This window comes from Saccostrea cucullata, unplaced genomic scaffold, assembly GCF_032062105.1.
Source record: "Saccostrea cucullata isolate Sc308-1 unplaced genomic scaffold, CSIRO_AGI_Scuc_v1 ctg210, whole genome shotgun sequence".
NCBI classification, from domain to species: domain Eukaryota; kingdom Metazoa; phylum Mollusca; class Bivalvia; order Ostreida; family Ostreidae; genus Saccostrea; species Saccostrea cuccullata.
Window position 1 is genome coordinate 201,676 of NW_026926147.1, and position 66,283 is coordinate 267,958.

A 66,283-nucleotide genomic window follows, 5' to 3' on the forward strand; every position below is an offset into this window, starting at 1 on the left:
AATTTCTTTGAATATACAGTTCCTTATAAATGAAAAGCAAAATGTATATAGAAACGACGAAAGAGAAACGTGTACGTTTGTAAAATGATAGTTTGATTAATACACAGTTTACTAAGCATTGCTTTTTTAACAAATGCGCAAGTTCATATAAAACACAAATTATATAAAACAATTAGCCATCTACCTCTATAATTATATAAACATGTATATAAAACTTTTTATGAATTGATTGACATGTGTTCCAGTGCAATCTAAATGCATGACTGCAGCTATAATATTTCATATTTTAAAAAAAAAATCTGCTTGATATTATGTATGTGATCGTTATATATCATCAAATAAAACGCCTGCCAATCAGAGAAACCTGACATCATTATATTACATTGCACAATGTATGTATCAGATTTAAAGGGTGATATGGATAATATTTATGAGAAAAAGAAAACAAAAATATCTATTTTGAAAAAATAATATATACATATAATTCAATCATGAAAACATTTTCTTTCTTGAATTGTCTCGATTAACAATCAATACCCCAACCTTTCGTATAGTTGATTTAAACTTTTTTTATAATTATATTTGTAAAGATTACATACATCCTACAGAAATCAGAAGAACCAACTACACTTTAATTATTCAGCATATATTCTCCTTTTGCATGATGAAAAATGAGATAATTATTGGAAACTCATTTACCTTCAGCAAATAAGAGAAATACGTTTTATAAAGCATATATCGCTGTCGAAATGGAAAAGAGTGGATTGCATAATTATAATGAAAATATCAATGTTCACTTCAACACAAATGCAAAAGGGTTCGGTCAGGGTGCCCTGTCTGTTTATCCAAGTGTTTGAACTTCTAGATCTCTAAGAATATCTAGAAAAAATGATAAGTCAACCAGTATTTTGCTTTAATTTGTGATATAGTCAAGCATACAATATCAAGATTAAAAAAATACCTACATGTTATTATGCTTGATAATCGGTCGCTGAATCTTATACTACAAAATAAAATCATGTTATCATAATTCAGTATATTTGTAAAATATAATGCAATGTTTTCATTCTATGTAATAGTTAATATTCTTTTTTTTTTGATCAAATTATATTTATTTACATCATTCTTAGTTTTTAAAAATTAAATTCCTGGAATAACCATCTTTGACCAAAAAGGATAAGAATTTAATGATAATATAAGCATTCATACCGGTTTGTCTGTGTCAATTTTGTCATAAGTTGTTGATCTTTGACTTTCTGCATATACAGGTGCGGGGCGCAAAGAGAAATTGTCTCCAACAGATTCCACATTTTCTCTTTGGATTGGACGAGGCATGTTCGATGGTTGATAAATCAGAGTCTGTAAATAACAATTACTTCACTTTCAAGTTTATAACATTATCTTAAATTCTCCATTGTTCTACATGCATTAAGTAAATGATTATTCCAATTAATACATTTGAATATTTTCTATGAAAAAATTAAGTTTTCATTAAATATCGCACTACTATAAAAGTATACTTGTATCTTCATATTTGTTTGTACAAGAAAAAACGAAAATTTGCAGTATCTTTTGTTTCACTTGAATTAAAATGGCATTCGCCAACATGGATAATCAATTCCAAAATCAACTTATTAAAAATAATCATAATTATTTCGATACAGTATCTCAAATAATAATGTTCTCTTGGGTATTCTTAAAAATTGGCACAATACTGCTGAAGACAAAAAGAAGCTCATCGCTTTTTTGAATTTGTTAAGGAGTTGTGGATTTTCTTTCAAAAAATGAAGCATAAAGTCGACACTATTCCATTTTATTATTTTTTCGTTTCCAAGTTATCCATTTTAGATATTACCGTTAAAAATCGTGGATTAAATTCTGTTACTTTTTAGATAACTTCTTATCCCTAAACGTTGTATTGGCACACAAATATGTCTCGGACAAAGATTTATATATAGTTAAGATATCCGATTCATAAAAGGACAATTTTCTAACCTTAAATATCCTTCCTATATTATATACTCTGAAACTAATTCAAAGCAGTTTAGAGTAGAAAATTTTCAAAAATGTAATTACCTGAGCAGTAATTATTAATGAATTAAGAATGTACTGAAGTCATGGGGAAAAGCATTTTTTTAAATAGAAAATTAAATACTATGAAAATAAAAAAAATGCTTTGGTGGAAAGATGCATATTATAAGAATAGAAAAACGATTGAAAACTAATTCTTCACCAGATATATTTAAAAAAAATAAATTTTTTTGATTAAAAGCAAAGATTCAAGGTAAAAAATTAGGATATATTGATATAGCTCTTATATGTTGAGACTAAAACATGCAGTATTCAGCCAATGTATACCTGTTATTCAAATTCATTGAATCTGAGGTTGTTATGGATCGGATAGCTTAAAGTGGATTGGTGATGGCTTGACTGATTGTGAGATGGAATATGAAGATACCAAACAGTAATCAACAAAGAAGCAAAAAAAAAAAACAACTTGTAATTACTGTTGTGTGCTTTTTTTTCACAATCGGGAAAACGAAAAATCAGTTGACATCTCAGTGTGTAAATAACCGCTGGACAATTTTTATGGAAACATATTAAGTCAGTAGCTTCAATGACGACAGACTTTTTTTCCATACATAGCCATTATATCGACCAAAGAACTTGCAAAATGATGAGTTTTAAAAGGGTAGTTGATATTATTGTTTCATCAACTTGTTTGTCATAAGCTTGCCACCAATTAGAAAATTTTCATATGTAAGCTATGCTCAACTGAAAAATAGAAACAACATGTGCGGGCAGTAAAGGTAAATTACTACATAAATAAGGGAAGTTGGCAATACCCAATAATAAATTATCCAAACAAGAGGCCCAGGGGCCACAGCGCTCACCTGAGCACATCTGCTAGGAAAAAGCACATATCAGATCAGAACTGAAAGTTTACTGAGGTGGGGGGGGGGCTTGAATTTTAACCCCCCCCCCCCCCCCCCCCGGGGTTCATGATTTGAACAAACTAGAATCTACACTACCTGAGGATGATTCCATATAAATATCACTAATCATGGATTTGAAGTACTTGAAAAGAAGATTTTAAAAGGTATCCCTATATATATACATGTACTTATGTAAAACTTGGGTCGGCCATTTTGGCCCCACCCTAGCCCCGGGGTTCATGATTTGAACAAACTTGAATCTACACTACCTGAGGATGATTCCACATGAGTTTCATCTTTCCTGGCCCAGTGTTTCTTGAGAAGAAGATTTTTAAAGATTTTTCATATATATTCCTATGTAAAACTTTGATCTGCCATTTTGGCCCCACCCTAGACCCGGGGGTTATGATTTGAACAAATTTGAGTCTACACTACCTGAGGATAATTTTACATGAGTTTTATCTTTTCTGGCCCAGTGGTTCTTGAGAAGAAGGTTTTTAAAGATTTTTCATATATATATATATTCCTATGTAAAACTTGGGTCGGCCATTTTGGCCCCACCCTAGCCCCGGGGGTCATGATTTGAACAAACTTGAATCTACACTACTTGAGGATAATTCCACATGAGTTTTATCTTTCCTGGTCCAGTGGTTCTTGAAAAGAAGATTTTTAAAGATTTTTGCTATATATTCCTATGTAAAACTTGGGTCGGCCATTTTGGCTCCACCCTAGCCCCAGGGGTCATGATTTGAACAAACTTGAATCTACACTACCTGTGGATGATTCCACATGAGTTTCATCTTTCCTGGTCCAGTGGTTCTTGAGAAGAAGATTTTTTATATAATGTAAAATTAATTTTTTTCTAATTGAACAAATTATCTCACCCTTGGAAAAGGGCATCTTTCCTGGTCCAGTGGTTCTTGAGAAGAAGATTTTTTAATAATGCCATTAATTTTTTTCTAATTCATAATATTTGAACAAACTTGAATCCCCTTTACCCAAGGATACTTTGTAGCAAGTTTGGTTGAAATTGGCCCAGTGGTTCTTCAGAAGAAGATAAAAATGTAAAAAGTTTACGACGACAACGACGACTACAACGACAACGACTACGACAACGACAGAAAACAGACAAATTTTGATCAGAGAAGCTCACTTGAGCCTTCGGCTCAGGTGAGCTAAAAATGAAACAGATACGAGGGTTGATCCAAAAGTAATGTCACAACTTCGATAAAATTGCTATAAAGTGACGTAAAACAACAAAATTACACATGATGAAAGCTTAATTAATTTCAAATCAGACCTGAAAATTTCAAAGGAATATGATGTATACTTTCCAAAATATCAGATTTTAAACAATGTGCGTTTATGGTAGTCGCCGCACCTAAATATAACGTCATATGACGGATACGCACCGTCATTCTTTCAAGCGTTTTCCCTTTATTTCATCACAAAATATTTGTGATTCGCAAAGACTTTCACCAATTTCACTTTCTTTAAGAATTCTTGGTACCATTATACACTCAATCTTTTCATAATTAAGCCCTCTGTCAAAATATTTTGAACAGTAGCAGAATACAAACTTAAAAATTCACATGTTACTCTATCCCTCTGTGTTTTTGACAACTTCAGACACCATTGAACGTTTCCGTCCGATCTCCTATCTTTCGGTCTTTTTATCCTCTGCTGATCATTCAATGACCCACCATCCGACCAAAATTGCTGAAATCATCTATTACGAAGTCTCTAATTTATATTCTTTATTCTGTGAGTCTTATTTATTAACACAACTGTCGCTAGTGATGATTCCCATATTTTGAAGCAAAAATGCATTACACTTCGTCGAGCCGTTTTTTTCCCGTTTCGACAATTTCGACAATCCCTTTGTTCACTTCAACAGAGTAAAACAACAATATTTATGATCACAAATACCAATGCCGACATTTAATTTTCAATAAAAGACTAGAAATTGACTTGAATTGTGTCTTTTAAAAAAATGAGAGATTAGGTGCTTTTTAGAATCTTTTTAATATGTTTGTATTTTTCATTCTAACAAAAGAAAAACTTTAAAAAACTTGACGTTCAGTTGTGACGCGGCGACACCCCCTATGCTCTATATTTTAAACATCTATAAAATAAATTCAAATAAACATAATCAATTGAAAATTTCAATGTTAATTAGATTTGTATTTGTGCATCTTTTGGTATAATTTATTTGATAATATGACGCCAAATATAAAAGATATGGACACTGTGACATTACTTTTGGATCAACCCTCGTATGTCAGTTTCTGTGATACCATTTATTTCAATTTCGTTAGGTATATGGTTCGACTTATAAATCGACTCTGGTTAATTATTTATGCGTCGTCAATATATCTTAATATTGAGGTCTTATCAAGTGTTGTCATTGTGTACATGTTGTGAGAAAATGTTAACGAAAGAACACAATCAAATATAACAGAAGTTCACCTACCTAGAAATAAATGCTCTACTAAAAATATGTACAAGATACTATAACTTACGTTTTCACCTAATACGTCATCTTCAACTTTCTTATAAAGCCGTCTCCCTCCTGATTTCCCTTCAATATATACGTATCTATCCTTACTGGTATAATTGTCGCCACTTCTACCATTTTGATTATCTGTATCGTTTGTACGATTCTGTCCTCGGTAGAAACTTCCATGAGAATATTGGAGGCTGCTTTGAGAATGTCGTCTGTAAGGATCTTCCACATCACTATAATAGTTGTTTGTCATCGGTTGTCTGTATTTCTCGGTAGATTCGCTACGTGGTCTGTCGGGGAAGGAGTTAAGATTATTTGTTTGGTCTGTATAGTCATTACGCAAAGGCTCAGGTTGGTATCGCATTCTTGCTTCATTCTTCTCCTCTTGGAACAAAGGATTGACTTTTCCATAATCAAGAGGAATGTTTTCTAACATTTTATTGTCTTTATTCATTGCTTCAATGATCTTTGAACTACTTTCACTCTCTGAACTGTAAAAAAAGAATCATTATGCATAAAACAGTAATAATTTTCCTAAATGAATTCGTTCATTTATTTGTCTATTTTATTGTTTAACGGTTTTAGTCAAACAGAGGGGCCATCACATGAAAATAAAATGCTACAAATATAAACCTATAAAAGGAAGGCGCTCAAGATCATTAATCCGTGAGAGTTCTTTTTTTGTGCCAGCGTCTAGCAACTGCGACGCAAGTTCTAGGTTTATACGGTGTATCCGAAGGACCAGTCTCCGCATCCCGTAGTGGGATCCTAACCCAGACGTAAGGATCAACCGCTAACGCAACGACTCTACATAATTTATTTAACAGTTATCTTAATGAATAGAAACACTTACCCATCTTCCTTAACACTTTTTTCCGAACTCCAGCGAACACAGATGCAGATAACAACAATTATAAGTATAATAACAGCACCGCCTCCTACACCACTGGATATAGCTATGATTGTGAGTTTGCTTAAGGGTATGTTTTCATCGTCTGTCTTTGATTTTGGCGTTATTCCCTCTGTGGTACTTTTCTTAGTGGGTATAAGAATTTGCTTCTCACATGTTTCTCCGTAAAAGATATTTGTTTCATTTGATTGACAACTGAAAAGAAATACAAATAATATCTTTGCAGTAATTCGATATGTGATATCTTGCCCAAGACTATCATTCTTCCGGGGAAGATTTTCCCATTACATTTTCGGTTGTAATAAAACGAAGGGCTTCAAAAATATGACAAATAATAAAGAAAATGGTGTAAATGTCTACAAGGAATGCATAAAAATTTGGAAATTAATGCAATTTTAACAGACTTTAAAGAAATAGACTAAAGTACATGTAAGTATAGATATGCAACTTGAACGAGGTACATGCATTGATGCTGTAATGACACTTTCATCCCAGGCTAAGAAGAAGACGAATGTATTTGCACAAAACGATTTCTAAAACTGTTTCAGAGATTTTGATATTGATAAAAAATGTTTCGAGATCAAATCGTTCATTGTTTCAAGCATATATGAAGAAAGTTTGAGATTATGAAAGTTTTCATTGCTGCCAAGGCAATTGCTGTTCATGCCTCGTTGCATTCACCATCTAAATCAAAAAATGGATTTATTTTGAAAGAACTGTCTTAAAATCTAGGCAAACAGAATGCAATGACACGGAAAATTTATTCTTATGTTTTGATACCACATTTAAACTTAAAAATTAATGTCAATGGTATTAAAAAGGTAGCTGAACATGACCCCAAGCGGTATAAGTGTCTTTATAAATATGGGCTTTTGCAATTCCATTACATTGTATGCATGATACAGAACTGTGCTGTACACAGTAAGTAAGTACCTGAAATACAATTTTATTTTCCAGAACTCTTTTAAAAATACCTGACAAAGGAAATACATGTTATTATGTTTATATCAAAACTCATTCAATGTGTATATTAAATAAATAATATGGCAGTTATCTGTTGGATGTTAGAAACTTAGAACTATTAGAAATTAATTTATTTAAAATATTTTTCAAAAATGAAATGGATGCATGAACGCTGCCATTCTTCCATACAATTAAAGGGTATCCTCTCTTCTCTGCATCTTCTCCTACCGGGTGTATACCATTCAATAAAATTTAACATTTTCACAGATCATTACAGTCACATTGTGCATCTTCTATTTTACTTTTACTCATCCTGCACTTATTTCGGGTCTTCCAATAAAAACACAGACTTTCCTATTCTAACCGTGGAGTGCAGGGAACGTTGTGAGCTCAGTGCTTATCGCGCTCGATACATGTACTAAATGTGTTCTTGTAATTTCTATCACTAAAGGTAAATGACGAACATAATATGCACAGTTCATATTATTATTAGTAATATCACATATCTTTCTAAAATATATCACTAAAATCAAGTTTTGATTGAATAATATAGTAATGACGTTTCATGAAATGCATAACTGGGTATATAAACGGTTGCTTTTTTTCAGTTTTATCTAAATATGCCAGTAACTTAGATCCGGCAACCGTAACCGCCACCATATTCTTGCTTTTTGCTATTTCAGGGTTGCTTATTAAAAGTGAAAACTTTTAAATGAATTCACGATGCTTACAATGTGAGTAAAATCTGAATGTTGTTTGTGGACCTCGCCTTGTATCTAGTGTGTTCTTTGAAGAGTAAGTAAGAACTTTTGTACAGCTGTTTCGGAGTTTATTTGCAAATTTTATTGATTTATAAATTAATATGTAAAATTAATTTAGTTAGATTTGTATCGTATGTTATTTTCAACTAGTTAAATATCTAAATTCAAAAAACAAATCATTTACGTTATTCAATTTAAATTCATACCTGCACTTTGGCTCTCCTTCTGGGGAGACAAAACAATAACCACGGTTAACACAATTTTTCTCCTTCGATTTGCATTTGTGATAGCACGTCTTATTAATACACTTGTACTCAAAAGGACAGGAACATATTAAGTCTTTGAGTATTGTGTCTATGTCTAGAAAAGTAGAAAAAGCATATAAAACATTCACATCTCAACCTTCATTAGAACTATTGAAGAATCTTTTTGACACCCTTAAGATATTTTCAAACCATATATTAGGTCATTGGAATTCTTAAAATATATCTTTGGTTTAACATCATGACAATATTTTATCGAAAGGAACTCGGTTTGATCCCGCGACATGAGCACCCCTACTAATGTGTTCGGAACCTTTTATTTTTCGGTGTTCTGTAGATTATAAAACCCGATGAGTTCAGAGTAGCTCTGGCGGTGGCTCTGGCGGGAGTTAGCGAGACTACAGCGAGATAAGGTAAATTATTCATGGAAATGTGGCTAGGAAGTGACTTGCACGTGGAGACATGGTAAACAGAAAAGTTTTTCACCACCCTATAATATTTGTAGAAATGTACTTCAATCGATCTCTCTTGAATTCATTCAAACCTAAATGTAAAGTATTTTCTATGATACAATTTCTGCAGTCAATACAGTCATATGAATTAAAATTTCTTTTAGGACAAATATTCTTGCATGGGAACCGGGACTATATTTTTTGCGTCAGATTAGCATACCAGGCACCAACATGACTTTAACTGACAAATCAGCTGAATGAGAATTGTATTATTGGTTACTATAAATACTACAGGAATTTTACGCTTGAAAGAAATGGAAAATCTTATGGCGATCGGAAAGGCACAGCGTACATTTTTCCATCTATTTCGTAAATGAAAAGCATTTTTTTTAATTGTATTATTTTCATGCTCACAATGACAAACAATTCATTTGTTAAATAAACGGTGGAAATCTAGGTTACTCAAAGTCATGCTGCAATTGAAAGCGATTTGCGTCTCTATTACATGTAATTCTTTTGTTGTAATATCGGTGAATACAATTGGCAGGTGGATTCCCAGGCCAAAACACGTGATCACGAGTATAAACTGTTTTGTCCATTTAAATGCATAAGAGATGCTGCTGTTTTACTTACCCTTGTTGAAGCGCTGTTGTTCTGAACTTGACACAAAATACATTTTATTAAACATATTTTTGTCTAATTACATATGTAACAAAAGATTAAAAACGCCCGTGACATCTTTCATACTTTGTAATCTTTGTATTTTGTTCATAAGAACATTTTTGCACTCCATTGACATGATCATAGATTGACCTGAACCACGTGTTCGAAGTAAAATGTAAATATGTATTTGGCGTGAACGTTGCCATTCAACGATTGGTCAGTTGCTCGTGGTAAGATCCTCTGTGCGTATAAATAACAATAGCCCAAATAAGGCAAACAAAGGTTTGTCAGTGTAGATGATTTTTTGCCAGCGTATCGGTCGCAAGTGTAAACTAATTTTGGCCGCACAGTAAATTAACAAGATATATTGTTATTTTAACCCCCCCCCCTCTCATGATGTTGAAATTCATGAAAGTCTTTCAGAAAGGTCTGGAAACACATTCTTCACAGGGCATGTTTTCAAAAGAAACAAACTATAGCAATTTCCTGTTTACTGCCAATTTTATTTATAAAACCCGTTCTACCCTATAACCTTTGAATAGGTCAACCTAAACCACGTGTCTTGAATTTAATTCACAATAACATTAGTAAGGGTGGTAAGGATTGACTCCTTTCTTCGCGACTCAAGAGAGCAGACGCTCTAACCACTGCACCACGCGGGCGACTTTTACACCTAGAAAACTTTTCAGTATTTCACGACTTTTGAATCTGTGACATTTCTATTATAAGCCCTAGGCTATAAACGTAAAAATGCATTAATTTTTAATACAAAGTGACTCTTAAAATAATTTAATTACCCAGTGCTCGTATATTTACAAAATTATGGATGATAATTTTTAAAATAATTGTTCATTCTTTTTATAACACACTTACTAGTATTATAGATTTCCACAGATCTCTTTTCAGTTTTTGTTGTATCTACTTTTTCACCAAAAAACGTGTAGTTTTGCCAGTCAGTAGTAGCTGCTTTGAGAGCCATATTAATGGAATTATTGGTTTTGGCAAGACCTTTACTTGCATTTAAAATAACTTTATAGTCAGCTAAAATACTGCCTTCACTGTAAATAAATAAGAAGTAACCAGCTTTTAAAATGCTCTTAGATAATATGTGTATATATTGATTATAAACATTTTATTATGGGTATGTCCATGTTCTGGTAATTTATTTAAAATCAAATTAAAATGTGGATGAAAGAAAAAAGACTATTATGCTTCATTTCCCCATTAAATATACTTTTTTGTACTTTTATTGCACTTTTAGTACATACAAATCGCTAAAAAGAAAAAAATTTTAAAGTATGTTTTCATTTCATTAAGTAATGAGACCAATTACAAACTTATTTGACCTTAAAATGATTCATTTGAAAGTGCGACAAAGACAAAATAAATAACTTTGTGATGTACTTTGATTTTTTTTTATATTAAATCAGGAGCTGATTTAAATTTTAATAAAATGTACATTATATAAATAATAAAATTTTTAATTGATTATTTTAGGTTTCAACAACTGGGTTAAACACTTTCGAACACAATGGTAAAAGTGATGAATAACGATATTTTGGATTCATACATTAAAGTGTAAATCATTTGCTGTGATTAATAAAACATGTTAGCTATTACACGAATAATAAATAAATTTCTAGTTTGATAAAATAAATTGTCTATACTTACGTCAGGTTAGTCACTTGTAACGATATAAATCCTTGCGTATTTTTGAATTTAGGGGTTAGCTACAATGAAAAAAAAAACATGTTTCTTCATTCCTTTGTATGAAGAAATACGAGAGAGAGAGAGAGAGGTTGACGGGTCACAATGCTTACTTGATCATGATGAATTTTGTTCTGCTCATAAAAAACCAAGAAATAATTTACATATCCCAAGGATATTAAGTATATATCAACATCCATTCTTCATTATATTTACGTAAAGTATATAAATTTGCTTTTTTTTTTCTAAGATTGACAAAAACTGTAATTTCGATACCACTCCTGTTTAATATTTCTGAAACCATATGCTTATTACAACTGCCATGATTGATATAGCTTGAAACATAGATCCACAACATGAGAAAATATTTATATAAATACTTCTTTTCCTGAGTCAATGGTTATTATACCCCCAGCTTGAATTATACCCCCTCCTTAAAAAGACATATGGGAGGACATATATAATAATCGGTATGTCTGTCTGTAAAACCCCAGTCACATTTCCAAAAACAATCAACGGCCGACAGTTTTTGAAGCAAAAATGGGATTCTTCGGGTGACCGTCCTCAGTTCATCGGCCGTTGTCTTGCCCGATTTTGACCTCTCTTTTGGTCGGCCGACCAATTTTGTGTCCATCGGTTCAAGTTATAATTTTTTCTGCGTCGGTGGCCGATTTCTGCTATAGAAGTTATCCGTCGACCAACCTCCGATCATCGTGCGACCATCGGCGGTCAGTTTATTATGTCGGTCGTCCGTCCGTCGTTCGACAATAAGGGTGTCAAATATTTCGGCCGATCGTTAAAATCAAACTGTAGTTCAGAGCTCGATGATCGGGCGACGAATGGCCGACATGTAAATATTTAACCTATAAAGGATACATAATACAAACAAAATTTTGATGCATGAATTAATGTATTTTTGAAAGGAAATAACATAATAATTAATCCGTAAGACAAAAAAAAAATCATAATTATACTTTGCTGCTTAGATATGCGCCATTTGTCGTTTATTATGCAATTTATACAAAATTTTGCACACCGATCTAACAAAATTATGCCACTTTGCCCTGCAAGCATTACTCACATCACCTATCTGAATAAAGATCTATGAAAAATATTGCTGATTTCTAAAGAGAAAAGATTTTTTGTGTAATTTATCCAAGGCATCGGTTTTTCCAGGAATTAATGTGACTGCTCCGTGTCGCCCGATACTTGTGTCGACCGATCATTTTTTCAGCCGACAAGACCAGAAAATTTAGTCGCCCGACCATCTGCTTAAATGTGACCTTGGCATTACGCTTAGGAGTACCCATCTCTTATCCACAACTCCTCTCATACATGTACCACTGAATGAAATTTAATGCAGCTTTCACAGAATCTTTATTACACATTGCCATTGTGCACCTCCTATTTTACTTTTTGATTCGACTCACATTTTGGGTATCCAACAGCAAAAATGGACATTGCCATTTTATTCATATGAGAGGCGAGGGTATAAATTTAGTGAGCTCATTGCTCACAGTACCTCTAGTTTTCGTGTTAATTCTTTTAAATATCATTTCTAATGTATCCTAAACGTTAATTTACTTTATATTATTTAGCTGGCCATAGGCCAAATTTTTAAGAATAGATGTGTATTATATAACGAAGAAAAAGGGGATGTACGAGAGGGGTATCAAAAAGTTCGTGGATTAGCGCCATAAAATTAAAACCGCTGTTTGTAAATCAATGAATTTTAAAATATCTTGTGAGCATCATCTTTTCTATCCATAGAATAAACCGCAATGCATAAATTTTATTTGTTGATAAACTAGTAATATTTTTGCAAGTAATGGTAAGTCCAGGCGGTGCAACCTCGAACTCTTTTGATATGAACATTTGACATCAAAAAATCTCGTTAAATCAGGTATGCGTTAGGTCAGTATTGTTTCATTCAATATGAAAATTTATTCAATTTTGGAAGATCTATGAAATTTTATCGTAAATTTTCATGGAGTGTCCAAACAAATAAGGCCTTGAAAATAACGTCAAAAGGGGGTAGGGTTTCTTTTCCAGTATTCTTTGCCCCTGAAAAAAACTAGTATAGACAGAGGAAGTTCTTAAACTGGCTACTGAGAAATAAAATGCATCCAGAGTACGTTTTTTTTTAAATATAAGAATATATTCAGAGAGAAAAGGGATGCACAGTTAATAGTTAATGTCAATGTTAACGCACATGTGTTGTGGATATTGAACTCCAAAAAGCAAAATATGCTGGCAAAATCAAGCGAGGATCATTCCAATGTATAAATCCATTTGCAATAATATATGCATTGAAAGCCACTGTTCATGGCAATTTAAAGCTATATCTATAAACAGGAAGGTTTTAAGACCTTGCAGCACCTGTAATGTCATCAAACTAAGTGTATGAGGTAGAAGATGCAGACACTGAAAAACAGTAACGTTGTCGGACGTCCAGAAACTAAACGCCAGGGGATCATATAATGTCGTTTTTATTTTATAGTAATTTTGCAATTAATGAAAGTATCAAGCTAAAATTTTCATCATATTTTGTTGTTTTATGTTCCTTATTAATTTTGAAAGCAGACTACATTGTACTAATTTAGAGCCTCTGTCCACAAACTTTTTGATCAACCCTCGTAGGATTTTTGTTTCATTTAAAAACACTTTCTTTTTAAAAATGTTTCCCTAAGTATTTTTATGTCAGAATTTGACTCATTATTTGGTCTCACAAGAGCCCACTCTAGCCTAGCAGTCTGCGATTTTGAGTCTTCATTCTAAAATGACTGACAGTGATTTTACCGCTATTCAAAGAAGTTTTCAATAATTTTTTTATCACACACATTGGCCATTGTATACGAGATTCATGATCACTTCAGAACACATTACGCCAGTATTTATAAAGTTAAAAGAAAATTTTACAAACAACTAAAAAATTAAAAATATGTCCATAGGACATGGATATCCCGCTAAATGTATATTACTAGTACTAAATTCAATATTAAAATTTGTATTCGTGTATGAAGTTTGAAGAGGATATCTTGAACAGTTTCTTTAAAATTGAAACTGAAATCTAAAAAAAAAATGGATATGGATGATAAATTCTCAACAATTTATTTATATGTGCATGCTTACTTAAAAAATATCTTCAAAACTAAGCAAACACAAACTAAAGAGAAAAGAGTTCAAAGTCACAGGAAAGTGCAAGGTGAAAAATTTTGATGCCGTTGAATAACTCTCACTAATACTTATCAACATATTATGTTTCATAAAAATATCTTGAACGATTTACTTAATATTGAGCTAAACACTTATTTTATTGCGTGGACCTTGAGGTTATATAGGCAGAGTTAAACCGGATGCTTTGGGCTTCGTGAGGTACCCGTACGCAAGAATGCTTGCCTTTAGGACAATTCGCTCTCATGGTTAGAACTCAACAATTATTGGCAAACCTCGCTTGAAAACTACATCGTATTTAATTAATTAGTAATTAGTTCACTACTGAATTAATTATCCCCTTACATTCCAAAAAATCCCCTGTCAGTCCCTGACATTTTCTTGTCGCTCCCTGACTTTCTTATGATGTATTGCCGTTTATCCTGACTACCCTGTCCACTCCCTGTCGTACACTGATATTGTACATGTCTACCCTATCTACTTTCTGTCATCCCCTGACATTCTCGGACATCACTGTCCACTTCCTGTCGTTCCCTGACATTCTCTGACCACCCTGTCGTCCCCTTTCTTTGTCCCTACGGGACATTTGTCGATCTGTGCTGCATGTACATCTTTCCACAGGAATCGGCAGTTTTATCAATAAAAACCAATGTAAATATAACTTATGAGCTTTGCTAGCGTAGCGAGCGAAGCGACAGGAATGCAACGCGTTTTTTGGCGATTTCTGCTCTGGCGCTTTACTTGGCCAAAATAACAAACGCGTGCGACTCAATTGATGTCAGTTGATGTGTCCCACCAAATTTCTGGTGCAGTCCCCCTCTTAGTCGCCGTCATTGACTCCAAAATCTAACATAAAGAACATTTCGAAAAGAATCAGCTGCCATGAAGGTTTTCATGTGACGTCATGATATATTCAAGATGTGTTCATTGACTTAGGTTAGTTTTACTTCATTTCAAAAACATTTTTTGGTATATTATTGCTTTAAAAATATAATATTCACAAATAATTCAATGATTGAACATTTTTTTGAAATTTTTTAAATGTTTAAATGTAGGGGAATCCAAACTCAGTTCAACATCGAATCGCGACAAATTGAGACACACTTTTGTTACTTTAACTAAATAAAGCGCCAGAGCAGAAATCGCCAAAAAACGCGTTGCATTCCTGTCGCCACGCTAGCGAAGCTCACAAGTTATGTTTACATTAGTTAATTGATAAAACTGTCGACTCCTGTGATTTTTCCAATGATAGACTCTTCCGCATATAAATCAAAAAAAAATCCTAGTTGTTATAGTTTACCGAAAATAGATCATTTTTTTATAACTAAAAAAACTTCAGACCTTTCAGAAATGGAAGTTAACATAATTGCGAGCTATTAAACTACTATCCCTAAAACTACGCAGATCATTGTTTAAAAAATTAAACTTTGAGTTACATGTAACCTGTACCATCTTTTCGAGTAACCAATGAACTTGTCCAAGGACGCATTGAATCCTAAGCGAAAAAGCGTAGAATCTCAGTACAGAAACTAGCTGCAGTAATGAAGCCCTCTCCCATTTTTTTGAGAGAGTATACTGTAATTGTGCAAGTGATTCACTCCCGTACAGATTTCGGCTTAATTTATACGTATTATAAGTAAATGGATATTTATTTAACGTGTCTTACCCGAACTCCAAAAATGTAATTTCTGTCCATTCTGTTACAAGAGTGCATGTTTAAGTTATAATGGCACTATTTGAAGCACAAACAAATTTCAATATGATTTACAAAGTTTTTTAACATGTCTTATTAAACTTATATTACTTAGAAAAATAAAAGTAATTGTTTTTATTATTAAAACTCAAGATATGAAGTCCAGTTTTCCTTACTGTTACCATATTAATGGTAACATGAATGACAGTAACAGGATGGACGTTTCTCATATAAATCACCAGTTAGTTAGTATAACGTACTCTTTTTGCATCATTCAAACCATTTCTTTGTAACTTAGTTAATCTAATTGTTCTAGCAGAATAAATAATTTAAAGAGTACTTGTATAATATGAAGGTAACAGATAGGACGTATTTTAATTATACTCTACCAATAAGACAAACTTATCGACCTTTGAACCCTTTCTTTACTCACTTTCAAATCATGGCGCTCATAAACTTGAGACAACAGAAAATGATGATATAATGTGGATCATGAAAACAGTTCCTAGGAAAGTGAGATAACTTTTATTTTAACATTTTCTTTTTGGTAACAGGAATGACATAAACTTGTAGGACATGTCACTTCCTGAATGTTAAATGCACAATACTAGTATTTAGTGGGCGGCATAAGTAAAACAATCATATTAAATTAATCTGTAAATGAATTCAATTAATATGAGGTGCAAAATTTGTACATATCTTCATAGGGTAATATTTTCCCCATCATTTAACTAACCACGTTATAAAATTTTTGTTGAAGTGACATGGTTTTACTGTTAAATTTTACTCGGAATGCATAGAATATTTTTTATAAAACACCTGGGAGATGATCATAAAATAACTTATAAGCTGTATGACCATGTATATTAACCATCGGGGAAAAATTTCACTCTTAAGAATGTTTTTCCTATTTTTGAAAATGACCCATATATCTTTTTTTTCGCATATGTCAACAGCACATCTAGAATTTATCCGCTATGTTTATTGACCTTGATTGATTTTATTTTGGGATAGCCAATGACAGTAGGGATCTATAAGGAGCGGATTTCTATGGAACTTACCTTATTTTAGGCATAAATATTGCTGTTTACGAATAAATGTCACATGAAATAGTTTTATCTATCGATGTTTAGTGATGCCATAGAACACAATCATTTAGTTACCCCAACATTTGCGTCATGCGAGAACTGTCATGGCTTCTGGGGAGAGTGAATTTTTTAAAGACCACTTGTCAGATGATGAATATGAAATTTTCAATGAGGAGCTCTTACTAGCTACCAAGAGTGTGGACAAACATAACTCTGAGCGAGTTTGGACAAACATAAATTCTGAGGAAATGTTTGCATACATGGACTAAATTCTAAGAGCTAATTATAAACCTTATATATCAGCTCTAGCTCTTGAGGCTCACACATTTTGCCTAGTGAACAAGGCATCCACATGGATAATTAGAAACAAAGAGGATATGGAAGGCTCTATAAAAATTATTTCAGAAACTAGAAAATCCTTTGCCACTAAAAGAGATTTATTCTTAATAAAATTTTTTTAAAGGAGAAATTCAACGACAAAGAGAGGAGAAACAAGAAGAAGAGTTCCGAAAAAAAAAAGCTGAAAAAAGACAAAAAAAAAACAAAAAACAACTAGTGCAGCTTGAAAAACATAGTGATAAAACTATTTTCTATGGTTTAAGGAAATCAGCCCGCGAGTGTAAATTGAGAATAACGGAGTTTAGAGAGCAGAATATTCTTGAACAAAAACTACTCTCATTTTCTAGAAAGAGTCATGACAAAAAAAAAAAAAAAAAAAAAAATCAAGAAACTCATGTCAAATCTATTAAAAGTTCTGAAATCTGTTTAAATTTACCATGAACATCAAATTGCTTCATTCCTTTTACATTAATTGCCTGTGCTTATTTGTTTCTATATAATCTAAACACTATTACAAGAAAAATTCAAGCTTTTGTAATTTTATATAGCTGTCAAGTGCCGGTATATACCATACATTTAAGGCATGTACTTTTTAACATTATAAGCAAGCAGTACAAAGAAATTGTACAAGATTTAAGAATTATGTTCTAAACTCAAATTGCACACACAAAAAAGAATTCAGCTAAAGTGCATTAATATGATAATTTATTTTTAACTACATCCTGATCATTTTCAAAGTTTAAAGTTTGACTCATTTTTGTAAGCATTAACGTTGGTGCAATAAAGTGTCTGTTACACACGAACATATTATTTCAATTTAATTCAATATAACAACTTATAACTAGAAAACCTTCAAAATGATATAAGACATAAATAATATCAATTATAAAATTTGACTTAATTGTGGATGCTACGTGGATGCTACAGAGAGAGAGAGAGAGAGAGAGAGAGAGAGAGAGGCAAATTATATACCTGTACTTACTGTTTTAGAAATATTGTTCTTCAAATATTCCAAATCGTTATGTTTTGATAAAATCAATGTTAAATTTGCATTGATTACCAAGACAAAGGGAATTGCTACATTAGGTTTGATAACTGAAATAAATAAGGATATGTGAAACTTAAACAAATATACAGTAGAAAATATTCATTTTAATAATTTTGTATTACTGTTTCGTACTTTACTTTTTTCAGTCTATATTTTTCTGTTGTATTTTAAGTAATGAATATTTTGTTAATAATTCTACACACAAATAAAACATATGCAATAGATTTCATTTGATGTACAGAAACACACACTTGCTGGAAACTCCGGATAAGTGATTGGTTGTGGAGTTGTCTCTTTATCTGTAAAATAAAACAAAATAAAGGGTAAAATTAATACTTTTTAAATAAGGTTTAAGAAAAATCTAATAAAATCGATAATTGATAAATTTGTTATGAAAAAATACAAAAAAAATATATAACTTAATTACAAACTAATATCGACCTTTCAATGCTGAAGCCATAAGTCAATAGAGATATCTTAAAGATCTATGAAAACAACAATTATTAGAATAATAATTGTATTTATGTATTTAATGCGATAATTTGTTGGGAGGTTTTCTGAAACATTTAGGTTGGTAATTTGTGAAAACTATCAGATCCACGCCTTTCCTGATGGATTAATTTAATAGAATGTGTAAGGTCACGCGGTCAGCTCAGCGAGTCATTCATACTCGCGCGCTCACCATCGCTAACATGAGGCGCGTCTATTTTGAAGAAATTACATCCCCTTATTATTTGTTAAATTGTTCACATTTATACCGTCATTTTAATAAATGACATTATCCATGTACATGAAAGTGTTTTATTTGACTTTTACAAAATTAGCAAAAACAAGCTGCGGTGATCTTGCCTATAAGCATTAGAAGACATAAAATATAATTTCTTTTAGGTGTGGCATTACTTCTTAATTCGGAACTTTGAAATCGCTCTAAACATCGCGCCACTCCGGCGACCCTTTTTTTTCTCTGTCAAAGTTCGAAGAAATATTTATGTTTAAGGGGGCCGACTATAGTTTTATTGTGTGAAAACTACAATAGCGAAACTCTTCATTTTTATACCATATATAACTTACATTAACTTCAGTGTACATGCAAAGTTTGGGGGAAATCTACCGTCCAGGTATTTTTGAGGGACCGTCTCTAAATACAGGTACATTTACTATAGGATTATGTAGGAAAATGCCAAATTTTATCCTTTAAAGCAAATTATACAAATACTACAATAGACATTTTGTTCAAACTATAATATTTGATGAGCAATACTATATTATACAATACTGGGAGTATATATAAAAAAACACAGAATTCTACTTTCTGGTTACCAGAGGGGGCATCTCAAAATGCAAAAAGTTAGCAATTGTTACTCTTTTTATAGAGTTATTACAAAATATGACGTACACAACGGATTCACATGAAAACATCATAAAAATATTGGCGATATTCTCAAATTTCTATGTTTTAAATTTTAAGAGCGTATGTTTATTATTTTTTCTTTAATAATATTTTTATTACCCCTTTCTTTAAGAGCTTCAGATTATCATAACATCAAAAACACACTGCAACGATGTCAACCTACCTATCAATTGCAAAGTCGGTTAAAAAATCAGTTATATCAAATTGTAATTACATTTTTATACCTATAATTTAGTAAATTTGTTTAATTTTAATAATTAAGTGAAAAAAGTTGCATTAAAACAGTAAATACGCTTCATTTTACTATGATGCGCGAAATATAGCGCAATGGAAACTATAGTCGGCCCCTTAAGCTCAATTTAATTGAAAATAATTAAGATTTTAAAATGTTTTTAGAATATAACAATTGCCCGTGTAAAATTATTTTTTTTTAGTGAGTTTCATTTCCATAATTCTTCTTTCAAGGTCAAAATGGTGTTAATACTTCTTTTAAACAAACCGTCTCTTAAACGCTTTATATTTGAAGCGAAAATCAATGCAAGTGTGAGTTGGTTAGTGTTGTAATTTAGACAGTTTTTCTCTTTTGTGACATAACCATTATAGAACGTGATCAGAAACTAAAACTAAAGCGAGTAACATTTGTATCTTTAAGTTTTACCCTTCTTTTTACATACAAGTCATGGACTGGCATTGTTAAATCATGCATTTAACGAAAATAGTTATAATGTAACATTATTTGACATGGTATAATGTAAAAATGACATTAAAAACAAATTCATCGATTTTTTTAATTCAGATATAGCGCCTTGTCAATAAGCCTAACACAAGTGACAATACACACATTATAATTTTCGTTTTCGAAAGAAAGTACAAGCGGGGTGAAGATTTTTGAAAAATAATTAGCTGATTGCAAAATATTTTCTCCTTCAGCTGCGTGACCAAGTACAGTGTATGCGATCCCTGTTTCTGAATAGTGATAAGATTGAAACCAACATTTGAAATAAAACAAACCAGTTCTCTATCAGAGACAATTTAATGACACATTCCTCGAGTTGTAAAGTGTGATTATGATAGATGGAAATATATATATTCATTATCTTCATGTTTACCTCCTGAGATGTCACTGGATGTTGTAGGTGGTTTTGTTGTTGAAGATAAGCCTGTATGTTAAAAAGAAATATACTTAATTACAAACAATATAAGTTTTTAAAGAATAAAAACAAGCTAAAAGTTAGGTAAGAAAGGATGAAGAAAGTAAATTTTTATTTATAAAATTTATATCAATCTTATGCATGTTATAAATTGCTTACTTGCTTTTGATTACATTCGATCATTTTAAAATTTGTTTTAAGACAATCAAAGTTTATCAAGTACTGAAACTGAATCACCCCTACTAATGTTATTGTGATTTAAATTCAAGACATGTGGTTTAGGTTGATCTATTCAAAGGTTATAGGGTAGAACAGGTTTTATAAATAAAATTGGCAGTAAACAGGATATTGCTATAGCCTGTTTCTTTTGAAAACATGTCCTGTAATAAATGTTTCCAGATCTTTCTGAAAGACTTTCATGATTTTCAACAGAAAGGGGGTGGCTAAAGGAGGGGATGTTAAAACAACAATATATCTTATACTTTTCGGCGAAAATAAGAGCTCACTAGTGACCGATTCGCTGGTAAAAAATGTGTTTTATCAACCTTTGTTTGCCTTATGGTCAAGACCTAGTAAATGAAAGATGCCTACAGATTTATCAAATTTGAGAATTAAATTCCTTTAATGACGCTTTTTAACTTTAGCTTGGTCAGATAAGGTGTTTCGGGGCATAATTTGTTGGTAAACAAGATGGAAAACTGTATCTTAAACTGTCATTTTCAATGAAATATTAAGAAAAGCAGTCATGAATATGGGAGTTTTTTCGTATTCGGCAAAGGAAATGTACCCAGATTGCCTACAGTCTCTCAGAAAACGGTAATAAGTATGTTCATGGCCTCTTCTTTAAATCAATATCAAATTTAATATAGGTATCCGGTTTACTTTTCATATGATTTCAAATTGAATGACATGAAAATACCCTATTTTCTACATAATTCTGCTAAAGAAGTAAAGTACGGGAAAAAGAAAGTTGAAATTGATTATGACGTCATAATGGATCTAGCACCAAAAAAATAGTCTCAAGTTATTTACTAGATCTTGACCTTATATGGCTATTGTTATAAATGCGCACAGAGGATCTTACCACGAGCAACTGACCAATCGTTGGAATGAATAGCAACGTTTACGCCAAATACATGTTTACATTTTACTTCGAACACGCGGTTCATGTCAATGGAATACAAAATAATAAAAAAAAAATGTTCTTAAGAACAAAATACAAAGATAAGAAACTATTAAAGATGTTACGGGCGTTTTTAATTTATTGTTTAATGGAAAAAATGTTTAATAAAATGTAGTTCGTGTCTAGTTCAGACCACCAGCGCTTCAAGGGTAAGGAAAACGAGCAGCATCTCTTATACATTTAAATGGACAAAACTTTGTTTACGTTCGTGATCACGTGTTTGGCCAGGGAATCCTTCTGGCAATTGTATTTACCGATAGTACGACAAAGGAATTAATACAGACGCAAATCGCATAGCAGTATGACTTTCAGAAACGTAGACTTCCACCGTTTATTGAACAAATGAATTGTTTGTCATTATGAGCATGCACATAATATATTTTAAAATGCTTTTTTATTTACAATAAGATTTTCCTTTTTTTTCAAGCGTAAAATTCCTGTAGTATTCGTAGTAACCCATAATGCAACACTTATTCAGCTGATTGGTCAGTTAAAATCATGTTGGTGCCTCATTCGCTAATCTGACGCCAAAAAATATAGTCCCGGTTCCCATGCAAAAATATTTTTACAGAAAGAAATTTTAATTCATGACTGCAGAAAATTGTATTATAGAGAATACTTATTTAAGTTTGAATGAATGTAAGAGAGATCGATTGATTGAAGTACATTGCTACAGACATTATCAACTGATTCTAGGGTGGTAAAAACTGAAACGCAACATAACTTTTCTGTTTACCATGTCTCCACGTGCTAGTCACTTCCTAGCCACATTTCCGTGAATAATTTACCCTATCTCGCTGAAGTCTCGCTAGCTCTCGCCAGAGCTACTCTGAACTCATCAGGTCTTATAATTTGCAGAGCATCGAAAAATAAAAGGTTCCGAACACATTAGTAGGGGTGTGAATGTCTACAACAATAACATCTAAATTGGAAGGTATATAAATGACCAATAACTCCATTATTTTGTTCAAAAAGATACTTAATAACTTAATATGATTGCATTAAATAACCATTTTTTTAAAGTTAAGAAATACAAAAGGGATTATCATTAATGATTTTTTATTAGTGAAATATATGAGACGAAAAATATTATGGATCTGACAAGGAATAAAATTTTGTGAAGAACGACAGAACGAAAAACGACAAATGGTGGCTAAATTAGATGTGATGCAATACAGAATCAGAATTTTGTTCTAAAGTTTTGAAACAAATTCAGTCACTTGTAATTAAACTTTAATGTTCAGAACGTTTTTAGATCACCTTTTTCGTCCGTCGTCGTGCGTTGTGCGTCGTGCGTTAACTTTTGAACATTTACAGCTTCTTCTCTGCAACTACTCAACGAACTTTAACCAAATTTTACATAAAGCATTTATAGTGAAGGGGAACAAACATTGTGAATTTCATGGTCCCTGTCCCCCTGGGGCCTGAGGGGTGGGACCAAAACCACTAAAATTAATGCAATCTTTAAAAATCTTCTTTACTCCTGGACATAAAGCAGTCAAACTGTTTGCATGATTGTAATCAGCATTGAGTCCTCTACCAAAATTGTGAAATTCATGGCCCTGGGGTCAGGGGTTCTAGTGCTTGGGCTGGACTAAATAGATTATATAGTGAAAATGCATTATTTCTCTGAAAATCTTCTTCTTTGCTCCAGGGCATTAAATAACTAAATAAGTATATAGTTATGTTTAATAAGACTGCCTCTTCCAAAATTGTGAATTTCATGGCCCCAGGGTCAGGGGTTCTTAGCTGCTAGGGCGGGACTTTATAGATTATATAGTGAAAATGCATTTTTTCTTTGAAAATCTTCTGCTCTGCTCGTCTGCTCGTGGGTATTTAATAAATAAACCAAATACATAGTTATGTTTAATAAAGCTGCCTCTTCCAAAATTGTGAATTTCATGGCCCCGGGGTCAGGGGTTCTGGTGTTAGGGCGGGGCTCTATTAATTATATAGTGGAAATGCATGAATTCTTCGAAAACTTTTTCCTTTGCTCCTGGGTATTATGCCAATGTTCTAAGTACGTTTTAATGATGATGAAAGGTGCATCTTCCAAAATGGTTAATTTCAGGTCCCCTGGGTCAGGGTACGGGGGGTGGGGGTTGGGTTTGCATAGTCTGAAAATAAATGAATGCTTTGAAATCTGCTTTTTGGTATTAATCAGCCATTTATGATGAAATAAAATTGATAATGAAATTTCCTAAATTTTGAAATATGTGCTCGCAGGGTCAGAGGTTCCTGTGGGGTTGAGTGCACAACTGGTTATAAAGTGGAAATGCATTTTCTCTTTGTTACTCTGATCTACCTCTGGGTATAAAGTAACCGAAGTAAGCAAGTAAAGTGTATAGTTTTGATAAGCAATAGTGCCTCTTTCAAAATTTTGAATTTCATGGCCTTTGATTTAAACGCGGACCAATTCAATTGTTGGAAAGTTGTTACATGATACTCAGGTGACCTATAAGGCCCGTGGGCCTCTTGTTTATTTCTTATATTTGTAAACGGACTTCTATTCTTAAAGCTGACATGAATTCTTAAAAACGCAACATTTTCATCTATGTACGACTTGTTTCATAACAACTATAGCCGTATTCCTCCATATTTCTTTCAGATACCTTGTCTTATTGTAACGGTATATACCCCAATGCGCTCGTTACACTTGAATGATTTTTTGGCTTGGGTATCGACCTGTGCACATCTCCGATGGTAAAGCATATGAGAACATATGAGGTGATGAAGACATTTCAAAACCACAATAAACAACATAATAATCATATTTTTGAATGATTATTGATTTGAATCAACAGTAAAAAAGAAAAAAATGCAAGTTTGGAAGAGAAATTTAGCTGAACGTGTACGTATTTTTACAGTGCGCCAATTTATGCAGAATAAACTTGAAATAAAAAGCAGTGAAATCCGCAAACACATTTTGAAATTTTGAAATTATTATCATTTGAATGGAACAAAACAACCAACGTCTTTGATTTGCAGGTCCTATGCAATTGATGCATATCGAGAAATCGCCTCGAACGCTGTAAACGTACCCATACCTGATAATAAGGTTACTGCATCGGTTCGAAGATGTGCACAAGTCAAGTAATATACACCCTGAATTCCATTTATTGAAATATGCATCACAAAAATGAAATAAACTCCATAAAAGCTCAATAGTAAACACACTGTCACTACTCCCTTCAGAGTCCGTGCTGATCAGATTTTGGTCAGAAAATATCACAAGTGGAAAGAGAAGTTATTTGGTATTTTGGTATTTGTGTGGCTGAAAGGGGGGGGGGGTATTATAATTGCTGTTCATAAGGTATAACTGTAAATTGTCTATCTACGTGTAGCTCTAATATACATGTACATTCTATACAAAGTCATGTATATAGTCTGCACAGTTGGTTTGCGGCGCAAAATTCATTTGTCAATTATAACTGATTATTTTAGTACTAATCTCAAATCTAAACCAAGTAATTTGATGTACAGTAATTATTTACTTCAAATCTTATAAGCAATTAATCAGAATACAAATTTTTATGTGTACATCTATACGTTCTTTAACACAAACGCGGAGAAAAGCCATCCCCTCTTCAGATTGACATTTAGGAATTTGAATTTTTGAGGGGGGGGGGAGGGGGGTGGGGGGCATGCAAAAATAATTGACATAACCGTTATTTAAATATTCTTGGAAGACAGAATTTCTGCAGAATTCAATTTTGAGATTTTTTACAAATGTGTCACTCCGACCACAAAGTATGTGCATTTTGAGGAACGTAACTGTTTTATAATTATGTTGTTACAGGAAGTATTTCGAGATTTCAGTATCCCTGCCTGACAGTCTAGCTATTTTTTTAAAATATACATATTTCTTTGGGAGTATTTGCGAGATAATTTTAAAAGCTAGGGTAGGGATACTTGAAACCTGGTTGAATACGGATAATTTTTACTCTCTCTCTCTCTCTCTCTCTCTCTCTCTCTCTCTCTCTCTCTCTCTCTCTCTCTCTCTCTCTCTCTCTCTCTCTCTCTCTCTCTCTCTCTCTCTCTCTCTCTCTCTCTCTCTCTCTCTCTCTCTCTCTCTCTCTCTCTCTCTCTCTCTCTCTCTCTCTCTCTCTCTCTCTCTCTCTCTCTCTCTCTCTCTCTCTCTCTCTCTCTCTCTCTCTCTCTCTCTCTCTCTCTCTCTCTCTCTCTCTCTCTCTCTCTCTCTCTCTCTCTCTCTCTCTCTCTCTCTCTCTCTCTCTCTCTCTCTCTCTCTCTCTCTCTCTCTCTCTCTCTCTCTCTCTCTCTCTCTCTCTCTGTAACCACCCGTTAGGGCAATAATAGGTATAAAATCCCACGCACTTTATTCTGTACCATTTATTAAGCCTTAGGACAGATCAAGGATTTTTTTCAGGCGGGATGTCGAAACTTCATAAATTGAATAATAATTTTACTTTGGACAAGAAATTGTCCTAAACGCCCAATATGAAAGAGAAACTAGAGGTATTTTGAGCAATGAGCTCATTAAATGATGCCCCGCCTCCTATATGGTTATAATGACAAAGTACTTATTTTGCTGTTGTCGGTAAACCCAAAATATGTGTCGGATCAAAAAGTAAAATAGGAGGTACACAATGGTAATATGTAATAAACAGACATCTACGGACGGACGGACGTACAGACGGGCGGACATAACGATTACTATATACCCTCGCGCTTTTCAAGCGGGGGGTATAATAAACGTGAAATATATACATCACAGGAATGAGTACATTGAGAATTTTCTCAAGTACCTTCTGAAACGTGTCGAACCTGGACCTGGACAACAGACAAGAGAATTTTTAAAAAGCTAATTTTAGGTAGAATGTGGAATTCTCACGGGGAGTTTGCTCTCTCTTCCTATATGCTTTGGCTAATAATCATTAATTATTTATGTCAAGAAATTTAATTCACATTAAAGTAATATGAGCTGCATGTTTGACATCGGAAAAAAATATTTCAAATTTGTTAGTAACTATTTCAATAACAGGAAAATAAAACGTTAAAAAACTTCTGTTGTTCATATTTGCGATGGAAGAATTTTTTATAAGCTTTGATTGAAGCAAAATTGAATTACTGTCGTCCTGTACAATAATGATTTCTTATATAATACTGTACATTTGGTTGTACAGAAATATTTTTTCTGAAACATTTTTAAATTTTATTTTGGTCTATTTGATCGGGTTTAGAATACATACAGACTAATCATAATAACACATTTTACCAGTAAAATGAAATTCTCAAAAATTCAGCTCATACCGCTTTAAATTCTATTTTCATTTTCATTGTACCACAGAATCAAACTCGTTTATTATACCCCACGCAAGGTAAAATGTTTTTGACCCGTCCGTCAGTCAGTCAGTCCTGTTTTTTTTTTTTGTCAGCGCAACAACTCCTCATAAACCAATGCATAGAATTTTGTTAAACTTTGCAGATATTTATAGGAGACAATGTGTAGATTTGCACATCACCCATCTGTACATCACCAGGAAATTCCGAATTCTTTAATTTTTTCGGGAATTTCCGCACTTTTACATTTAGATTTTGGCCATATCTTGAATATAGAGATGAGCAGTTTGTCAGCGCAACTCTTCATAAACCGCTGCACACAATTTCATCAAACTTTGCAGATATTTAGGACACAATGTGTATAGATGTCCATATAACAAGGAAATTACGATTCCTTTATTTTTTCTGACTTTCAGCACTTCGACTTTTTGGGGAGCGTGGGGTATATGAACTTGCTCACTTTTTCTTTCATTGTGCATAAAATTATAAATAACTTTAAATCAAATTATATTAACATTAAATCAAATTATATTAGGTCTAATAAAGCCAATGCACAGTATTTGATAACATTTGATCATAAAGAAATCCGATCTGTTTCAGACGTTTTTCTTAAATTATTTTTATGAGAGTGTTATGCATGTTTTATCCCCCCCCTCCTATCACAGGAAAATATCTCAAAAAAGGTGAATAATTCTTTATAATGCATGCTTTAATATAAATTTGAAGAAATTAAACCATGTTTCATAAATTTCATTCACAACATTTACAAACAAGAGTAATGTTTATTTTTGAAAAAAAATATTTGCATTTTTTTTCAATCAACCCCACGGAGCTTTCAACCTTTGATATTTTCCCTGACCAAATAAAATGATCGGCATGGGCCACGTGTGTCCAAGCATCTTTTACTGTTGAGTTAGCAATGGATTACATTACTTCTGAGATGCATTTTTCAATAAAACTAAAATAGGATAATTCTTTCGACATGTGCACATCCCTGTAACGATAGCAGTATTCAGGTGAATGTTTTTATCACTGCGTTTGACGCGTTTTCTCGACCTGCATGGATTTTTGCTGTACATGAATGCATTCCGTGTTAATGTATTTTCTATATTGCAGCAAATGCATTCAAAATTATTTAATTCTCGGTATAGTTCTAGTTTTTGTTGAATTTTTACTTTTCAAACATGTATTTGGTCAGTTTACGGACTTCTAAAAACTATGCTATCGGAGATGTGTACATATCGACAGCCAGGCTAGAAAATCACTCAAGTAAAACAATTGTAGAAGACTTTATATAGCAGGTACAGGTGACCAAAAATTTTCAATTAAATATGGCGGAATCGATGAAATATGGCGAACAAAGGCGTGCAGGAATGTAGTAAGTCGTACAAAGATGTAAAATGATGCCTTTTTAAGAGTTCATGTCAGCTTAAAAAAAAAACTTAAGAGATAGTAATATAGTGCATAAAATTGAAAGATAAGTGTTTTATTGCTCTTGTCTTTGAATGATTTATCATTTAAAAATATAACACTTATACTTATGAATGTTAACGACTTTTAGAACTTATAAGAGTTAATCAGGAATAATCAATGTTCCTTATTGATTTGGTCATGTAGTACATGTACGTATGTGATTTGTTTTTAGGAAATAAGGAGAGAATATTGAAATCAAATAATTGAAAGGGTTAATAATTACGAAGTCACCTTTTCATGAAAATGTGTTCTCCTAAAAATCAAGAGTGCGCGTATTGCCAAAAAATATTTCATATCATGTCAACGTTCGAAGTATAAACATTTAGCTAAATACGTATGTAAATACTTGTCTAAGCGAGCTATATAGTCAAAACCAGTCGTTAGGTTTTTCTGAAAACTAATAGAAAATAATATAATTTCAAAAGTTTCACTAATTTTTTGGAAATATTTTTGTTAGTAACAGATGGTGGAACTGAGTTGGGAGATGACTATGCATGCCACAGAAGTTTAAGTTTACAGGAAATGTGTATTAAACAAGCAAACTAAAACAAGTAAATTTTCTTTGGGATTCATCTTATAAAATCTTTTTATCGTTCAACAGGAAAAAAATAAAATGTTATGCAGTGTTTTTATGACATGTTTTATCCCTCCTCTTCTTTTTATTACAAACATTTTTGTAATAAAGTTATCACACTAAAGAAATAGACTATGGAGTATTCAAATGGTATTTTAAGGAATTGATTGATTGTATATTGTTTAACGTTCCATTCCAGAGTTTTCATCCATAAAGAGACGTCACCGTATGCCGGTGAAGTGCTTTAAATTTAGATCTGTACTTAAATTTAGACCTACAGAGTGTATACTCGGCACTCGGGACCATTCAGTAGTGAGGGTTCTTTATCATACCAACGCTTACAGTGACACAGGACCTACGTTTTAAGATCATATCCGAAAGACCCGTGACTTAAACTTCTAATGCCGAGCGCCGCATGGCGAAGGAACAGTCACTAACTATTTTAACGCCTTACATGTAGGTCTGACGTGGCGCCGTGAATGAGAGTCGAACACGGGCCTCCCTACATCAAAGCGAACGCTTTACCACTAGGCTACTGTGACAAAGAGATTTTTTCAATATTGATAGGATTGAAACCTACATTTGAGAAATAAAACAAACCAGGTCTCTATCAAAACAATTTAATGACACATTCCTTAGAGTTGTAAAGTGTGATTTTTAGCAGACCTATTTTTGTATTCATATGAAGCAGAATTTGTGCAAAATCTTATGCGTGAAAAGAAGAAAACACATGCTGTGGCCTTCAACTCGACATTTAGATATATCGACGACGTATTGTCAATTAACAATTGTAATTTACATTCCTATGTCGATACGATATATCCTGAGGAGCTTGAGATAAAAGATATCACGGAGTCTGACACATCAGTTTCATACTTGGATATTTTACTTGAAAAAACATTAATGGAATTCCAACAACCAAGCTCTGTGATAAACGTGCCGACTTTTAACTTTTCTATCGTCAACTTCCCTTTCTTATGCAGCAATATACCTATATCACCTGCATATAGAGTTTATATATCTCATTTAGAAATAGTACCGTGTATTATTTTTGTCTAAACCATCCAATTGCTGCATAGCATGCGACAGTCTACACGGCCGGTATCGAATGATTACACTGAACAGGCCTTTTATATAGTGGTCCTCAGATATAGTGAGAGTCCGACCAAAAATGACAGACACATTCTTTTGCATCGTGTTCAGCTTTAAGACATTGTGAAATAACTAGATAGAAAAAGTTAAGAAACTTCGGAACCTCGGAAGCATAGGGACGAAACTTTCATTAATTATTAAGTTCTCTGATCCTCTGTAATTTAAAATTTTCAAAATGTTTCTCGGAATTTATAAGTATCCACACCTGATTTAAACCACATTTCATTACATTGTTGTTCAATACTCCTGTATTTTCTCATTCGCATTTGCCAGTATTTTAGTGAGGAGATGAGGTTAGGTAGAATTTTCCAAAATCTGCAGTGTATCTTTTTGATAAACGCAGAGAGTACATTCATGAAGAGCAATACAAAAAAAAAAATAATCACAGTAATTTAGATATCTCTGAATATTGTTCATCACAAATTCATTTGATTGCTGTGATTGAAATAACGACATTTCCAAATTATCATCTGCAGAAATCATCGCTATCAATGCAGGACGTAGATAAATATTTTCAACATTTTTGGACGATTTCAAATGAATTGATATAGATAATTATGATTAAATGATAATGCTCCTTATTTACTGTGCAACCCAGCATTATTAAGGTAAAAATATCATTAACAAAAAAATGAATTTTAAGATAATTCGATCTCTTTCTTGTCGATGAAGATGGATATTAAATAACCACTTTTCCACTGGCTGTGAGTGGGATAGTTTTTTTATCAAACTCACGACAGGGAACTATTCCACGAGGGCTTGCCCGAGGAGAATAGTACCTGTCAAGGATTTGATGAAAGAGCTATCCCACTCACAAACAGTGGATAAGCGTTTTATTATACACTTTACTGATATATGATATAATATTTTGAGGTTTGAATTTTTTTTAGTAAGATAATACTGCAAGAATAATCTAAAAACATGATGACGTCACATTGCTACTGAAGTCATGATTACATCATCAGTCAATAGATTTATCGCTGGAAATCAAAATTGGCGACAAAAATTGAATGAAATGTTCCGAAGGTGGATAGCAAAAACCATACCCCGGGGTATAGTTTGCTATGCGTATATGCGTAGACTATAATAAATAGTTATTTTACCTTCTAAACTTTATATAGGAAACATTTTAAGAGAAGTATAATAGGCGAATCTATTTGCTATCGTTTTCTTATTTTGAAGAAGAATATAACAGACTCTTTTCTGTCCTGTTTGATGACGCACTCTCAGAATAACTTTCTGGTAGTAAAATACTTTCTACTTTCTTAATTTCTTTATCTAAATATTGTTTTCATTTACTGAGTAGCTGAAGATTACATTGTACATGCACCTTGTACAAAACGTCACGCAAATTGTGTTTGTATTTGATTCCCATAAATTGATTTAAAAAAAGAAAATGATACAGTTTGATATTTTGAAACCAGATGAATGTCTTTGTGCTCAGTCTTTTAAGAGTTACAAGTGATCAAAGCAGCTCGAACTAAATTTAGAATAACATTTATATGATAAATAATCATTCTTTTTATTTTAACATGTGGTATTTTCTATTCATCATGACTTTTCAGACTATTTCACTAGGGTAGGGTGGTGTAATTTCGACCGATTATTTTTTTTACTTCAGATTTGTTAAATTATGTTACTGTTACTTTATGCTACAACTTTTACTGGATCCTTTTTCCTTCGAAATACCTTTTATCTTTCAGATTACATTGATTTTATATGTATTATTGGTCACAAAATGAAATAAATGCGTTCGATTTACAAGATATGTATGTTGAGTATTTTCGAGCGATGAGCCAATATAAATGAAATAATTGGCGTCAGCTCTATTATATAGTAAAAAGAATATGAATTAAAATTTTTCTACTGTGCAGCATAAAAGAATAAGTAAAATACTGACAAAAAAATGGCAATTTTCAAAATGTACCTAATTCGAAGACATCGAGTGCACCAGGTGTCTATGACGCCGATTTGGCAATTAATTAAGGCATGCTTTACAAATGTACATGTACAGGCATCTCAACCGCATGTAAACAAAACAAATGATTTTTCACTATTATAAAACTAGTTTCTACCGAGTATTAATGTAAATAATACTTATCCAACTTATTTTTTTTTTTACATACGGTCATGGTTTCTTTCTGGTAACAGATAGTTTTCCGTCATTTTTCATTGGTCGAAGTTACCCACTGACGCCTTATTCATTTAGGGATAACTGGTCGGTTTCTGTTCAGCTGATTTGTAATTATGTTCCCCAAACGAAGTTGGGGAACATATTGTTTTTACTCTGTTTCTTATTATTATTATTATTATTATTATTATTATTATTTTTCTTCTTCCTGGGAAAATTTTGTCCACGAGTAATCTTGTAAACTACACATTGGACTAAGGTAAAATGTTTTTAGGGTCAGTAGACATGTTATGTAGATTTGCCAAACGAAGGTCATTTTGCGCGCACGTGCTTGCAAGAGCGCGCACGTGCAACACGTGAAATGACCAATATAATGTATATTGCCGTAACTTTTCTATTTTTTGATGAAATGTTTTGAAACTCATAATGTAAGGATATAGTAGTAGTATAGACAAGATGGCATGGTCAAAATAGCAAGATCTCACGCGCATGCACGTGCGCTTAGCTCTGATTGGCTGAAACAAAAGTCTCAATATCTTTCTTGTTTCTTGTCATAATCATTTGAAATTTTGAACATAGTCCTACATCATAAAGATCTACAGCATGATATATAAAAATTTTCATGAAAGCTTGCGCATGCGCGCGTGCTGCAATCTGATTGGCTGAAACATTAAATGGCTATATCTCCGTTGTTTTTGGATGAAATGCTTTGAAATTTAAAACATAGTCATGCATTAGGATATCCTACAATATGTTATAGAAAAAAATTATGAAGTCACGCGCATGCACGTTTGCTGCAATCTGATTGGCTGAAACTTTAAATGGCTATATCTCCTTTGTTTTTAGACGAAATGTTTGGAATTTTGAAATATAGTCATTCATTAAGATAACCTTTAATATGATAAAGATAAAAATTCATGAAATCACGTGCATGCATGTGTGCTGCAATCTGATTGGCTGAAACTTCAAATGGCTATAACTCCCTTGTTTTTCAACCAAACAGGATGGGATTTAGAACATAGATAAATATAAGGGACTCCTACAAGAAGGTGTAGTCATCATGCACATGCATGCACGTGAAATGAGTTAAATTAAAAATACACTCGAGTGAGTGCAATTTTTAATACTTTTGGATTGAATGCTTTGATATTAAGTATATAAAAATAAATAGATAGTGTAGACAAGATAATATGGTCGTTACGCACATGAACACGCGTGCAATGCTTAAATTTAAATATATTTTGTATTCTTCTGGGAAGACCTTGATTAAGTCTAAATTCCATAAAGTATTTCTTATTTAATAGAGATTACAGGGAATATGGCACCAAAAGGGAGTTGGGGAGCGTTTGGGGAACATCTGTAACGGTTCCCGTTACAATTAGCACTAGTTTTATTTGTAAAAACTAAATACTATGAACTAAAAGGGTATGAATTTCATTTTCAAAATCATTTTCATAAATGTCATGCCAGGGATATCTATTGATTGCTTTTCCATACAAGATTTTTCTGAGGGGATTATTCGCGGCACGTAGATCTGGTGGCTAGAAATACACTCGTTTGTAATTTTTCGGGTAATTAAGCCCTTTCTTGGATGCAATTTTCCAATAACGATCTTAATAACGCTTGTGGAAATAAAATTATTATCGATACAATATATCAAAAATACGTTATCTTGTTGCATAGTATAAATGTTTATACGCAATTATACGCCATAAACGAAAATTTTTTAAGGTACTTATGAACGGTCAAAATTAACCAGGTGGTCGAAATTACACCACCCTGCATCATTCTGACAATTGGGAATTACAGGAGAATTTCCTTTTTTTTTGCTTGAAGGGTGGTAAAACATGAACACAAGTAATGTTTGAAGGACTATTTCAGACAAACAAAATCAAGGGCAAAATTACTCCATCTGATTTCTAAATAGAATTTTTCTTTATTGAAATCAAGCAATATTATTTTCAAAACAGTAGATAAAAATGACTTTCCTTCGAATAATATTATCCATTTTGATACATGTATAATGATAACTATATCACTTATTACCTCCGTTAACTGTACTTGCATTCTGGTTTTGATTCTCTGTTCCTGGTTGTGATACTGGAGGTGAAAGTGTATCTGCATAATAAAATTACCAAATATCAATGCAATGCTAACAATCTTTGTGAAAACACTTTGTGCTCATTACTTCGACACGCTTACACACAACATAACTAACCGACGATGCATACTTTGTTATCATTTTAGTATGTTGAAGAATATTACTGATCACAATAGATATGCTTCCTGTAGGATAAAGACACCCTTAAAATATTTTACTGGTAGTGAAATACTTTCTTCTTCCTTTAAGTTCTGACCCAATAATTGATTTAGTAAATTGTTTAAAACTTTTTATTGAATAGTGAATTTCTATGTCAATGTTAGTATTTAGACAAAAAATATTGCAATGTTTAATACCAAGACTAAAACAACGAATAATGTACTTTTTTATTACCTCCTGATGATATGGTCGTTGTCTCAAGCGATGATTTTGGTAAACCTGAAGTTTGAGAGTGGACGCCTGAATTATTTGAAATATCAATTAACGAACAATTATGATGTTTGCAAATGCAAAAGATGTTATCATTTTAAGATAAAATGGATATAGAGAGGAATTGAAATAGAAGTATTTGTAAAAAAACAAAAACATTTCCATTTCAATCTCATTCATAAACTTTTCTCATTTTCTTTTACTTTATTGAATAATGAAGTTCAGTTGGAACTATTGAGGATAAATTTGATATGGTTTGTATTTTCCTTTTCACAATGTTTACTCAGTTATCAATACGATATGCATTGACAATAATAAATTGGTTTCCTTGAGAAAAAAAATCATTTTTTTTAAATACAGAAACGCAAGTTTGTTTTTAGTCTTTAACAAAATCAATTGATCAAAATGACTCAAAATAAATTAAGAACAACATCTAAATCCACAGTTTGTACATACATCAGACGATTAATATTGCCAAAATAAAGTCAAAGGGATTAATAGTACATGCATCTTACGTCTGAACTTCCTTATTTTTCTTATCTTTTCTGTATCCCTCTCTCTCTCTCTCTCTCTCAGGAATATGAAAACATATTTTAACGGGTGATGTTTTCTAATCATCATGGCTTTTTCACACTATTTCGCTATAACATTATCCATAAAATGACAAATATATCACTTATTACCTGCTGTTATTGAACTTGTTTTCTGGTTTTTATTCTCTGTTGTTGCTTGTGATACTGAAGGTGAAGGTGAAGCTACATAATAAAAAACCAAATATCAATGCTTAAATCTTGCGATCATTCCTCCAACACAAACACTATATAATCAACCGACAACCTATACTTTGTTATAATTGTTTAGCATTTGAAAAATACTTTTAATTAGAATATATACTGGACAAAAAAAAGTTAAGGGTCATTAAATTAAATATGTTTTACAAAAACTGTATCATAGAAAACAGAATGCAGTTTTAATTTTAGCATCATGTTTTGTATCTATAAAGTGAAAATTAAACATTTGATGTGATAAATGTGTTTGAATACACGCTACGAATTGTTCATTACGTTCACTTTAGAATTCGGCATGTTGGGGGTAGACCTGAAAATGAGATTTTTTTCAGAAGAGTCAAATTACGTCACTAAAATGATTGCCAGTGTTTTGTATGGCCTCCTCGCGAGGCCCTGCAGCGCAGACCCATGCTGCCCATCAGCCGTCCAAGCTTGAGGGATCTGTTGCCGTTCCCCCACAATGCTGTCTGAAGCTCCCGTTGAATTTGGGGAAGTGTAAGACGAACTGAAATACGTTGCTAAAGAATGTTCCAGGCATGTTCAATTAACTTCAGGTCTAGAAAACGACTTTGTGGGTCCATACGCTAGGTTGTTTCACTTTCCATGTACTCGTTTACGATTCGGACTCTATGAGGTCGAGCATTATCGTCCATTAAGATGAAATCCTCCCCCAGAGTATATGCAGTACGTCTAACAATAGGATGAAGAATATCATTCCGGTATTTTAAACTGTCAGGTTGCCTTCAACAATGTGCAGATCATTTTGCAGTCAATACTTATGCCTGCCCAAATCAACATCAAACCTCCATTTACTCTGCATTGCTCAGAAATGACACATTCAGCATATATTTTCCTATTTGCAATCCAAACAAGTCTTCTGTCATCATGGAAGTCAAAACAAAACCGTGACTCGTCGAGAAGAGAACAGAACACCAATGACGTTATTGCCAAATTTTTTTTGTCCTGTTGCGCACTGTAGTCGATTTCTGCGACACTCTTAATTTTAATATAGGACCTACGGTTAGTCGGCAAGCCTTGAAATTTGTTTCCTGAAGTCTCTGTCCGTTGCTCTCCGATACCCAGCCAGTATTAAGCTTAAGAGTACCTTGGAAGCGGTGTTCTCTGCAAAATTGGCCAAATAACGATCTTCACGGACTGCCGTACACCTTGGACGTCCCGATTCTAGCCTTTTTTGACGATTTTCTGCCTGTAAATATCGGTTCCATAATCGTTAATTCCGCTTTGGGAAAGATAAAGCCTTTCTGCAACGGGACGTTGCGTTTTGCCAGCTTCCAGCATCCCTGCTACCATGGAGTGTTCGTCCACACTCATATGCTTCCTCATAGCGTTTTATCACCAATTCTGGCCAGATATACTGAAATTTTTCTCATGTTCACTAAAGAAAACCCTCTTTGATACTTCTATGTTTCCATTGTTCCACTTGCTTTTTTAACTTTCTTGACCAATATGTCTCAAAACTCATTAAACACGGGTGACTTAAGTATCGAATCCTGTTAATGACATGTTTTTAAAACTTCTTAAGCCTTGTTGTCACATAAATTCATGGGTATGAAAATATTATTCTTGTGTAAAAATATGATCCCTAACTTATTTTGCCCAGAATATTTCTTTCATATATGATGAAGACACTCTTAGAGTAATTTACTGATAATAAAATCTTTCTTCGTCCTAAAACACTCCCAATCCAAATAATTGTTTTCAGTATATTTTAGTAATTTGTTAAAATCTTTTTCATAATGAGTTAATCTTATGCAGTTTCCTATTTAAAAAGGAATTATTGTAGTGTTTAATACCAAGACTACTGTCCTGTTCACACTGAGAATTTAATTCGCAGTAAATTAATTCGAAGACAACTAATACAAATTAAAATAATGCGAATTGAATTGCGTTCACACGACAGTTACATGTAAAGCGAAGTAAACTAATGCGAATTAAAATTTTATCTCTCAAAAAGGCTAATCAGTAAGGTGTAGCGGAAAAGCACTCAATGGCTTTCCCACTTCTGACACCAAGAAAAATGTAGCGGAATAGCGCTCAATGGCTATCCCACTTCTGACACCAAAAAAAAAAAATGCAGAGGAATTGTGGTTCTAGAAGAAGGGGTAATAACTCCCCATAGACACCAGTAAACAACTCTAACGTATAATTAATTAAAGTTTTATAATTTATTGAGTCTGCAAAATCAGCATGAACAACATGAACAATTCATTTAAAAATTATATATTCAGACCTTTTAACCACCCTTTTTAGACGGAGGCTTAGCCTCCGCTCTATTGGTACCGCTCAGCTGCGGCGGAAGGGAATTTGCGATCGCCATCTAGCGGCTAATCACGTTAACTTTGATTAGCTTGGTCCCCCGGCTCATCCTTTCCAAGGCAGGAGTACATGCAGTCTCGTTCAACCAGACCCTCGGCTGTCTCCGTAAATCTCCGACCACCCAGAGGGTCTGGTAAAGATACGTGATATCGTTTGTAACGCCAAAACGAGGCTTACCGAAATTCTGGTAAAGTTTTTGATTGGCTGAAAAGAACACACCTACAAGATTTAAACAAATACATGATAAATCAACAGAGAAATAAGTTAAAGTTGTGAAAGTTATATGTGTAAAAGTTAAAACCGTTAGAGAGGAATTGTTTACGGTAATGCCCACCAGTTATAGGTAAGTGTGTTTTATTATGTCTTGCAAATATTCTGTACGAAAGCAAAAGTGAAAGTAGTGTAGATCTACCTGCGTAATACACATTCCTTCGATTGACATTGTAATTTCTCGTTTGGTTTCCCTAATTAAAGACCAGTTTATCAATATAAAGTCACAATCAAGCAGAAGAAACGTCTTGAACGTTTGATTACAAAAAGGATTTTTAAAATGAAAACAAGATAGCGCCCTCTGACGGTTACAAACGCTTACGTGATTCTTTACCAGACTCTCTGCTGGTCGGAGTTCACGGAGACAGCCGAGCGTCTGGTTGAACGAGACTAGAGTACATGAAGCAAAACAGGGACAGGGAACCAGGCTAAACTTTGATAAACTGGCCTGCCTGTCTGATATCGGATATGTGCTGTATCAGACAGGTGATCAGTAATGTTTAGAGTCCGCTGCTGACACGCTCATTGGCTGATAATTGTCGGGAAACCAAAACAGATCACCGAGTGCAGTTCTCTGCAAATTGCTGACATAGAATTTAAATTGTCGGGGAAACCAAAACAGATCACCGAGTGCAGTTCTCTGCATCTGCTTTTGATGCAATTAATCTAATTCGGTCACAATATTTTCCACATACAATACATAATTCTTTTTTTTCTCATGGACCTATAATTATCTCACATCTTTCACCTCACCTGGGGGATTTTAATTAGTTTGCGAAGGTCCTATCACATTAATACCCTACATTACCTAGATAGAAGAAATCTGCATCATTGTTTCATTGAAACTGACATTTTAAATGTTCACTCACTGACTCAGCAGAGAGCTGCGGCTTGTCTGTTTATAGCTCTGCTGCATCTATTTTTAGAATTCCTTATCACATGTTTCAGAAGTTAGATGGGACAAACTGACCCACATGTTTCTATGTTTACATGACCAAAACCAAAACAGTGGCTTGAATCTTACTTTGTGGTGTAAATTTAGTAATATTATGGCTAACCTGTGCAAAAAAGGATGCAATAAAACACTGTTGTCATGGAATCTGCAATAGTGACTCAAAGTATGCCCACAAAAAATATATGCAAGGAGTTGAATTTATTAGATTTCCCAAACCTTGGAGAGATATTGAAAAAGTGTCAAGGATGGGTGAATGCTTGTAAACGGTTCATTGGCGGATCCAAGGGAGGGGGGGGGTCTGGGAATTTGAAGCCCACTTTATTTTCTGTCTAGTGGAGAGAGAGAGAGAATGAAACGTTTTCCGAGAATAAATAAAAATACATATATTTGTACGTCTAACTTATGTATTGAATAGATAGATTCTCACACATTAATTTTCACTCACTTTTCACTTTTCTTTCAAATGATATGATTAAAACGGTTCTATATTATATGAACCGTTTTAATCATATCATTTGAAGGAACTAACATGCAACTCTTTGTTTTAAACCCAACCTGCATCCACCACGGATTTTGTTTTTTCAAACTCCAAAAGAAAATTCTTTGTACTCTTTGGAAATGCTGCAAATCCATTCAATTTTAATTAAGGCTTCAGCAGTTTTTTTTATTTATTCTTTAAATTCGGACTGGGGGACCAAAGAAATAAATGGACGTAAACAGATATTATTTACCGAAACCTAAGATCTTCCATACGTGTGTGTGAATCTTTGCTTGAGAGTGTGTAGGGGGGGTGGGGGGTATATGGATAGTACAACCCTGGAACCCCTCTTTCAAGAGTGGCTGGATCCGCCTCTGAAACGGGAAGGATTTTCAACGAAAATGGGTATTATCCGTAAAATCGCATATAATACTGGATATTAGGGTATCGTTGAATCCACAATATCTAGTCAAGGCGGTGTAATCACTTTATGAAACTTGAACAATGGGATGGCATATTTTGCGGAGTCAACTTTCACCTAGATGCAAATGTTTCTAAAGGTATCACCAGTCAAGTAAGAATTTGGAAGTCAGGATTAATGCGCACTGGACAACAAATACCTGTAGAGCAGTACATTTCAAGATCTGCAAAAATGATATATATGTTGGAAATATTTGGATCTTCTTTATGTTCATACCCAACACAACAGAACTATTAATTAAAAGTTGAATGTGCATGTAGATCTATGCATTGTTATATCTGAATGCTTGTATCTCAGCTCCTTTTAGTCCTGAAGAGTTAGAGATACTAAAGTACTTTTTGGCTTTCTCACATTTCAGGAAGCTCTTACCACGAGTCACTAAAGAATTGAAATTGATATAGTTTATTGCAATTAGATTGGTTTGTCCTTTTGATGAAAAATAGGAATTCAGTAAATTACATAATTAAACATTAGACCACGGTAACATAAATGAAGAAGATGTGTTTGTGAAACACTGTTGCCCCCCCCCCCCCCCCCATATATCCCTTACCATTCAAAAGTCATGGCCAAGGTTAAAGTTTTTTCATAAGTATAGAATATCGAAGGTCAAGGTCAAAAGGTCAAGTTTGTTAATATCCAATGAAAAGTCTTTCCATAAAAAAAAAGATATATGAAGTATTAATGTCCTGGTATCTACTTTTCAAAAGATATGGCCAACTACCCTTAGGCAAATGTTGGGGTCAGAATATGAATAAAAAATTCCCAAAGAGACAAACAATCATGTTCATTCCAAGCCTCCGTCTATCAGTACTTTCAGTACTTTGATTAACAATTATTATCACAATATTAAATTAATCCCAATAAATAGCCGATCTCGAAATAATCAAGATATGTGGAAAGAAAAACCTGTCTAAGTTCAGTGAATCAGAGATAATTACACAAGGAAATTTAGATAAGATCGGATCCTGAAGTAATCAAGATATATGATCTTAAATAAACCCCCAAAACTGTTAAAATTAAACTTCCTAATTGAATTAAGCCAAATAATAAATTTCTTGTATCTTGTTCATGATTTGTATACACCCGAATGTGTGGTTATACCCGGTGAAATTTAAACTCTTCATGAAATCACCAAAACGTTTTGACAACAAGTGAAATTTTTTATGACTCAAACGTTTGATCAACATTGATTATCATCTGTTTGTATGGAAAACGTGCATCTTTGAAACGAAGTGTGAATTTGTTTACAGAAATTTCTTTTACCCGTTTTTGGCAATTTACTATGTTTACATGTCATGTTATATTTAGCACTGGATAACTCATGCAAGCTGGATAAAAACGGTAAGTAAATCTACCCTTCTCTAAACTATGAATTCACTAAATACATGTCTTAGTCTTTGACTGGAAACGTGATGGTTTTCGCTTAAATTCACTTGAAAAACAATACAATATGAACTTTTTTCAATGCCCTGGCTTGACATCTTTGTCAACACTTGTGCAACAATTAGTAGACCTTATTTGAAGAACAGTACCCAGATATTTGGATCTTTCACACCAAAAGTTTTGTGATGTGTGATATTTTGGACAGTTTTTCAATTTTGTTCAATTTCTTTTTTTTCTTTGTTTTTATCCTTTGATATTATATATATTTTCAGATATTGGAGGAAATCCTACCAGCTATTCTCAAGAAAATGCTATTTTAAACTTTCTTTTGTCTATTTTTGTAAATTGAAATAAAAATAATGAAGATTTAATTACTAGTAATAGCTTTGTTGGTAATTATTTTAATATTTCATAACATAAAACTTTAAATAGAAATTTACAGCACTAGGATTTTAAACATATAGATAGGAGGGGTTTTAACAAAATAAATAAAATATTTTTATTAAATATTCCCAAAAAATTAAGTGAAATACTTTGGACCCATATTATATCGGATATTGAGCCTATTATTAGAAACAAATGCACGCAACAAGAATCAGTTATACTTCATAGGTGTAGAGATCCTCCTTAAGAACGGGGTCGACTGGATCGGGATCGAACTTATGTTTGGATCGGGTTCGGCTTGATCATGTTGATCGGGATCGAGTGCTCAATTAATTTAATTTCGCGGAAACACGAGGTTGTACTAGTCAATTTAGAGAGAGAGAAGTTTTGATTCACTTAAAACTATATTCGCTACTCCTATAACACCACTTAAGATACGTAATCAGTTTGAACAGTTTGATTGATTGTGCAATTGTCTCAATCGATTTATAGTCGGCATGGAGGTAAACACTTGGTATCCCAAACCGCGCACTGTAGTGCGGATAGGTCATTCCTTCTTTGAGGCCTCGGTGTTTATTACAGAATGAACCAGATTTCAATAATTCACAGCTGCATAAAAACACATTTAAATTGTTAATTCGAGCCAGGGACGGCCTCAACACCCACGAGCAAGCAAACTCAAGGGAATTACTCGACTTTAAAGTTGGTCAGCACACTCACAAGTACTAGGTGACCATTACAATTATAAAGTGATTGGTACTAATAATCTTCTACATGATCAATGTCACTAGGCCACCAGCAATAATTTATTTTGGCACTATCGCGGTTCCTGGAACCCAGATATGAAATACTTGGCCAGTGATGGGGTTCACCTTAAAGACAGCAGCCACGACCACTGGTTCCTGAAGAAGTACCCTCAGAGCCGGTCCTACTAAACAGAGAACTATAGAGAACCCAAGAGAACCTAAAGTTTATATGGTGAATTTTGATATATTCTCTGCATAATTTGGCTCATTTTTTTTTTACTAAATAAATCATATTCTGTACATAAAATCAGATCAAAACGTTATTTTATGGAAGTTTTCATCAGCAAAACGTAACGAAATAGATGATGAAATATTTTCTGACATCCCAATCCCGATTGAATTTCAAAAACAAAATTTTACAATTATTTTTCAATGTTTTTCACATTATTTTTTATTAAATTTTAATGATATGTATAATTCTTTACCATATACTCTGATATACATATTAAGTAATGTCTTACTAGTTTTATCACAAAAGCTATTATGAAGTCTTAAGAGCTGATTATAGTAATCTGTTAAAAAAAGGGAAAAAAAAACTTGTTTAATTATATATATATATTTTAATTTAATGTTGTTTTAGCATGATATATTAGTTATTTAAAATATAAACATTTCATATACAGACAATAAATAACTAAAAATCATTAGAGTTCTCTAGGGTTCTCTGTTTAGTAGTATCCCCTTCAGGGCATCAAAAGTGCTGTCCTCCATGCCTCCCATCTGATTGGATGGGAGAATAAGGATAAGTAGTACGTTGCACAATGCACATATGATGACAGATTGTTATGCATGTGATAAAGTTTCTGGCAAATGCCGTAAAATGTCATGTTACAGTATATAAAGATATTATTTTGTGCTTACATAATTTCAGTGTAGCATGATGTAAACCTCGACATGTTTCTGCACATTATGTCACCTGATTTATTATATGCTATCAGTGTCAGTACTGGTCAGATTTGGGAATCACCAATGGATTCCATATGTACGTGAAGGCTCCAGTTTGTTTTTCTAAAACTTCCCAATATCTAATGAAGGATGGGAGGATCTGCTTATTTATTTATTTTAAGAAATGGTTGCCTATGGTCAGATTTTGGGAATCACTAATGGACTCCATATGTATGTGAAGGCTCCAGTTTGTTTTTCTTAATCTTCCCAATATCCAATGAAGGTTGGGAGGATCTGTTTATCTATTCATTTAAAGATGGTTTCCTATCAATGTCTTATGTATGTGACGGCAACAGGTTTGTTGTTTTTAATCTTCCCGATATCTAATGAAGGTCGGGAGGATCTGTTTATTTATTTATTTCAAAAAATGGTTGCCTTTGAATGTCACAAATGATGACGAATCTTATTTTGACCATGATGACTGACCTGTTCAAGCTGACACTTATAATGTGATTCGATAGGTTGGCAACATGCATTGCGAAGAGCTCATTTACAAATGATAAAGATGGAAAATATAAGCATGTTGGCTCTATTTGTTTATAGCTGAGTGGCAAAAATTAGTTTCATCTATGGCCATTCCAACTGCTTGGACTTATTGTAGAATAAAATGCCACCAAAAAAAGAGGAAAAATGTGACGGGTCCGAAGCCATCCAAAAAGATAAGGTTACGTAGTCAACCGGCTCAAGTGCTCCCTGTGGATTCAGCTTTGGGGAACTCGGTTGATGCCAATTTATCATCGACTCAAGTGGCTGCTCCAACAAATCAGCTGGCAGCAGCAAATCATAGACAACAGCAACATGCCTTGACTCCCAGCAATGCTTCTACAAACAATATCGCTTCTCAAAGGCTGCGCCCACTGCACCGCAGACTTCTATTACCTCTTCTAGCGATTCGAATAGTTCTAATTTGGTAAACACCCCAGAACAGTTGATTTCAGGTGAGTCGATGGCAGATATATTAAACATGTTAAACTGTAACAACTCAAATTCTGTCCCATTATCAGTACACAATGGCATCCCGCTAGGTGCTTACGTCCCAGTAAGCATAAAAAATAAAATCTGGAATGATCAATTCATTAACCTCAAATGTTTACTTCTAAATTTCAAAGAGGAAAATATTTCAATTCAGATAGAAAATAATGCTATTCAATTAAATCTTCGGTCAACTAGTATTAATTGTATAGGACACCATGATTATTGATGTGCCCTAAACACTCCCCCAAGTCCTCTTTGGTGCCTTGATCCCTGCAAGCTTCATTAAATAAGGCAATGGTTTACACACGCGCCCAAGTGCACGCATATACATAATGACCATGACGAATTGTCTACACTTTTACTACATTTTTTATTAGCTCACCTGAGCCGGAGGCTCAAGTGAGCTTTTCTGATCACATTTTGTCTGTAGTCCGTCTGTCTGTCTGTAAACTTTTCACATTTTCGACTTCTTCTCAAGAACCGCCGGGCCAAATTCAACCAAACTTGCCACAAAGCATCCTTGGTGAAGGGAATTCAAGTTTGTTCAAATGAAGGGCCACACCCTCATTCAAGGGGAGATAATTGGGAATTAATTAAAATTCGGTGGCATGTTTTAAAAATCTTCTTCTCAAGAACCACTGTGCCAGGAAAGATGAAACTTATAGGGAAGCATTCTCAGGTAGTGTAGATTCAAGTTTGTTCAAATAATGACCCCCGGGGATAGGGCGGGGCCACAATGGCCGACCAAAGTTTTACATAAAAATATTTAGGAAAATTCTTTAAAAATCTCCTTCTCAAGAACCACTGTGCCAGGAAAGATGAAACTTATATGGAAGTATCCTCAGGTAGTGTAGATTCAAGTTTGTTCAAAGTTTTACATAGAAATATATAGGAAAGTTCTTTTAAAAACCCCCAAGGGTAGGGAAGTTTGGGGCCACAATGGACCAAAGGTTTACATAGAAATATATATATAGGAAATTCTGACCAAAGTTTTACATAGAAAGTTTTACATAGAAATATATAGGAAAGTTCTTTTAAAAATCTTCTACTCAAGAACCACTGTGCCAGGAAAGATGAAACTTATATGGAAGCATCCTCAGGTAGTGTATATTGAAGTTTGTTCAAATCATGACCCCCGGGGATAGGGCGGGTCCACAATGGCCGACCAAAGGTTTACATAGAAATATATATATAGGAAATTCTTTAAAAATCTTCTTCTCAAGAACCACCGTGCCAGGAAAGATGTTACTTACATGAAAGCATACTCAGGTAGTGTAGATTGAAGTTTGATCAAATCATGACCCCCAAGGGTAGGGCGGAGCCACAATGGCCGACCAAAGTTTTACATAGAAATATATAGGAAAGTTCTTTTAAAAATCTTCTACTCAAGAACCACTGTGCCAGGAAAGATGAAACTTATATGGAAGCATCCTCAGGTAGTGTAGATTGAAGTTTGTTCAAATCATGACCCCCGGGGATAGGGCGGGTCCACAATGGCCGACCAAAGGTTTACATAGAAATATATATATATAGGAAATTCTTTAAAAATCTTCTTCTCAAGAACCACTGTGCCAGGAAAGATGTTACTTACATGAAAGCATACTCAGGTAGTGTAGATTGAAGTTTGATCAAATCATGACCCCCAAGGGTAGGGCGGAGCCACAATGGCCGACCAAAGTTTTACATAGAAATATATAGGAAAATTCTTTAAAACTCTTCTTCTCAAGAACCACTGTGCCAGGAAAGATGAAACTTATACTGAAGCATCCTCAGGTAGTGTAGATTCAAGTTTGTTCAAATCATGACCCCCGGGGGTAGGGCGGGGCCACAATTGCTGACCAAAGTTTTACATAGAAATATTTAGGAAAATTCTTTAAAAATCTTCTTCTCAACAAAAAGCAAAGCTATAATTGATCATATTTATATGGAAGCATCCTCAGGTAGTGTAGATTGAAATTTGTTCAAATTATGACCCCCAGGGGTAGGGCGGGACCAAAATGGCCAACCAAGTTTTACATAGAAATATATCGGAAAAATCTTCTCAAGAATAGCAAAACCATGATTGGTCATGGGACTACTTTAAGATTTAAACTTTTCAATAATAAACCAATTTCTACTTCTTCCTAGCCACAGTGCTCAGGTGAGCGATATGGCCTATGGGCCTCTTGTATTAAAAGCAATACATCAGAAATATTTAAAAATTGGCTATATTAAGTACTAGTATTTTTGTCATTTTTACTCAATTCGTGTCCTTGCACGTGCATGCATGTGCAGATTGACCATGTCATCTTGTAAACACTTTTAAAAATGTTATTATATTCTGATTTCTAAATCATTTCACTTTCAAAAAATGTATACATACATGTATATATATAAATTTTGGCGATATAATGTATATCGATCATTAAAACCATTACACATTACTCGTATCACAATAAAGCATGAACTTGGCTATTAGGAAAAGTCCAATAAAAAAGTAAGGAAATGGGTCTCAATCGTATTTCAGGTCCTCATACACTTTAACCCTTTGGTAATTTTATTTGTTTGCCATAAGGGCTCGTGCGTAAGGAGCTACCCATAGAGCTACTCACGATCTATTTCTTCCTGAGGATAATTCAGTATATGAACACATTTCGTGAAAAATGCGATTGTGCAATGTGACGTTAATGAAAATGCACTTATGGCTAACCTTGACATAGAAGATGGGTTCAGAAACATACAAATATACCATTCAGACTATCATTTTTTTTAAAGTTTTGTTTCGAACAGTCAATATTATTTGATAAATGTTTACCAATGAGTGCTCGTTCATCTTGTCAGTGTTTGAGGGTTTAAACACGTCCTTGCAATGGATTATGTTAAATATCAAACCATCATGTTTCTTCATTGGATCTGCATTATCTCAAAAATGTATCTCTGATGTTAGAAACTTTGAAAGTTTATGTTTGAGAGTAAGAATCAAATCTGTCTTGTCGACAACTTGTTTGGCTATATATGGAATTGAGTTAGTTTCTGTTCTTATGGAAAGTAGGTTACCTGAAGGCAAACTCATTAATATGAGACAATTGTTGCGAAAGACAGTCCATAAAAACCCACTCTTTTATGGTGAGGAAAGTTGTCAAAAGAGCCCAGAACCTAGCGAGAACTGCTGACACTAGACTTCTATTCACTAAACCCATTCTTAACGAATTAGTACCTGACTTATGTCACACTGTTCATGAAGCAGACACAAGATCCCTACTATCAGCAGTCTTCATTCTTGCCTTGAACGCTTTTATGCACTTACGCGAACTAGGTCTTATAAACAACACATTCAACTCCAAAGTAATTCAAAGACAAGACATAATGTTTCAATGATGATAATTCAGTAAAGATCACACCGAGGTTTTCCGAATGATAGGCATCCAGTGAAACTTACTCTAACAGCCAATAGCTTAAAATGTCAAATTTGTCCAGTGCATTCCTTAAAAGCATACATTACTCAACATAAACACACATCTGGTCCTTTATTCACCTTCAATTCTGATGAACCAGTTACGCACAGTTTTGTGGAATCCCAGTTGAAACATGCAATAAGTTTCGACTGATCACTTTACTTTGGTTATAGTTTTCACGTTAGTATTGCTACAGAGGCAGCTAAGAATGGTTTATCTCAAAATGTAATCCAACAACTCGGTCGCTGGCACTTAAATGCAGGTAGACGTTTCCTTAGAATAAATGCCTTCAGGTTTTAAATTCAAAACTTGTAGTTAAGAATTCCAAACTAAATGTTCCCCTTATACATGTACTGCCACCGGCTATCAAAAGAGAAAAGTCAGCAAATGGCTTTTTTCTCCAGAATGTAATTAGGATTTGATAAACTTTTTACATCCATTTCAGTAATTAAACGTATAAAAAATCAAGTCTATGAGGTCAGCAAATGGTTGCTCCAATAAATTGTAAAGTTTTAAAAGCATCAAATCAAAATGAAACAACAAATTTGAACTTTCCGAGGTCAGCATATAGCTGCTTAAATAAAACAGTAATTCGGTCAGTGATCTTGCCAAGTGTTCGCTTTGAAAAGTGCTAGCTCGTTCATTAGATGAATATTTTACTCTTCAAATTGCCCTTGTATTTGCAAGCTTATATACATGAGGACAGCATACAGCTGCTCATAAAAAAAACTATGTATGGCAGTCGGAACTCAGCTTTAAGTTTGGTCTGGAGATTTGTGTATCAGGTCAGCATATGTCTGTTTACAAAACTGTATTATTGTCATGAACTCAGCAGTTCATAAACTGTGAGGTAAGCGTACAGCAGAGCTGCTTATAAAAACTGTATGTTAGTTGGAGCTCAGCAGGATTTTGTTCTGAAATTTGTGCATACGGGCGTTCATAAAATCTATATTGTAAAAATGAGCTCATGATACGAAGGTTTGTTCCTAAATATTGATTCTGAGGCAGAATATGACCCCTTTTTTCTCAACTGTATTTTACTCACAGGTTTAGTAACTTTTGCTCTTTATATTTTTTCCACTTATTCAGATATAACTCTGTGTCTACATCAGGTTTTCATTCTTATGCTTATTTAATCCATACAGGTCCATGTACATGTTATTCAGTTCACAATGTTATGTTCTGTTAAATAACACATGTTTGCTACAATTAATATTGACCAGTGTATGATTTATGAAAAGCCTTTCCTTGAGTGACGCTGCATGCGTCATGCAAGCATTTAGCATGCCGTGTGGCCTGTAAGCTTTGTTTAGGCCACCTTCTTGTTACACAAAAACTTGGTAATCATTATATAACAATAGCTGGGATAAGCACTTAGTCGCAATATCTCATATCTTAGTTGAAACTATTCATTATTTGGCCTTATCTCAGCTATAATTCACATGATATATGTAATATTAAATATTTATGTGCTTTGGTTCACTTTCGTCATTTATCTGGTCAATAAATGACATTTTCACTCAAGTCAAGTTCTCATGTCTTCTTTAGTGGTTCAAGCAACAAGAAAAAGCTACGGAAAGGCTTTTCATGTCATGAGATTTACTCTCATTAGTGGAAAAGTTGTGGATATACATAAAATTTTATGTATCATAAAAGGTTATATTTACAATCTTTTGTATATTATTTTTGAAATATTTAGATTAAAATTGCAGTTGTTATTGATTTTTGATGTATTAAGAACGCGGTCGATTGGATCTGGATCGAACTCATGTTTGGATTGGGTTCGGCTTGATCGGGATCGAGTGCTTTATTAATTTAAAGATGACATGAACTCTTAAAAAGGCATCATTTTTAATCTTTGTACGACTTACTACATTCCTGTACGCCCTTGTCCGCCATGTTTCTTCGATTCCGCAATATTTATTTGAGATTTTTTGGCCACCTGTACCTGTTATATAAAGCCTGGTACATTTGTTTCACTTGAGTGATTTTCTAGCCTGGCTGTCGTCATGTACACATCTCCGATAGAATAGCTTTTAGAAATCCATAAACTGACCAAATACATGTTTTAAAAGTAAAAAATCCAACAAAAACTAGAACTGTAAGACTCCAAAGTCCGATGGTGACGCCAAAGTCCGATGGTCTCGCCAAACCCCGATGGTCTGCGCCAAACCTCGATGGCTCGTTGTCTTTACGGACGCCAATGTCCGATGGTCACGCCGAAGTCTGATGGCTCGTTTCTTATGAGACGCGCGACGCTAAAGTGCGATGGTCTGACACGCCAAAGTCCGATAGTGGGGAGGAACAATTATCGTTTATGACGTCACAATAGTCCGACGCCAAGACGTTATTCTGCATTCAAAATTAATTGATTCAGTATTCGTCTCACATATACTTTTACGGATATTGCTTTTTGTTTTCACCAACCACCAGAGGTATTAGGGTTAGTCCTCGTACACCATTGGAGTGATAAGGGCTAGTCCTTGAACAGTAAGTGCTTCTTCGAACCCACCTGAGAGATTTTAGGGTTAGTCCTCGCACACTATTGGGCTGATTTAGATTAGTCCTGCACCCACCTATGATAGTTAGGTTAGAGTTGATACTCACTGTTCAACTGATAAGTCTTAGTTTCGCACCTACATCCAAAAGACGAGGGTTAGTCTTTGTATTTATGATATTTTGTCTTTATTTATTGACATGTCGTGGCATCGAATTCTTACGCAGTAGTACTATGACGTCATAGACGTTAATTGTGTTCTGTGCCATCGGACTTTGGCGTATCAAACCATCGGGGTTTGGCGCAGACCATCGGACTTTGGCGTAACCATCGGACTTTGGAGTCCCATCGCACTTTGGAGTCCTACATAACTAGCATACTTGAATGCATTTGCTGCAATTTATAGAAAAATCACTAACACGAAATACATTCATGTACAGCAAAATCCGTTTGGATATGCACGCATGCAGATCGAGAAAACGCATCAAACGCAGTGATAAAAACATTTACCTGAATACTGCTATCGTTACAGGGATGTGCACATGTCTAAAGAAATATCCTATTTTACTATTATTGAAATATGAATCACAGATGTCATGTAATCCATTGCTAACTTAACAGTAAAACATTGTCACCACATAGCACTTGGACACACGTGGTCCATGCCGATCAGTTTATTTGGTCAGGGAAAATTTCAAAGGTGGAAAGCTCTCTGGCATGTTGGTTGATTGACAAAAAATACAAATAATTTGTTTTTCAAAAATTGATATTACTGTTGTCTGTATATATAAATGTAAATAAAATATATGAACATGGCTTCACAACATCAAATTTATCATATATCATGCATCATTACGAATCTTCATCTTTTGAAGAGATTTTCCTGTGAAAGAAGGGGAGTAATAAAACATACATAACACTCTCCTAAAAAACGGATTTCTTCACAACCAATTATTTTCAAATAAATAGAGTGTACGGACTTTATATATTTTTTTAATATAGACCTAATACACGTATAACTTGTTTTAAAGTTATAATTTATACACAATGAAAGAAAAGGTGAGCAATCTCACATACCCCAAGCTCCCCCAAAAACTCAAAGTGCCGAAAATCACGAAAAAAAAATAAAGGAATCGGAATTTCCTGATGCACATCATTCTACATATTTCGTCCTAAATGTCTGCAAAGTTTGACAAAATTCTGTGCAGCGGTTTATTAGGTGTTGTGCTGACATACTGTTCATCTCTATATTCAAGACATGGCCAATAATCTAAGTTGAAAAGTGCCGAAATTCCCAGAAAAATAAATGAATCGGAATTTTCTGGGAATATGCATATCTACACACTGTGTCCTAAATATGTGTCAAGATTGACCAAATTCTGTGCAGCAGTTTATGAGGAGTTGCGCTGACAAAAATAGGACTGACGGACTGACTGACCGACACACTGACTGACGGACGGGTCAAAAACATTATACCTCCCGCAACTTATTGCGTGGGGTATAATAAAGGAGTTTGATTCTGTGAAACATGAATGATCAAATTAGAATTATATGTGAATTATATTTCTTGACATAATATTCATGATTAATAGTCAAAGCATTTATATAGGAAGGGAGAGCAAAATGCCGGTGAGAAATCCACATTCTTCCTAAAATTAGTTTTTTTTATTCCTCTTGTTTTAATATTTTTTTGTCCAGAGTCCTTACCTAAGAAGGTATTTGGGAAAGTTCCCAAATGTTCACATTCCTGTGATGTTGATTTCACATTTATTTCCCTTTCAACTTGGGCGTTTAGGTTTATTTTCTTGTCAAAAGTAAAATAATTATTCCAAATTTTTGAAAAAGTGTCGACATCCCCGCCTGAAAAAAATCCTTGATCTGTCCCAAGGGCTAATAAATTGTATAGCAGAAAGTGCGTATGATTTTATATTATATATTATTGCGCTAACGGATGGTTACAGGAGAGAGAGAGAGTTCAATGTACAAAAGAGTAAATAATCAAAGTACTCAGAAGTACTGAAAGCCGGGCTCGTTTACAGGGTAATGAACAAAGACCGTGGTGACAGTTTAAAATCAAGTTAAGACGGTTAGAGGATATGTTACAAACAAAAATATCTCAATGGCAAGTGTTAAAAAGTTTTAAAAATGAAATAAAATACTAGCTAGAAATTAACCGCATAAAATATTTATCACATATATCGTTTCGGGGTTTTATATACAAACATCGATGCAGCAAGTTAAATTAAGGTCAAACGACTATGCACTGATGTGTCCTCAGCGGGGAGTTTTGCATCAACTCATTAATGATGTTCCCTGCATTTGTGTTAGCCTGATAGTACAATCTTTATTCATAGAATATGACGCAGACAGGGATACCTGATGAAAACCTTTCGCACCTTTTGAATTGCTTTGTAAAATATAAGTCAAAGGAGCCAGGAAAAATATTAAACAATTTAATATTTTGATAAAAATATTCTATTTACTATTTCTTAAGGTGTTTGAATGGACTTTGTTTTCTCAACAGCGGCTGGGCGTACGTACTATACTTTTACTCGTAAACTCAATTTGGCGGTGAAGAAGCAGCATTTTCTGTTGCTCACCGTCGCAATAGCCGGGAATTGCTCTACGAGCAATGAGCCCGGCTAAAAATTATTCGTATTCAACCAGGTTTCAAGTAACCTTACCCTAGCTTTCAAATTTATCTCCCAAATATTCTTATAGAAATTATTTTTATTTTACAAAAAGCTAGACTGTCAGGTAGGGATACTGAAATCTCAGAAGACTTCCTGTACAGTTGTAACAACATAATTATAAAACAGTCTCATTCCTCAAAATGTACATACAATGTGGTCGGAGTGATTAAAAATTCTCAAAAATGGATTTTGCAGAAATGTCTGTCTTCCAAGAATATTTAGATAACGGTCTTGTCAATTATCCCCCCCCCCTGCTTAAAAAATACAAATGCCTAGATGTCGATCTAAACAGGGGATTGTCTTTCTTAGCATGTGTATTAAAGAACGAACAGATGTACACATATAAATTTGTATATATTCTGGTTAAATGCTTTTAAATCATAAACTTAATAATTACTGTATATCAAATTACTTGGTTTAGATTTGAGATTAGTACTAAGATAATCAGTTATAATTGACAAATGAAATTTGCGATGCAAAACAACCGCAGACTAAATTTAGAATTTTTATTAGAACTACATAGACAATTTTCAGTTATACATTATGTACACCAGTTATAATACTAGTCTTTGGTTACCCCCCCCCTTCTGCCGCACAAATACCAAATAACATATCTTCCCACTTGTGATATTTTCCCTGACCAAAATCTGATCAGCACGGACTAAGTGTATCGACGTGCTATACTGTATGGAGTAGGGAAAGCGTGTTTACTATTGAGTTTTTATGGCGTTTATTTCTTTTTTTTTTGTGATGCATATTTCAATAAAAGGAATTCAGGGTGTATATCACTTGAAGGCTTTTCGTATTATGAGATTTACTTTTATTAGTAAAAAAAGTAGTGGATATAAATGCAATTATTTCAACAAGGACATCATTAAATACGAAAGGATATGCATGTACATATATTACATGTACTCGTTCTACTTTCACTTTGCATACGATGACATGAAAAGTTGCTAATCCAATTTTAGAACATCACATAATAAATGTACAATACATACGATCAAATTACTCAACTTGTGAACCATGTAAAGGGTAAAATAAATAGGCCAATGTCTATAATTTAAATACAAACAAGTATGGGGACTTGAAATGACCAAACTTTACAAAGCCTTTTATGACGTCATTTGTAAATCAAGTCATGTATGCAGAGCTATCCATTTGATATAATAATCATAGTGGCTACGGGTATACATTTAGTGAAATTAAAACATACTTTTCCTCGATTTTTCAACCAAATATAGCACAGATACCTATATCTAACCATCAACATGTGTCCTGTGCTTGCCTTACACATGTGTCAAAATTTAATTTGAATCAGCTTCGCTTAGGGTTCACACGGAGTTAATGCGAAGTAATTTAATGTGCAGTAAATTAATTCGAATTAAACTTATTCGCATTACACTCTCCGTGTGAACACAAAGCCAAGCTAATTCGCAGTAACAACGTTTAAGGTACACCTTAACTTAGATGACCAAAAATTCCACTGATAAGAACGAAAAACTACCTATTGCACATTGAACACCTATGATTCTTGTGTTAAATTTCAATTTCAAATAACTAGGTCAATGACCTACTTTTCATGCTAGTGGCCCCTGAGTATTTCTCGGGAAATACCTCAATTTTTCACACTATGACCAATTTTTTTCTATACACACAAAATATTACAAGCAACTAAACTCTTTAAAATAATGAAATATTATAGCAATGGAACAGTGTTGCTTCACATAAAGAAAGGATTGGAATTTGGGTCATAAATGTGATAATTATTACAGTCTGAATTTCCTCTGTCGCATTTATATTTTTCCCCATTTTTAATCGAATATTACAAAAATCTTACTGATAAGAACTCTAAACTACTGATAACCTCAGATTACTTTTGTTGCGATAATTCTCATGGTATTAATATTATATGGGGTCAATGATCAAATTATTGAGATATGTTGTCTCGAATGGTTTTTGTTCATATTTTGAATTTATTTATTTCACAGCATTCAATTATTTGAAATAATTTATAAGCTTTAACACATATAATATTTGCAAAATGATGTTTAAAAATACATGTAACCTTTACTTTGTGATTAATGAGGCAAGAAATAAAAATTTTTGACAAACATGGAAATTTAAAAAATTTAGTCCGAATTTCCTCTGCATTACCATACATTGACTTTTTCTCCTGTATATTTTTTTTAAATAATAAAATATTAAATTTTCAAATTGATTTTGATTTAAAACATGCTTATTTTATCCATTTAGAACAATTTTTGATTTAAAATATTATACTTTATAAAATTTCCTTTCTGTTTTCTGAAACCTGGGTAAACGTCATCCTTAATTCGAATTACACTCTCCGTGTGAACAGGGCATAAAACAACGAATAATGTATGTGTTTATTACCTCCGGATGATGTAGTCGTTGTCTCATTAAGTGATGAATTTGCTGAACCTGAAGTTTAAAAATGGACGCCTGAATTACTTGAAATAACAGTTTACGAACGATTATGATATTTGCAAATAAAAAAAAGATGCAATATTTTAAAGATCAAAACGGTTATGGGGAGGAATTGAAAAACTTGTGTTTGTAAAAAAAAAAATCCATTTCAATCTAATTAATAAACATTTTTATTATTGTTCTTTTTAATTCATTGAACAATGGACATTATTAAGAATAAATTTGATATGGTTTCCTTTTCAAAATATTCACTAACAGTTATCCATTGAGAGTGCATTGAAAATAATATTAAACTGGTTTCTCTGAGAAAAGGTGGTCTTTTCTAATCATGACTTTTGAACACTCTTTCACAATAATAACAAAAATTTATTGTAATGTAATTTATACCAAGACTAAAACAATGAATAATGTATGTGTTTATTACCTCCGGATGATGTAGTCGTTGTCTCATTAAGTGATGAATTTGCTGAATCTGAAGTTTAAAAATGGACGCCTGAATTACTTGAAATAACAGTTTACGAACGATTAAAATATCTGCAAATGACAAAGATGCTTAACTGTATCTTTGAAGGATAAAATAAGTTATTGAGAAATATTGAAAAACTAGTATTTTTTGTCTTTTAAAAATCCATTTCAATCTATTTTTCAATTTCTTAAGATCAAAACGGTTATGGGGAGGAATTGAAAAACTTGTATTAATTTTGTAAAAAAAAAAAAAATCAATTTCAATCTCATTCATAAACATTTTTAATGATCTTTTTATTTCATTGAATAATGAAATTCATTTGAAAACATAAAGAATAAATTTTATAGGGTTTGCATGTTCCTTTACAAAATATTCACTTACAGTTATCAATTCAAACTACACTGACAATAAGAAATTGGTTTCTCTGAGAAAAAAAATAGTTCAAGATATGGTACACCGATTTTTTCGGGGGGAGGGGGAGAGGTGTGTTTTGTTTGTTTTTTTAAATACAGAAACGCCAGTTTGTTTTCAGTCTTTAACAATTTTTCACAGATGGTCTTTTCTAATCATCATTGCTTTTTCACACTATTTCACAATACCAATTTCAATATAATGATGAATATAGCAGTTTCTTTATTTAGACAAAAAATTATTGTAATGTTTGATACCAAAACTAAAACAACGAATAATGTATGTTTTATTACCTCCTGGTGATGTAGTCGTTGTCTCAATAAGTGATGAATTTCCTGAACCTGAAGTTTGAGAGTGGAGGCCTGAATTACTTGAAATATCAGTTTGCGAACGATTGTGATATTTGCAAATGAAAAATTTGCTATCAGTTTTTAAATAAAAGGTCACTGAGTCCGAGAGGAATTAGAAGAGTAGTTTTTTCTTTCAAAAACAAAACAAAACAAAACAAAACAAAACAAAAAAACAAAAAACATTTTAATCTCATTCATAAACTTTTGTATTTTTTTTTAATTCATTGAAAAATGAAATTCTTTTGAAAATATTTAGAATAAATTTGATATTGTTATCTTCCTATACAAAATATTTACTTACAATCATCAATTCAAAACGCATTGACAATAATAAATTAGTTTCTCTGAGAAAAGGTGGTGTTTTCTAATCATCATGACGTTTTCACACTATTTCACAATACCATATTCCATATGATGATGAATAGAGCATTAGAGCATAGAGCATTTAATTAGACACAAATTCATTGTAATGTTTTATACCAAAACTAAAACAACGAATAATGTATGTGTTTATTACCTCCTGGTGATGTAGTCGTTGTCTCATTAAGTGATGAATTTGCTGAATCTGAAGTTTAAAAATGGACGCCTGAATTACTTGAAATATCAGTTATAGAACGATTATGATATTTGCAAATGAAAAAGATATCTTTTCAAGATAAAAACGGTTTTTGAGAGGAATTAAAAGAAGAGTATTTGTAAAAAAAAATCGATTTCAATCTAATTCATAAACATTTGTATTGTTATTTTTTTTTAATTCATCGAATAATAAAAACTCACTTCAAAATATTTAGAATACGAGGGGCGTTCAATACATAATGTCATTAGCTCGATGACATACAACATAGTAGTCATATGACATAAAGCTTGACTTTCTCTCATTATTGAATCTTTAATGAATTGATAACAGTTTGTGTGACCACTTTTCATTGCATTATTTCATCGTGGGGAGCTGGAAAACAAGGTCTATTCGAGACACTGCATTAAAATGAATGGTCAAGAATCAGTAAACTAGAGTAAAATTAAACGCTTCATTAAAGCAGCTGTAAAACTTGTTAATATCTCAAAAATATTTGAACTGAAATATGTGAAATTTACATCAGCCAATGCCTGTTTTGTAGACAAATGAACATGTAGATTTTAATAATTAAAAATTATATAATGGGCATCAAAAATGGGTCCGTCCTTGGCAACAATGACTTACAACAACCGATGTAAATTTGCGAAATTTCAACTAATTGTGACTGATTATGAATTAATGACTGTAAGACACATAGCAAAATTGATAAAAACCATTTTGGGGATAGTTCATACTGTTTTAAAGAAACATTTTACAGTAAAAGAGTTTAATACTCAAAGGTAAACCTATATTTTGAAAAATGAGTGAAAACGACAGCGTGTAGGAATCTCCAAAAAATTATTTTAAAACATCAAAAAATGTACATATCCACGTTTGTATGAAATTCTAACAGATAATTAAACTTGAATCCATTTTGCTTGAAGCCCTCAGAACAAATTTACAATAAGATGCACTTGACAAAACTGGAAAGGCCTAAGAAGAGCAAAGAATTGCATGAGCATAAAACAGTTTATAGGCATTTTCTTAAATATTAGCGGTCTTATATTGTTCAAATTCATATTCGATGAGGAAGTTCAATTTCTGGAGGAGTCTAGAAAACAATTTTTTGCAAAAAAATGAAAGGTTTAAGAGAGGAAGGAAACAGAATGAGAAATTCACTACATTAAATGTCTTCATGACGGCGTCCAAACCCACAGGCCATGAAAAGTAAAGGAGTTTTCGGGATAAACAGAAAGTTAATGTATTGTCACACCTACAAAATTTCCCAGATCTTTCAACCTTTGACTTGTTTCATTTCCCAAACTTAGAAAAACGTCTATTAGAAAGAAAAAACAAGTACTGCAAATCAAAGGATCTGCCATATTCCAGTATACGAAGGCTCATACTCAAAAATGTGTTCGAAAAACAATTAGAAATTGAGTGAAAAAATTACGGATATGCGTTTTAATTGAAGAGAATATTTTAGTTAAATCATTAAGACTAAGTTACCGAAAAGCGTTTTTTGTTTCTTTCAGAGCCCCAATGACACTATTTATTGAACGCCCCTCGTATTTGATATGGTTTGCATCTTCCTTTTCAAAATATTCATTTACATAGATCAATTCAAAGTGCATTGACAATAATAATTTGGTTTCTCTGAGAAAAAAAATGATTCAAGATATGGTACAACGTATTGTGGGGGAGAGGTTTGTTTTGTTGTTTTAAATACAGAAACGCCAGTTTGTTTTCAGTCTTTAACAAGTTTTAACACGCGTTTTCTAATCATCATAACTTTTTCACACTATTTCACAAAACCATTTTCCACATAATAATGAATGTAGCATTTTTGTTTTTTGGACAAAAAAATTAGTATCTTTAAAACCAAGACTAAAGCAAAGAAAAATGTAGGTTTTATTACCTCCGGATAATGTGGTTGTTGTCTCATTAAGTGATGAACTCGCTGAACCTTAAATTTAAAAATGCACGCCTGAATTACTTGAAATATCAGTTTACGAACGAGTAAAATATTTGCAAATGAAAAAGATCCTATCTTTGTAGAATAAAAAACAGTTATGGAGAGGATTGAAAAACTGGTTTTTGATGAAAAAAAAACACATTTCAATCTCATTCATGAACATTTTAATGATCTTTCTAATTCATAGAATAAGGAACTACATTTGAAAACATTTAGAATAAATTTGATATGATTTGCATCTTCCTTTTCAAAATATTTACTTACAGTTATCAATTCAAAGTGAATTGACAATAATAATAGATTTCTTTGAGAAAAAATAATTGAAGATATGGTTTTTTCACACTATTTCACAATACCATTTTCCATATAATGATGAATACTACAATTCCTTTATTTAAACAAAAAAATTATTATAATGTTTTATACCAAGACTAAAACAATATATAAATGGTGCCTGTTTTGGGGGGTAACATTTGAAATTGACACCCCAAGGAAAACCATTGTCAACCGACGCGTCAGCGGAGGTTGACAATGGTTTTCCGAGGGGTGTCAATTTCAAATGTTACCCTCCAAAACAGGCACCATTTATTTTATTATACTGAATTTCTTATTGATTTAGGACGTCAGCACAAAAAAAAAACCGTCGATCGTCTTTACGTTCATGTATAGAAAGATTTCACACTCACCGGTTCACTGATCTCCTTATTGTTAGTTTGATGCTCGAATTAGAGTCATTTATCCTATAAAGTTTCGTTATTTCTGGCTCGCAAGCATGTTTCCTACACTCGCAAGCATGTATCGTCTGTCGTTTGTTGTTTTCAAGTAAGCTATATCGGACGCAAGCTTTTATTGACGTCAAGTTAATTCCGGTTCTTTCAAACGCGCAACTGACGTTTTGAGAATTCTACGGTGAACCGTACGCGCATAATTTCCACGCATGTGGCATTACCGTTGTGTTACCCGTTGTCACATGTGTTGCTAAGGCTCAGGGTAATCGAACGGATTGTTAACTGTGTCTAAACCAATCAGATTTTAGTATTTAACATGAAAGTATGATAATGAATAATGTATGTTTTTATTACCTCCTGATGATGTAGTCGTTGTCTCATTAAGTGATGAACTCGCTGAACCTTAAGTTTAAAAATGGACGCCTGAATTACTTGAAATATCAGTTGTAGAACGATTATGATATTTGCAAATGAAAAAGATGATATCTTTTTAAGATAAAAACGGCTATGGAGAGGAATTTAAAAAAGAGTATTTGTAAAAAAAAAAATCCATTTCAATCTAATTCATCAAAATTTGTATTGTTTTTTAATTCATTGAATAATGAAACTCATTTCAAAATATTTAGAATAATATTGATATGGTTTGCATCTTCCTTTTCAAATTATTCTCTTACAATTATCAATTCAAAGTGCATTGACAATAATAATTTTCTGTGAAAAGATGGTCTTTTCTAATCACCATGGCTTTTTCACACTATTTCACAAAACAATTTTCCACATAATGATTACTATAGCAGTTTCGTTATTTAGACAAACATTTATTGAAATGTTTAATACTAAGACTAAACTGACGAAAAATGTATGTTTATTACCTCTTGATGATATGGTCTCTGTCTCATTATTTGATGAATTCGCTGAACCTGAATAAGAGAGAGAACGCCTGAATTACTTGAAATATCATTTTACCAACAAATAAACTATTTAAAACATTTAGAAGAAATCTGATATTGTTTGCGTCTTCGTTTTCAAAATATTCACTTACATTGATTAATTCAAAGCGCATTGACAATAATGAATTGGTTTCTCTGAGAAAAAAATAATTGAAGATATGGTACAACGTGTTGTGGGGGAGAGGTTTGTTTTGTTGTTTTTTAATACAGAAACGTCAGTTTGTTTTCAGTCTTTAACAATTTTTAAGAGGCGTTCTCTAATCATCATGGCTTTTTCACACTATTTCACAATACCATTTTCCATATAATGATGAATACAGCAGTTCCTTCAATCAGACAAAAAAATTTTGGAATGTTTTGTACCCAATACTAAAACAACGAATAATGTATGTTTTGATTACCGCCTAATGATGTGATTGTTGTCTCATGAAGTGATGAATTCGCTGAACCTGAAGTTTGGGAGTGGACGCCAGATATATCAGTTTTAGAACGATTATGATATTTGCAAATGAAAAGATGCTATCTTTTTTAGACAAAAACAGTAACAGAGTCCGATAGGAATTGAAAAGGTAGTTTTTGCAACAAAAAAAAAATTCAATCTCATTCATAAACATTTGTATTGTTTTTTTTTAATGCGTTGAATAATGAAATTCATTTGAAAATATTTAGAATAAATTTGATATTGCTTGTATCTTTCTTTTCAAAATATTCATTTATAGTTATCAATTTAAATTTCATTGGACCATTTACGGTAGCTCAGTCGGTAGAGCGCTTGCTTCGTGATCGGGAGGTCGTGAGTTCTCGTATCTCGGCCGCGACTGACCTAAGTCGAAAAAAAAAGGGTAGCAACTGTTCCTTCACCATGCGCTCGGCACTTTGAAGTGCAAGTTGAGGGTCCTTCGGATGAGACCTTAAAAACCGAGGCCCCGTGTCAGCGGCAGGCGTTGGCACGATAAAGATCCCTCACTGCTCAATGGCCCTGAGTGCCGAGTAAAGGTCAAAATTTGAAGCCCTTCACCGGCATACGGTGACGTCTCCATATTAGTGAAAAATTTTCGAGAGGGACTTTAATCAATATACAATCAATCAATCAATCAAAGTGCATTGACATTAATAAAATGGTTTCTCTGAGAAAAGGTGGTCTTTTCTACTCATCATGCTTTTTCACATTTCACTGTACCATTTTCCATATAATGATTAATATAGCAGTTTCTTTATTTAGACAAACATTTATTGTAATGTTTTATACCAAAACTAAAACAATGAATAATGTATGTTTTTATTACCTCCGGATGATGTAGTCGTTGTCTCATTAAGTGATGAATTTGCTGAACCTGAAGTTTAAAAATGGACGCCTGAATTACTTGAAATATCAGTTTATGAAAGATTAAAATATCTGCAAATGACAAAGATTCTATCTTCGTACATGTAGGATAAAAAACGGTTATGGAGAGGAATTGAAAAACTAGTATTTGCAAAAAGAAAATCCATTTCAATCTCATTCATAAACATTTTTAATGATCTTTTTAATTCAAAGAATAACGAAATTCATTAAATTATCAATTCAAAGTGCATTGACAATAATAAATTGGTTTCTCTGAGAAAGAAATAATTGAAGATATGGCTTTTTCATACAATTTCGCTATACCATTTTCCATATAATGATGAATATAGCAGTTTCTTTATTTAGACAAACATTTATTGTAATGTTTAATACCAAGACTAAAACAACGAATAATGTATGTTTTTGTTACCTGCTGATGATGCAGTCGTTGTCTCAATAAGTGAATTACTTGAAATATCAGTTGTAGAACGATTATGATATTTGCAAATGAAAAAGATGAAAATCTTTTTAAGATAAAAAGCGGCTATGAAGAGGAATTTAAAAAAGAGTATTTGTAAAAAAAAAAAATCCATTTCAATCTAATTCATCAACATTTGTGTTGTTTTTTTTAATTCATTGAATAATGAAACTCATTTAAAAAGATTTAGAATAAATATCATATGGTTTGCATCTTCCTTTACAAAATATTAACTTACAATTATCATTTCAATGTGCATTGACAACAATAAATTGGTTTTTCTAAAAAAAAAAAAAAAAAAAAAAAGTGGTCTTTTTTAATCATCATGGCTTTTTCACACTATTTCACAATATCATTTTCTATATAATGATGAATATAGCAGTTTCTTTATTTTGACAAAACTTGACTGTTAATACCCATTCTCTGTAACCACTTAAACTTTTGTGGCACGCATAGTCACAGGTTTTTTTTTTCAAATTTGGAGGGAAAGTACTACCTCATAAACTACTTCAAAAAGTTAGATCATATGAATGTTGAGTAGTTACCACGGAAATGGTGTCTAAAGTTGACTTTTTCTGAAAAAATGCAATATTTGGGAAAGTTTTTAATGAAATGCGGCTACTTCAATTCATGTTACTCACAGAAATAAGAAAAATTACATCTAATCTTAAAAGGCATGTTAAAACCTTGTTGGTATTCTCTCTATAAATATGAGAAATCTTTGATTAAAATAACAGACATTAACTTTGAAATTGAATTATCTCCCTTTGATAATTGTGAGCTCTTAAGTGAGAAAGATAAAAAAAATCATTGTACAAAAATGACTGGAAGTTGTTTATATAGGGTCAGCATACAGCTCTGTATGTCCTGGAATTCAAGTAAAATCAACTGTTTTTTCCTGTTTATTTAATGTGCATACAAATATTAGCCTCTGTTTATTTCCTACATGCAAAAGAATAATTTTGCTCATGTGAAAAATGGTGAAATGTACAAGACTACACTGTACATAGCACAGGAAATCAGCTCTGTACATAAGCATTAGCCTCAAGGTCTAAGGAGTTTCAAAACGGGATTCAAGATAAACTTGAAATATCCGAATTACTAGTATTATGAATTTGGTTTTTAAAAAAGAATCACTGACTCTCACGATCATTCAGAGTGATATACTGGAGGACTTCAATGAATACGGCGTTAGAAAGCAAATGATTTTTTAAACTGAATGTGGTTATAAAGACTAATAATCTTTTAAAACTGAATAATATGTCCTTGGCTGAAAGGAAAAAAAATCTATACTGAATAATAGCTTCAATTCCCATCCACAGGTCGTTATTTCAGCAATAATTTTTGAAACCCATAGTGTAATACGTATTATACATGTATATGGGTTAAAAAATTGTTACCGATATAAGCCCCCCCCTTTCCCAAACGAAAAAGAGTTTGTGCATTTCTAGGTCACCTGAGTAAACTCAGGTGACCTATTGCTATCCGTTTTCGTTCGTCGTCGTCCGTCGTGTGTCGTGTGTTAACATTTGAACATTTTCAGCTTCTTCTCTGCAACCACTGAACCAATTTCAACCAAATTTGGCACAAAGGATCTATGGGTAAAGGGAAACATAAATTGTGAATTTCATGATCCCTGCCACCCCCCCCCCCCCCCCCCCGCTGGGGCCTGAGGGGTGGGGCCAAAACCACTAAAATATATGCAATCTTTAAAAATCTTCTTCTTTACTCCTGGACATCAAGCAGTCAAACTGTTTGCATGATTGTAATTAGCATTGAGTCCTCTACCAAAATTGTGAAATTCATGGCCCTGGGGTCAGGGGTTCTAGTGCTAGGGCGGGGCTAAATGAGTATATAGTGAAAATGCATTTTTTCTTTGAAAATCTTCTTCTCTGCTCCTGTGTATTAAATAAACCAACTAAGTACATAGTTATGATGAGCAAGAATGCCTCTACCAAAATTTTGAATTTTATGGCCCCAGGGTCAGGGGTTCTGGTGTTGGGGGGGGGCTCTATTTATTATATAGTGAAAATAAATGAATTCTTTGAAAATCTTCTCTGCTCCTAGGTAATAAATAAACTAACTAGGTGAATTGTTTTGATGAGGTAGAGTGTCTCTACCAAAATTGTGAATTTTATGGCCCCAGGGTCAAGGGTTCTGGTGTTGGGGGGGCTCTATATTTATTATATGGTGAAAATAAATGAATTCTTTGAAAATCTTCTCTGCTCCTAGGTATTAAATAAACTAACTAAGTGCATAGTTATGATGAGCAAGAGTGCCTCAACCAAAATTGTGAATTTTATGGTCCCAGGGTCAGGGGTTCTGGTGTTGGGGGGGCTCTATTTATTATATAGTGAAAATAAATGAATTCTTTGAAAATCTTCTCTGCTCCTAGGTATTAAATAAACTAACTAAGTGCATAGTTATGATGAGCAAGAGTGCCTCAACCAAAATTGTGAATTTTATGGCCCCGGGGTCAGGGGTTCTGGTGTTAGGGCGGGGCTCTATTGATTATATAGTGAAAATACATTAATTCTTAAAAAATCTTCCTCTCTGCTCCTGGGTATTACATAAACTAACTAAGTACATTGTTATCATGAGCAAGAGAGCCTCAACCAATTTGTGAATTTTGTGGCCCCAGGGTCAAGGGGTTCTGGTGTTAGGGCGGGGCTCTATTGATTATATAGTAAAATGCATGATTTCTTTGAACATCTTATCCTTTGCTCTTGGTTAATATGCTTATGATCTATTTACATATT

The 66,283-nt window shown here is 33.2% G+C and overlaps 1 protein-coding gene across 1 annotated transcript; it reads right to left on the minus strand.

The window, feature by feature from the left end:
- Positions 1–736: 736 nt before the first annotated feature.
- LOC134270930 (uncharacterized) lies at positions 737–37,541 on the minus strand. Its single transcript, XM_062753191.1, has 17 exons — positions 37,405–37,541; positions 36,796–36,938; positions 36,604–36,702; positions 36,093–36,164; positions 35,374–35,418; positions 34,926–34,997; positions 21,024–21,074; positions 18,755–18,802; positions 18,438–18,550; positions 11,126–11,184; positions 10,328–10,512; positions 8,283–8,436; positions 6,296–6,547; positions 5,459–5,933; positions 1,210–1,359; positions 966–1,003; positions 737–879 (listed from the first exon to the last, which is right to left on the minus strand). The coding sequence occupies exons 1-17, from the start codon at positions 37,539–37,541 to the stop codon at positions 870–872; spliced, it is 2,103 nt and encodes a 700-aa protein (XP_062609175.1). The 3' UTR covers positions 737–869.
- Between the last annotated feature and the right edge of the window lie 28,742 nt (positions 37,542–66,283).

What these genes read in the sequence shown, in the direction of transcription:
- LOC134270930 (XM_062753191.1), bottom strand. Translation starts at nt 37,541, where the DNA reads ATGAGGAAGCATATGAGTGTGGACGAACACTCCATGGTAGCAGGGATG. An exon ending in ACGGCTGATGGGCAGCATGG is followed by an intron (nt 36,165 to 36,603) that starts GTCTGCGCTGCA and finishes TTTATTATGTAG; the next exon opens with CTTCACCTTCACCTTCAGTA. An exon ending in AGAACAATATTTCTAAAACA is followed by an intron (nt 11,185 to 18,437) that starts GTAAGTACAGGT and finishes TTTTCATTGTAG; the next exon opens with CTAACCCCTAAATTCAAAAA.